This window comes from Vanellus vanellus (assembly GCF_965231255.1).
Source record: "Vanellus vanellus genome assembly, chromosome: 1".
NCBI lineage: Eukaryota > Metazoa > Chordata > Aves > Charadriiformes > Charadriidae > Vanellus > Vanellus vanellus.
The window spans coordinates 28,393,322-28,465,010 of NC_138905.1; the positions used below are offsets into that span (position 1 = coordinate 28,393,322).

General features: G+C 42.8%; 2 protein-coding genes and 1 long non-coding RNA gene across 4 annotated transcripts; 1 reads left to right on the plus strand and 2 right to left on the minus strand.

Annotated features, from left to right (window-relative positions):
* Positions 1-4,657: 4,657 nt before the first annotated feature.
* On the minus strand, positions 4,658-23,842 carry CAV1 (caveolin 1). The gene is made up of 3 exons (XM_082481540.1): positions 23,727-23,842; positions 22,434-22,598; positions 4,658-7,035 (listed from the first exon to the last, which is right to left on the minus strand). The coding sequence occupies exons 1-3, from the start codon at positions 23,754-23,756 to the stop codon at positions 6,694-6,696; spliced, it is 537 nt and encodes a 178-aa protein (XP_082337666.1). The 5' UTR covers positions 23,757-23,842; the 3' UTR covers positions 4,658-6,693.
* Positions 23,843-30,477: 6,635 nt separating this feature from the next.
* Positions 30,478-39,867, minus strand: CAV2 (caveolin 2). The gene is made up of 3 exons (XM_082493897.1): positions 39,692-39,867; positions 39,279-39,466; positions 30,478-32,653 (listed from the first exon to the last, which is right to left on the minus strand). Exons 1-3 carry the CDS (start codon positions 39,839-39,841, stop codon positions 32,503-32,505), a joined length of 489 nt encoding a protein of 162 aa, XP_082350023.1. The 5' UTR covers positions 39,842-39,867; the 3' UTR covers positions 30,478-32,502.
* Positions 39,868-52,271: 12,404 nt separating this feature from the next.
* LOC309686064 lies at positions 52,272-60,398 on the plus strand. 2 transcript variants are annotated; one of them, XR_014270512.1, is made up of 3 exons: positions 52,272-52,455; positions 57,726-57,842; positions 60,319-60,398. It is a non-coding gene; the product is annotated as an uncharacterized lncRNA (long non-coding RNA). The 2 variants fall into 2 exon arrangements; XR_014270513.1 differs by lacking the exon at positions 52,272-52,455 and adding an exon at positions 52,678-52,739.
* The last annotated feature ends 11,291 nt before the right edge of the window (positions 60,399-71,689 follow it).

The window sequence follows — 71,689 nt, forward strand, 5'->3', positions numbered from 1 at the left end:
CAATCTAGAGGAGTAAATCTGTATTTTTTTCAGTGGCTTTCCTCAAAGGATGCTTGTTAGAGTTATACAAAGGAATTTTTTAAACTATAGAATAGTTAAAAACTAGATGTTCCAAATACACTCAAATTCTGACCAAAAGATCCAGCCCTGCTAAAATCTGACAAAAGCAGCTCCAGCTTTTTGTCCCTTGGCATCTTTGTTTCACAGCGTTCTTCGGACTGTTTCAGAAACTCAGCACAGACGAAACAGGCAGAATTTTAGCCGTTTCCAAATGTAGTTGAATCATAGTCTAATAGTGAGTAAAAACACCTACTCTTGTTAAAAGAAGACAGCTGAATTGACAGACGTCTGCAACGGTTGAATTGGAGTTTACACATCATGAAATAAAGAGATGAAATTTTATACAAGCCAGAAGAGAAAAAGTCAGGAAGTGACAAAGTATGAACAAACCTTGAAGGCAGTTGTCTAAACCTACAAGACCTTGTATGCCCTATTCAGTTGTCAGTTCCTATTATTAGGATACTTACTGTCCTACAAGGAAGCCAGGATACAACGGAGGATTTCTGTCAGTGAGGTAGAGCATATCTGTAAACTGATATGTCTGGCAAGGCAGCATATGCTTATCGCAGGGAACGCAGGTGAAGCATTGCCTCCCAACAGATTGGGGTTGGGCTTTGGGGTTGCATGCAGAGAGCTTTTATGGATGAATTTGACTGCTGCTGGCAGCACTGGGTGATTCCCCAGCCTGCTTCCCCGTATGCTTTTCCGCCATGGGAAGCATTTTCCAGGCCCATCTGTCTGCCCAGTCGGGCTCCTGTTGTGTGAATCTGGTCATACCTATCGTGCCCAAGGGAAGTTCTGAGCTGACTTGTCAGTGCATTTGAACCTCCCTTTACCTGACCATACCCGCGGTCATTCTCCTTCAAGGCAAGCCACACTTAAGGAGGAATTTGCACATCTTGATGATACTTTAATTCCTTGGTTATTGCTGTCTCTGTTGGTGCCTCTCACTGCACTGTTCATATTTGTCCAACTGTAGGATTCTCTTTCGGTTCAAAATTCACCTGCAAAATGTTACGGGTAGGAACTGAAGAAAGGTATGAAGAGTCATCCCTCTCCTTTTTTCCTTCCAAAAATCTCCATCTGTCACTGCCAGACAGAAATGTGCCTGCCGTGCACAGCTTCTCTTCGTTCCTTGAGTATGCAAGGCAGACACCTGAGATTCTCTCATCCCGTCATTCCCTCTGTAGAATATAACCTGCTCCTTTTGATGTACTTCTTCATTCTGTTTTTTCTCTTAGCACCAACTACTTAGTTTCCATGTCACTTTTTTCACTTTGGATTTTCTGCCGGCAGGATTTCTGGCAACATGTACATCTGGCAAGCTACATCTGGAGCTTTGGTTGGTGGAGGTGGGCAGGCTGAATGTTTTGATGAGTAATAGTCACAGATGAATGCCTATATTCTGATAGTTGCCAAGAAGTTACACAACTACAGATCCCTTGGTACTTTAAGGTTCCTCTGAGCTGATCCTCTGGTGTAAAGCATTTTGTAGCTCAGAATAACAAGCCAGGAAAAGATTGTCAGTGCCTAGGTGTGCTGTAGGTGTACTCCGTATCCTGGATAAAGGTTCAGAGATAGGATCAACTGAGAAGGTCACAGCTATGACACCCTCAGATTTAAGTTAATTCCTGGGTGCCAAAACAACTCCTGAGAGCTGCTGTCAGTTTGCAGAAAACAGAACATGCTTCAGCCTAGGTTCCTACTGTTTCAAGCTGGAAAATAGAATTATCTCTAGAAGTGCTAGAACTGGAGACCATAATGCCTTTATTGCCCTCTGCACTGATGACTCCTTAATGGAGAGGAAAATCTGGATTCTGAAGACTTTAGACCAATAATGGTGTCACAAAGATCAGGCGGTGCCCTTAGGGTGACCCGGCACCTATTGGAAGCCGTCATGCCACACCAGGGGTCTACAGTTAGTTCCTGCACAGCACACAAGGAGAACTGGTCTTACAAAAATTGGATCCATAGTAGTCAGCGTACTGAGCAGTGAGCAGCTTAAGTTTACACTTGGGAGTACAGTGAGAGGAGTTTAAGTCTCCTCTGTCTCAAGGAGTGAGACGCCAGACTACAAGCCTCAGAGAGGCATCATCTCCCAGCTCTTGTTAGCAATCCCTGAGAATACCTATCATCTCCAGTTTCAGGAGAAGGTGGCAGCCAGATGAACATCTCATTTGCATGTCCCAGCAGTACGTAGGTGTGACCTGGGCATCCTTATGGTGAGTTTTACTGACAGCTATGTGCCGCAGAAATTTAGATGTCTGCAGGGTTATGTAAATTCAGGTCCTCAGAACAAAAGCAAATTACCTACTGGCATTAAGCCTAGGGCCTTTAGTGGATTGTGTCTTGACTCAACACTAAAATGTGTCTTGACTGTGAAGGAGGACACAGGCTGGTACTGAGCCTAATCACTCTCTTCCCACTTTTGCAGCCCATGGTAAAAGCAGTTACAAATCTAGCGAGGATACTGAGCATTTATATATTGTCATAGTTACCAAATGTAAAACATTTTACCACTGTGCCTCCAGAAGGCCATAATAGAGAACAGCATCTTGAAGACAGGATGTGCCAGTTGTACTGTACAATTGAAATTTTAATTAAAAGTTCTGCAGAAGAAAGCAAGATCAGAATACCATACCATGTATCACATGGTGTCCCAGTGTCAGATAACACAAAGTGAAAGCCTTAAGGTTTGTAAGACAAAAATGAGGATAGCTAGGTGTCTAGCTCAGCAAAGACTTTTATTCCATGCCTCTTTCCTCCTCCTCGGGAGATGAGTTAAAAAAAGAGGAGGATGCAGCAGACACATGAAAGCAAGCAAATGAACGGAGAACAGTTCTAGTTTAACCTAAGCGAGGGTCAAAAGATAGCTTGGGTGCAGCTACGGCAATTCTCCTTCATTAATAAAAGCCTATGGTTTGTCATTCCTTCCAGCAAATGTATTTAAAAAAAAATAAATTCTGCATTTAGTCCACTGTTCTTAATCAAATTCAGAGGGATCAACCACACAACTGAGCAGTTCACACTCTCATTTCTCAATACTCGGGTGCTCCAGCTGGTTTTAACTGGAGTGTGCAGCTCCTCCATGTGTTGTCTCAGGGTACTCAAAGGAAAACGGTTCAAGCTAAATGGCACAATTTAAGAACTGGTGACCCAGAGGATGAGAAGAGTGACCAGCAACAGCCAAGAAAGTAGGAGGAAAAAGTGGTGATGAACTCGTCTGAACCCACAGGTCCTGAGGCCGCTTACGACGCTGACTTTCGTATCTGGTAGTGTAAGAATGTCTACACCACATTTAGAGCAGGATAGGAGATTGCCTGATGCCATTGTCTAACAGCTAATGTCTAGTCCCCTGGCAGACAGGCCTGGATCTTGCTATATGGCGTATCGTGACTGTGGTAGTGATCATGAGCGTTATTGCGTTGAGAGCCTGGCGGGAGCACGGGTATGAGCTTCACCCGCAGCCCGGCCCTGTGCCCGCTGCCCAGTCAAGTGCCGCCAGGGACAGCGCCGTCGTAGGGTAAATCTGCACATCTCTCTCATGAGGAGTCTCAGAGACGTGACATTATAAATGGTTAAGATGAATAAATGTGTCTGACCAGAAACTGTCAGGCTCTTTGCAAAAGCAAGATGTTTTTCAATACCGGAATGCTCATTTGCTTTACTTTCACGTTACAACCTGCCTTTTACCTTTTAAAATATTTTAGTTTCTCTCACAATTCACAGTCCAATTCAATGTACTGTTTGCTACCATTAGACTATTAACTACCTCTAAATACACCATTCTGCTATTGGAGAACATACGACAGACTACCTTAAACTGCTATCTGCCATTTGAACATTAAAACATGGTTAACAGATTTGTAGGCCAAAATGTAATAGCCTGTTTTGTTGGACTTTTTGTGTGCTAGGTTAATGGTGTGACAGGTATTGTGCAATAATCCCATAGAAAAGAACTGTCCTGTCACAAGTTAGGTCTATACACGGCTAGATAAAAGCTGTCATTCCTCTATTTCCATACCTTAAATGCTTAGACTAATGAGCTTTTATTAGGAAGAATCCTGTTTCCACTGGACTCAAACCGAAAGCTTTAAACAATTTTAACTGAAGAGCTATCCGGACAACCTAGATCTGAATTCTGGATGGCCAAAGTCTTTAATGTAAAACGAACTGTAAGCAACTCATTGTATTATGGTATCATTCTGTTTATTGAATAATAAAATTGTCTACAAGAAAATATCATTATCCTAATTTGAAATGTAGGGAAACTGAGGAACAAGAAAGCAACGGAATTTGTCATGATTAAGCATTTAAACAAACTTAGGCTCCCTATTCAACGCTGTATTCAGTAGTTCTACTGCCTACTTATTTAGCAGCAGAAAATATTTACTTGGGAGAAAAATGTCATTTTTTGCTGGGGAGAACCTTCCTGAGTCAGATCCTGAACCAGAAATTAAGACTGTTTTGCATTTTCTTTCCTGAGAAACAAATGGCATTGCTTTCTGTTTCTTTGTCAAGAAATAATGGTCTTTTCTTCCTAATAACATGAGATTTGTTCACATGACTTTCAAGGAAAAAGAAGTCAGACAGGAGCTACCGTTAAACATCTTTTTATTGTAGTCTTTAATGTACATGCAGAATTAAAAAAAGTGTCAGTTATATCTGTAAGCATAAAACAACAATGTAAATGTCTCGGATCAGCAATGTATTTGGATTAGGGACTAATAATTCTAAGTGAACAGACATCTTTCAGGATATACAGTTTATATGGTAAATCAAGAAGGTTTTCTTCAGAGTGATTTTCTTCATAAAAAGATAAAATATTTCTTGTTTACAATCTCGCTTGGTTTTCAATACTGAAATAATCTATAATAGTACACTCTCCATTATGTACATAGAAAAACATAAAACTATATCCATACCAGTGTCTGTTTTAAATGCAAACAATAGTAGTTAATAGCTTTGTAATTTTTTGTGCACCCTCTTCCCTCTCCCTTCCCTCCCCACCTCCCCTCCCACCCCATTAAAAAATGCAGCATTTCCTAAAGTTTTCAATGCTTTGGCAGAAATTGAACCGAAGGCACTCCCGTGTTAAGTAAAGCAATATGTGAAAGATCAGCGCTAAATAAAAAAGCTGTAGGTGTACCAGGCAGCTCCATGCTCAGCCCAAGGGCCAAATCTTGCACTCTCCGAGGTCAAGAACTGGTTTGCTGGAGGTCCCAACTGGGGCAGGCTCAGGCCCCAGCGTGGCTTACGATAAAGCTGATTAGCCCCACAACTCGTTTTACAACTGCTTCACGCAAACCGCACGAGGATGCAGCGAGCACCTCTGAACACAGTACTATCACGAGGGCAAAAAGCTCCTGCGGGTCACAGCATCAGAACACGTGGCAAAGGCGGTGCTTCCCGGGCCTCGCGCTTTGCAACACGGCAGTTTCACGCAACACCCTCCGCTTAAGACTTCCTGATGTTGCAGCTCAGCCAAAAAATGAACAAGCCCACCCACAAACGCGAAGTTGCTAAACCGCCTCTTGTGAGGGGTTATTTTGGACCGCGCAAAGCGTCGATTCTCCTGAAAATAACCTGCGCGCTCGTGGCACGCTGACTTCTGCTCGTAGGGAAGCTTTGAAAGCTGACAGAAAAGTTTCTCTCAGGGGCAGCTCCTCCTTGGCCTCACGTGGCTTGTGTGTGGCACACCTTCATTTTTTCTTGTAACTCAGGGCTACCTCTGGCATACCTGTGATATGTATTTATATGACTACTTTGGGGGGGGGGGAAAGCCTTGAGAGAAGCATCTAAACGCTCGCTAAGGGATGTGTCATGAGTCACAGTCAGGAAAACACTTCCATAATGACCAGTTTTAGTTCTCAACTGCAGTTTGCTGCTGCAATCCTAGCAAAGGTTGAGAAACGTCTGGAGGCAAACTTCCATCCAGAGAGAACGAGACGGAAAGGCACCGACCGAAGCTTTTTCCGCACATGAAAAGCTTTCCAGTGTCAATGTCTCCAACCTGATAAAGTGTTAGATTTTCGGGACATATATTAGTTCAGTAATTTGTTTACTTAACTAATTTATTCATAGTGCACCATATCTGACCATGACTGTAAATAGCTGCAGTCAAGTGACAATCCAATTGAAAAAGAACATTCTGCTAAAACCTGCCAGCTGGTCACGTTCATTCTGCTGCAATAGCTCTGCGCTCTTTGGCCACAATAAAATGAATGGCTTTATAGTGTTGGAAAGCATTTTTGTCGTTCCTCAGTATCACTGTGGATTTACCTCACAAGGAATGAAGTGCGAGATAAAAAGCCATCCAACAACACCTCAGTCTCTGAATCGAACAGCCAGCAAAATGATACGCAGCTGGCACGGAGGAATAGCCATTTAGGGTTAGTTTGAAATGCAGACTGAAGGGAAAAAAAAAAAAAAAAAAAAAAAAGAAGCAAGTAGTCCAGTAAGAATAAACAGTAGAAAGAGAAACTGAGCAAGTAATTCTTTGTTTTGGGCCAGTATATCCACCACCGGTTGCTGTATGTTGCTTTGGGAAACACAAAACTGGCACCAAAACACTCCAAACAACACAAAACCCCCAACCCCTTCCTAGGCTGATGGCTCTCCTTAAAACGTCCCTCAAATCTCTTTCCGTACTGTGGCTCGGATGCTGCTGAACATTTTGCCTATGGCCTCAAACAGTGGGTCGCAGAACGTGTGGATGCAGATCGAATAGACGCGGCTAAGGCACTGGATCTCAATCAGGTAGCTCCGTATGCACGGCACCACCGCCCAGATGTGCAGGAATGACAAAATGGCAAAGTAGATGCCCCAGATGAGAGCCATAGGAATGCCAAAGATTGCTGACAGTAAACGATAAAACCAGTATTTCGTTACAGTGAAGGTGGTAAAACTGGCCTTCCAAATCCCGTCAAAGCTGTGTGTCCCCTCTGGCTCAGCAATCACATCTTCAAAATCAATCTGCAGCAAAGAACACAAAGTCAGGTCAGTCAGACATTCACATCAAGGGTGGATTCCAGAAACACCTCTCCTGGAGAGCAATGGTCCCCTGCAACAAAACACTGCAGCACGTACTTCCGACATCCTAACGTGATTCAACCCACTTTAACACATCATTTAAGCCATGAATCTTCAGTAACTTTCTTTCTCCAGTGACTACCAAGGAGCCCTGATGACCAGCTCAAAATTAAGATGTTTAACTTCTAGATGGAGATGGCCACAAAACCGAATATATTTTCCTCATCTGCTACAGCCCTAAGGGTGTGCAGTGGCCTTAAAGTCTACTTAAGGGGCAAACCAGGTGAACAGAAACATCACGCTTTCATTGCCTAATATAACTGTTTCACATCTTTATGAAAGCAATAAATACAGTCACTACTTTGACTTTTTACACACCTCAAGCTGGTGTCAATAAAATGTGTTTTATTCATCCGAATTTTCCCATCCTTCCTTGTTGAAATCACTGCTGAATCGTGACAGGGAATCAACGGTGAGGCTAGCTATTTAAATACATACTTTGAAACAGGCACAGATAGTTTTTATTAGACTGAAAAATAAAATGCTGGATTTAGATGTGCATCAGGTGGAGCTCCTCCTTAGTCTGAAAGGGTCAGGGGGCTCTTTCGTCTTATTAAACATAAAGGGGCCCTTCACATTAGAGACGTTTCGTTCTATCCTATCCTGTTTATGTGATAACACTCTACTCATGAAAGGCATGGCCAGACCAACATATTAATATTTAGAAGGAACATACTCTTCCACATATTTCATAGTTTTGGCTATTCGTAAATCATTCAGAAAGTCACCTAAGGAAGCAGTGCATTCCAACAGGCATATTTTACTGCTCTCTGTTGAAACACCGAGCTATCCAGGAAGCTTAAGTGTCATAACATTTCTATTAGAAAATTAACAGAATTGCGACGATGGCTCAGCTCTATGTCACACGAACATGTGTTTGCTATAACCCACGATACAGGATATTCCATTTAGTTAGCACAACCAATTGTGTAGGTACTGCTTTCAACAGGAAAGAGAACATCACAACACTATTCCTCTGCAAGAAACTAAATGACTGTTTAAATCAGATGAAAGAAAAAAAGAAATCGCATTCCTGGGACTGGATCCCAAAGTGAGATGCTGCTGCTGCCGTTAAGTGAAGGTTTACAGGAGCAGGGTAAATATGACATGGGCCAGCGGCCTCAGAAACTCAGGCAACAGTACCTTAGCATGCTGGAAGGAGGTGAATATATGCATACACTCCGTATTGCTTATACTGTAGGAAAAGGCTTACAATCAATCACTTTTAATCTAAAATACACGTAACAATTAGAAAGAACTCCTTCTTCTCTCCTGCTGAATCTTCCATCACCTCCAAACAGAAAGTACCAACAAAGGGAAAAATGCTATAAAACCACCGGACTTTCCAGTTTCTTAAACAAAAAAGATAATTCCAAAGCAAAAGTGCACAATTTAGGCCCAATTTACTTGAACGGCTTGAAAGTCCTTGGGAGGAAATTTCTGTATCAGCTGTGATATCAAATATCCTGAATGCCCAACATCAACCTGGCTTAATTCAACATATTACTGGTGTTGGCAGAGTGCCCAAGAACACACCTCACCGCTGTGCACTTGTCCGTAAAGGTGTACACTAGCGAAACTGGACAGCGTAACTTTAAATAATAGCTACAAAAAGAGAAATTTAGAAGAGAGTTTGAATCACGGTTATCTTCTGCAATAGTTCTATGGGTATGCAATAACCTCTGCTTCTGTAGGTCATGTGCATGAATTTTTGGTACAAATCTTAGAAACCAGTTTCCCTGAAATCACTGTCTAAAGACAGCATAGAAAGTACACTGCATTCACTGCCGAGTGAAGAAATTGGAAATTATTTGGGCTCTGCAATTTCAGTGGGTGCAAGACTGAAGCTGTGGTGGAAATGACTCTAATTCCGGGAAAGGCATCACAGGCAACAACATGCTCTCTAATTTCATTGTGGGGTTATTAGATAAAAAAGTTCATGTTTGGGGACTACAGAACTGACGACAAATTAGCTTTATGAAGTACATTGATCATAAAATAATTACATGACTCAGTCATTAAAAGTTAGCTGCAATCTAGAAGACAGAGCAACAAACTTTCCTGGATGCATTGAGACCTTTTTACCAAATCAAACAATCAGATGTCCTTGTATCAATCATGGGATATTAGGGCTGCATCATGAAAGAAAGAAGAAGAGGCTGTAGATGTATACATGGAGAAGTCAATAATATCTACTGATGTGGCATCTAATTGTCTTACAGCTTTTCCTGTGTCTTAGTCCCCCCCAGATGATGTCAAGATCTGTATATTGTTCCCTGAAATCAATATCTCATTCAACTCAATACTAAGAAAAAGGTATGCCTGATTTCATGGAGCAAGTACATCTTCCTTTTGGAATACACAAGCAAGCATACCTGTAGTATCTGTTTCTGCAGCTATTCAAAAGTAAACTTTTCATCGTAGCCCATATCCCATGTTGGCTCATTTTCAAAGCAAATGTGTGTTCTTGGCTTATCATCAACATTTGCCTTGAAATCAGATAATAAAAATATGCCGATGATGGCAAACCCCAAGATGAATGCAGCAAAAAAGTGTTGCTTTTCAAAAAATGCTACTACGTGAAGGCTACGTTTTTTTTTCTCATAGGTTACGCATAGCCCTCTTCTTCTAAAACTTCTGGCAATTTATTGCATACTTCCCACCAGTTGGTTTGTGCACACAGCCATCACACTGCAGTTCAGTGCATCGAGGACTATTCGGGATCACACCTAGAGTCTTTTTATTCAGTTCAGTTGTGGTGGAGTCTATCTTGTATTTTTCCAACTGGCCCATAAGGGAAATTTTAAATTTCAGCAGGAAAGCAAGTTTGCATTGTGCTCCATCAGCCTTTTCATGGAAACATCTTTAATTTAGCTAAGTGGGACCTATTTTTATCAGCAAAGTAGGTTTTTGGCATACAAAAAGAAACCATAGGTTAACGTGAAGTTCCTAGAACTTTTAAAAAAATAGTAAGACTGGCCTGTAATTTGACTCCTTTCAAAATAATTCATTATAACGAATGCTTAACTGAAAAATAGAATCCAGTAAACTCCCTGGTTTTCGAATCAAATAGTAAACTTTCTGTAATCATGATTCTCAATAACTAATGTTTTTAGCCTGTTGTGCACTCCAAGATGTCCATGGAGTTAATCCTGAGGAGCTGACAGAAAAACATGCCATATAACATTTCCAGATGGACAGCCCTGTCCTCATTCCAGGAGATGATGCTAATATTAGAACATTTATGATATATCTTTGGCCAGGATTTCCCAGCTCAAGTCATACACAGTTGTCCTAAAAGTGCTCAGGAATCAATCTGCCAGTGAGAAGAAAATAGTGGTGTATCTGTGCCACTGAAAATTGTCAAAAGGTTACTTTCTTGGAGTAATTTTAACAGCTAGAGGAATGTTTCTACCAACACACACAACCTGAATAGATGGTGCTGTAGGAACTGTAACTGATGCCTCACTATCTTCTCTCCCATTTCATTATTCCTCGAGGCCCATGTTCCCCTTTGAATAAGGGAGATGCTAAACTGAACTTGAGAGTGAAAAGACAGAAAACCTCAAAAAACTCCCAGCTGATTACAGTGTTAAAATGAAGCTGTTATCTCCCTAAAAGCCACGAAATTACGCACATGTCAAGAGAGTCAGAACGCGAACCTCTGCAGCGCTGTCCGAACCCAGACGTACCCAGCAGCAGTGTACAGCCTGAGTTGAGGGAATCTGGGCTCCTCTGCTTCTCAACAGATCACGTACAGGTCCACTGGCTGGGAAACACTCTATTTGTTTCACTGTTCAGGCAGTACAGATAAGTCCTTACGCTGCAGGAACTGAGATATCACCCAGATTCTTCCTGCACCGAACCACTCCCATGAAAGATCCTGTTTTTAACTCCCAGGGATCAGCCCTCCACAGACAGCAGAAGGAATAGGTGACTGGATGCGGTTTGCCTTGCTGTGGGTTACATTTACATCGCTCAGGTTGCTCGATCCTTAGTCTCCTCTCTTACTGCCCTCTGGTTTTTAATTCAGCAGCACTCAGTGACGGTGAGTGTCACCAGACCGATAACAGGAGTCCAACTGAACTAAGTGAAGTAAAAATAGGACTGAGAGGAGAAAGAGAAGCGGCCAGAAATATGATCCTAGGTAAGAAAGACACTAATTTCTGGAAATGAACCTAACTGGCTTGCAAGGATAAGATACCTTTCTTTAGGGTATTGTTCTTGAGGCCACTTTTGACAAAGCATCGCGTGCATGTAGATCCATGACGAGCTCCGTTCTACCTACATAAAGGCATGCTTAGGTTAGGCACGGGTCTTGGTCGGTAGATTGCACATCCAGCGTGCAGTCTGTTCCTCCGGAGCTGTCAGGGTCTGCTGTGAAACCAGGGCGAGTTATTTGCCAAGCTAATGAAAATACAGGCACGTCCACTTGTGACAAGGAGAGAAGTAAAGGAAATTTGTTTTGACCCTCTAAAGGATGCTAATAACTCGCTACAGCCTTCTGTTTCAGCCAAAGCTATTAAACACTATCAACTCCTGTTCCATGCCTACAATACACTTCCTGACTTCAGCTATTCTTTGTTTCCTACTATTCAGTTTGGTAAAGCCAGTTTTTACATTGCTTGAAGCTTTTGTGTGATTCTGCTATGAGAACTACCGCAGCTTCTTTTGCTCCGCATGTGTTTATTAAAGTTTTATCAGGAAATTAAGGAACCTGCTTTGATTCTAAAAGAGATCTATTTACAAGAAAGGAAAACGGTATGGGGAATTTGTCTTCTTTTTTCGAAGTCTGTTTAAAGAAAAAAACTATTAATTAAAAAAAGTGTGAAGTAACTGTTTTTTCTAAAAACCCCCAGCTGATTCAAGAATATAAGCTTTATATATTAAAGCAGTTGACCTGTTGACCATGCCACTTCAGTACCTATGTATCAAAACCTGGCAGGCAGGAAAACTGTGTTAAATGCCAACCTCAAATTTCCTACTTACCAGTTGTGCTTCTCCTCAAAAGTTTGTTCTTTGAGGTATGTATTGTTCACGAGATATAGAAAAATTTACTGCGCTGGGTCTATCAGGAAAAATTATTAAGGCCATCAGCGTTTTATGGAAGCTTTGACCTCATCGACATTTCTGTGATTGCAACTATATTTATTGAAATCTTTGTGTGTGGTAGTTGTGTGCTGCTACTGTGCTCACAGCACGGAGTTTGCACAGACAGGCACCACCCCTACTCCACTGAGGAGGAACCCAAACAAGCGCTGAGGATGCCTGCGTTTTTAAGTGGCATCGGTAGATTTTGGAGTCAGTGAAGAGATGCTCAGATCCTTACTGGATCTCTCCTGATTGATCACTAATATCCTTAACCAAGCAAACCACTTAAATATGCACACAACTCGAAAAACGTGAACTGTCCCGCTGACGTCAAGATGTTTACATGCTCTGCCAGACCAGGGCTATAGTCAAGTCTGAATATATATATATTTATACAAGAAGGAGTCACAAGCTAGTTTTCTTTACATTTTTAGCTCAGAGTATGGGAACTGTCCTCATCCCTTACCTTGTGCTGGTTTTAAACAGTTTTTTCCCTGAAACCAAGACTGTAAGTAGAATACTGTTTCAGCAGATTCTATCATGTCCCTGTAAGACTTGGAACAGACATATAGAAAAAGGCAGATAAATGATCTTTTTTTTCTGTTGTGTGATAAATGCAATTAGTAAAATTTCCGAATGCATTCAGTGTCCTTTAAAGAAATATTCATCAGAAGAAAACGTATAACAGATCCAAGTCACATCTGGGAGGTGATGTTCAGGAAAGGTGCAGCACTACAAGCTTTGGAGAAGGCTGTGGTGTATGTTACTAAAAATTAGAAAATGCATGAGCATATTGAGATCATTAATTTTTGTACTTCCACATACTATTTGAAAAGTAAAAATTTACAGTTACAGTTCTTGGAAAACAAAGGCACCCCAGCAGAAGCGAAAAAAAACCTAAGCAGTAAGCTCACAACCATTCTGTTAAATCAGTGATGTCAGCTGAACATCTAAATGTTTCTTTAACCCTTTGAAATACCGTGTTTCCACATCTGCTGGTGCTTGTCTTCCTGACCACTACCACAGTTTATCAGAAAATGACAAAAAAGGATATCAGGTTGTTTCTACTGAATCCAAGGGAAAGAGCATGAGAGGTGTTGGGACTCATAGGGGTAAAGCTGCCCTTCTCCCTTCCATCACCACCCAGGCACCAGGAGACCTCGCTATATTGAAGGTGTAGGGTATAGCACATGGTAAGCACTTCATGGCTGCAAGGCTACGTGAAAGAGGAACAGGAGGAGGTGGGGCTGTCAGCATTGCAAAGGGGTCCAACGCTCTCCCTAAGGATGCACAGCTTCGCCATGGTCGCATGGGATTACAGGAACTTGAACAGCATCTTCACTTGTTTCTACTCTGAAAAGTCATTCACCCTTTTAAGAGTTTACCTGCAGTTATGTAGAGAAGCTGCTGCTTTGTTTCTGAAAAAGTACAGCTTCATGATGCCTAGATGTTCTACTTCCTTGCTAATCATTGTTTCCAACAGCAAACATCAGATGCTGTCAGGTGCGTTACAAAGCCAAAACTCATTCTATTCCAGAGTATTTGTATAAGCCTCAGGCTATAGCATGGGTGACTGCGAAACGTGAACATCCAGCAGTGTTCAGAGCCAGGGTAAATTCCATCACAAGACAAGAAACCACCTTGACTCTTGAAACGGTGGCAAGCAGCTAACAAGGGAACCCCAAGAGCCCCTCCAGGCTGGAGTGCAGCAAGATTAGGCTCTGTCTGCCAACCTTCAATTCTGTCTGCTGTTCCGGGGACTGGCCAGATCGGTGGGCACAACACTCATTCCTTCACACAAACCCAGAGACGCCATGGATGCAGATGGCTAGGATCACATTTTTTGCGTAAAGCTGGTTAAATGGAGAAAAATGACAAACGAGTAATCCCTAGGCAAAAGAAACCCTACACAAGCAAGCAGGTGTAACCCCAATTACAGGTTCAAACTGACCAATGAATTTGCTTTACATTCCCTGTCACCCTATGTCTGCTTCCCATAACATAGCACAAAAAGAGTGTTCTGCTGGTAGATCTCTTAATGGAAATAGTGAATCTTTCCAGAGTGCTATAGAGTATGCCAGAAAAGCAAACAATGCTTTAACAAACAAGGATATTTGTGCTGGAAAGTAGATTTGAAGGACTACACTCTTCTAGCCAGAGAAGAAAACCGGTCCGGTCAGGATTGACCCCTCCTGCGCACATAACAAATATTCAAATGGATTGTGAACAATTTTAAACAATGCCGTGACTCAGAAAAAAAGGTCGTGATTGCAGCTTGCCGTTTCCCAAAGTGAAAACCAATGAAAATAGCCAAAAAAATAATTTGCTACTAATTACTGAGAGAACGACCTCCTGCTCCCTGCCCATGCTGAATTAGTGATTACACACCAGAAAAGCCCTGGTGATGGGCTTTGTGTTATCAGATGGGCAGGCTCATCGAAATCTGCGGAAGCTCTCGTGAGAAAAACGCGACTGATGCCAATGGGTCAGCGCTGTCGCAACCAGCCCCTCTCCAGAGATCTCTTCCCGAAGCACTTGCCTGTCCTCTCTCGATATAGACCAGCAGAAGGAAAGAGTATGCAGCTTCAAGGAGCCATCTGCAGACCTCTGAAACACAGCGAAACTTCCTGTGCAGGTGGGGATGTCATGTCAGCCAGTTCCTCGGAACATATGTCGGTGGTGTCAGAGTAAGCGGGCAGAAAATAAAGTGGCTGTTTTCCTCCCTGGAAACCGGGCTGCCGGGAGGTTATTGCAGTTTTCCCATGGTAAAACTCCTAAGCAGCTTTCTTCATTTTATGATTCAGTTCGTGTTCCACAGTTCCTTTTTTGATACAGCTATTTTAGCAAAGAGCTCTGATACGTCTGTGTGTATGTACATCCACGTATGTCTGTCCATTTGTACGTTTAAAGAGGTATATTCATCAACGTGAACACTGGGAAGGAAGTTTTGACTACACTAAAGATAATGGGAATTCTGGAGTCTGGAGTTAACCAGACTCCAGAAACAGTAAAGATATTCTGTAAACAGAGTCTATATTATATTTTCATATTATAATCTATTTTATACATATAATTATAATATATTTATATTATATTATTATGTTGCCCTCAATGCAGGTTTACAGACTTGCTATTAAGGTAATAAACTGCTATTAAGTATAACTTTTTAGAACCTGCTCCAGCTTCATCCCTCCTAAATGTAGGGAAATGGAAATATAGTGACCTTAGACTCTTTGGCAGTGTGTGGAGAGAGACAGGCACCTTTGCAGGGTCCTTCATATCTGGAAACCACTTTTTTCTCTTTATCATTTGAAAGGAGTCAAAGGAGAGGAGACTCTTAACTAGGTGTACTACCCACAAACACATCCCTCTTAACTGCTGCAATTCTTTTTAGCAAATCTGTATAACTTGTTCTTACCTTTTCCCTCATTTCTACCTGAACATGCTTATTGCTGACAGTGAGTGTGCCGTGATGCCTCTTCTTTAAAAAAAAAATTGCCTCTGCATTTCTCCTGTTAGAAGGTTGTCTTATAGAAGATCTTACCTTACTGATCCTTAAATACAAGGTAAATGCTTCTTTAGTATTTCATAAAAATCAAGATACCATTAGTCTACAGTTCTGGTCTTAGCATAAACTGTACTAGAACAGAGATATATGAACCTGGACTTCATAAAACAACAGGAGACGGCTGAGGTCTAGAAGAGATATTAACTTGATCTTAGGGGAAAACTGATTTTTTTTTTGTGGCATTTGTTTGAATTCCGAGAAGGGATTTCAAAGTTGACAGAGGAAGTGTTGCAATCTGTCTGTGAGACTCCCTTAGGCATTTTTGGAACTCCGAGTATAAATTCAGCACAGCAGGAGTCTGGACAGGGAATGTGATGCTTTCACCTTCAGCTGAGAAAGTTATCTTCTCACTTCTTATCTACGAAGCTGAATTTATCAGTTCCCATTTATTTGAAGATAAAGTACATGGGCCAGATAAATAGAAGACTATGGACAAACCCCATCCTTGTACAGCCCCGCTAACATCTATAGCACAGCTCCTTGACTATCTTGAATAAAATCGGGTGCGAGTTTTACCAATTAATGTGCTCATTAAAGTGGGGATAGTGGTACTGAAACCATTTGTCCTTTTGAATGCTAATCATCTGATGACATAACTTCTGACAAGAATGCTATTGCATAAAATTCAAAGTTTGTTTTGAAACTACCAAAAGACGTTTTCATAAGAAATCTGCCAGAAAAATATAAAGCGACTAACAGAGTTAAACCTGCCTCCCCAATAAATCAAATGAAATTAAATGACATCACTTCTCTTTCATCTTCAAAATAACAAACCCTTTTGAGTCCAAAGTGGTTTTTATTACTGTCGCTTGTCTGGAAAAGGAAAGAGAGATGGTAGTTTTGGATCAAAAAGCTCAAAAAAATCAATTGCCGATGGAGATTTCATCCCGCTGTCTGTTCATTGCAAGGGTATTTGAGCTGTGGAAAATACAAACTCATCTTAGTTGGGAATTATATCTCTCTACAGTTTTCCAGAGATCACAAGTTTTATGGAATCATCCAAGTTAATTTGTATTTTCTTCTTTCTGTTGCCTAAAATACAACAAAGATCAAATTCTCACTGGGGACCTCATGGGCAGACCACTCTATTATACACATTTTCCCTCTTCCCTCTGGAGAGTTTTGGATTTTGGTATTTTTTGTTTGTTTTAGACATCCATAGTCTCTGCAACAGAAGGTGGTATTTCCATACGTGTAGTGGGCTAAAAGCCCTAAAATCAATTCAAATTGTTCTTAAAATTTTCTAACTTATAATTTGAATTCTGTTGAATTTATCAGTAACAGAAAGTATTTGACTCCTCTGATTCTGAGATGGTGTCCAATAAATTCTAACAAAAGGAACATCCATGCTGAATCGTTGGCTCTGTCCCCGTGGCCATCAAATGAACATTTTCCTATGGAGTTATGAGTCATGTTCATCATGCTAAGCAAGAAGGCAGTGCATAAGGCTTTAATAATACTATGAGCTTAAATGCAAACACATTTTTTTGAGAAAGGAGCTTTCATTAGGACAAATGCCACTATTATCTGTAATCTTATGGACATTTAGAAATTCCGTGTCTGGGAACTCCTAATTAATGTGCACGAAAAGTGTTTTTCAGAACTCTGAGACCTCATCAGTCCTCATGTAAACTGGCATTCATAAGAACTCCAGTTTTTAATCTCTCACTCCTAGGCTAGCCTTGGAAGAAATATTTGAAACAGAATTGTATCATGTGGACAGCCAAAGTCAAACATTTGAATATTCTTGCATTCTAAATCTGAGCCCCCCAGCTGGACATTAATAAGACTCAAAGTTTCAGAATCATTTCATTTAAATGCAGATGTGTAAAAGTAAGGTGCCGTGTCTAAGCTATGCGTATCATCAATGGAGAGAAATATGCATTTTCAACAGCACCGCTCCTCCCGTCCTCTGGTTAGGCTGAAACTCTGTGATGTGAATCTGCCTCCACCACTGCCAACAGCAAGAGCCCAGATGACAAGCTTGGATTAGAACATCCACGCACACATATTCATAGTTATGTATTTATAAATTTATATATTTTTATATTTATCTATTTATGTTTATATATTGAAACTTAGATGTTTATATTGCTGTATTTAAATGTATCTATCTATTTTCATGGGACTTAACAATATCTGAAAACAAAGAAAGGGGATCTGCATTAAATGTAACTTAATTCCTTATTTCAGAAAAAGCACCTGGCTGAGCTCTGCTTTTCTCCTGTTTTACCATGTTGAAGGGCAGAACTCTGTTCCTTCCAGGTTGACTCCTGCTGTCACATCAGAGCAACAGCCCTCAAGACCTCAGCCCTCCCAGCCAAAAAGAGCAGGGGACGCCACCTGCTTCCCTTCCAGGAGGTTCTCAGGTGTGGGCATGGCAGTGCTCTGCCTGTCTTCTCTCTGTGCATCTGACACCGTGCTCAGCGCAACACGGAGGAACTGTAATTGTGAAGGATTAAATAAAATGCCAAACTGCTTTTTAAAACCCCTCTCTTTTTATTAGACAGCGGCAAAAATTGTAAATGGCTTTAAAATGGCTGAGTAATACTTTCCTCCCTAATGCCTACATAAGGGTGTTATGGTATTTGTCAACAACTGACTAAAAATTCCAGACTTTTCCTTGCAGTGAGCTGAATTGCCCTTAACTGCCTTAGCTTTAAGCAGAAGGCACCAATACGTAACTGTTTAAAACTTGGTACAAAAGCTCTGCATCCTTACATCTGTAGCCAAGGCCTGGAATTTTTTTTCCAGAGAGAAAAGGACTCTTACGCAACAAACAGTAGATAGACACCACTTGTTTGAAACAAAATAATAATTATGTTCTGGATGGCAGAGCAGGCACAGGCCTTTCTTCCTGGCACACCACCGTAGGAAAAAAACTATAATCTGGCTGCAGATGTGACTGCATGTTTGGTCCTCACTAGTCCCGAAGGAGTGGACTTTGCAGGGTTGGCTGTGAGGTCCACCCCCATCCTGAGCAAGGAGCAAGCAAGTACTGCGAAGCACAAGCTGCGGGAACACTGTTTCCCTCCTCTGCTTCTTCCAAATTCAGTAAACTTTGAGCAGGCTTGACCACAGATACTTTGAGAAACTCTGAACTCCAATGAGTTGGAAGGCTGTAATTTAGCCCTACTATGGAAAACACAAATCTTGTGTTGGGAAACAGGAAGAGCGAAGGGCGAATGTCAGGCACCTTCTTGTGAATCCTCCATCATCAGGGAATGAATAAGAGAAAAAAAAAAAAAAATCAGGTTTCTATCCTGTTTGTTGCGTCCCATCACACACAAATAAAAACTGTGGGACATAAGCCAAAGAGTAGAATTGTCCAGTGAAGGACATATGAAATAGATACAGCTGTGTGGCAAAACAGCTGTATAACCACCAGACTGACTCCCGGAGAACTCCCTGGTGCACAGAGGCTGTTTCTCCCTCGCTAGATTCCCTCCTTGCCTCCTGCACGACCAGCCAACTTAACAAGCCAGTGCCTCAAGGCATGGGACCACCATCGCACGCTCTGCCCCCACCAAGGTGACGCATGAGGGCAGTCATGTCAGGAAAAAACTCCTTCCTTTCCACTCCCTGCTGAAGGAATTGGAACAGGAAGGAAATTCGGGTGATTTTACTAGATCGTGCTTCCTCCAGCACAGAGCTGCCAACTCCGTTGTCTGTGCACCTCAGGTTCGGTAAGGCCTCATTTCCATCCCTCTCTGGACAGAAATCCAGTCATTTGCCCCACTTCCCTGGAAACCTCCCAGCATTTAGCTTCCACTTGGTAGCTAATTTGAAGATAAACCATAAGCAAAGTTGAGGTCACCAATAACTTTGGTATAAAGCTGCTCCGTGCATCTAGTTTTTATAAAAGGGATTTTGACCGGGTGTCTCCCCTATTGCTGCCTGCACCGTGTATCTGCTGCAGAGGAAGCTGTGCAGATGCTAGGCGCTGCACATCAAGGGAACACGTCTCCTGCTTCTCACAAGCAAGGGTTATTTTTAAAATGTGCTATGGGAAGTATTTGAATGCAGGCAACACTGAGGCCTTTTAGAGAGCTGCTTACAGAGCAGATTCCTCGTTCTCTGTCTGATCATTTCTGTTTCATGGCTGACTGATTTGTCCCCAGTTTCCATGCTATTGTGCCTCATAGTCAAGTGGCAAGAAATGCATTAAAAGCTGCGCAAAAAGCAGAAGGTTCTGAATCTAGAAAAATGCTCTAAACAAAATTGAGCTAAGCCTGAACCATACTTCTGGCTTTACAACACTCATGAACTTTTTTTTCTCTGACTTTCAGTACCTGACTGAGACTGGGGACTCCTTCTGTTACACAAGTGTATTTTTTACACTCTGCCTGGATGGTTTACAGCTGAAGTAAGAAAGGCAGATGCATGACAGAAGGGAACCACAGACTGATGTCTAAGGCTGGAACTGAATATTCACCCCAGCCCAAGCCTGTCCCCTGGGTCAGAACATTATTGCTATGTCTAATAGGCTGAACCTGAAAGCAGCGTCCAAATAAACTCAAATTGTGGCAAAATTCCTCTTCTACTTGTCAGGTTGGACCTATCCATGAAATACTTCCAAAAATCAAAGTAATTCTTATTTATCCTTGTAACAAGGCCGAAAAATGTTGCTTTACGATGCCCACAGTTTTTACAAATGCTACTGGTTTCATGATGCAAAATGGATCCTGTCTGGTTAACATCAAATTCATTTTGATACATTGCTGTGTCTTAATGTGACTACGTGCGCTACCAGGAGCTCACTTGCTGACACAGAGGCAGTACTGGTATTCTGGCTGTGTGCTGGTTTTCAATGAATGTGTTGGTCCACAATTACTTCAAAAGGACAAACTGAAAAGCTTGGGTTTTCCATCCCTATAATTCTTATTTTTCAACTTTCTTTTTGATGATTGGACAAAACAAACTTTCTTAATCATTGCCCCTGTGGGAGGCAGAGAAGGCAGGATGGGCTTTGTGCGCTTCAGTTTCTTTCAAGTCCGTTAGGAGTTTTTTCCGTCAGTGGTCTCCCTCCTTTCCCAGCAGGATCTTTCTTTCCCTAGTTAAGTTTGTGGACACCCGGATTCCAACTTGCTTGGGGGCTATGACTCATCCTCAGAAGGTTTGGTTGCTTTGGGGACTTCTTCTGTTGATGTACGCAATAAGCCATGATGCAGTCTCATTCTTCAGCTCCTGCATTCCCTGTCGACCCAGCTGTTCCTCCGTGGGTAGAAGAAAAAAGAATTGCTCTCTTCCTTTTTAAAATCAACCATCTTAATGGAAACGTTGTACCGTTAGGTACACAGACATTTTCTTCTAAACAAATAAAAACTTTATGCCTTTTCTTTCCAGATCACAAAGCTGACAATGGCTCCTTAAAGATATAGCCTGCTCTGAGGGATAATTCTTAGCATTGATCCAGCACGATGGCTGGTTGTATTCATCACCTTCAAATTATGTTGAAGCCAGTGGAATTTGAGGTTACTCGGGACCTTGCTATATTGCCTGCACATAGCCTGAATCATTTTACTGACATACATTCAGGAACCAGAGTCCAACCTTTTAATTCTCTGGAAACAATGTGACATTTCTCTTTTCAATAACCGGTCTTCCTGACCAACAAACATGGTGAACTTCACACACTCTGACTCTGCTGGACACTAAATAAGCCGGTTAGTGGCTTAGTCACCCACTACGGCTGGACAACTCCTGTTTTTCCTAGGTTCTGACAAGCCCAGATGGCAGCATCCTCAATGCTCACATGCATAGTGTAAGATCCATCTCCTAAGAATAAGATGATCTCTATGATTTTTCTAACCAAAGCGACTTCAAGCCAAAATCTCCATCGACCCTGATTTGTCAATACAGTCAAACTCTGAATTAAAAACCCGAACAAAAAAAATATATCCAGACAAGGGCACAGTTAGATTTTGCTTCGCTTGTTTCCTTTTATCATTTCTTGAGGGAAGGAAAAACACCAAGGGAAACAAACCAAACCAAACTGAGGAAACCAATGCAAACGACCACCAGGACCTCTGATTTTGCACCCACTTGGCTCAGGGAGGGTGACCTGTCCCGCAGGCCATGCCCAGCCAGCCCAGTAAGCTCAGCCTGCACTGGTTCGGTGCCACCTCCCTGCCCTGCCTCTATACGTGCCCGAGGGAAGGAAAATCCCTCAGCCGGTGTCACGTACGGTCAGGCAACTTCTTTTCCCCTGCTCCCCCCACTCCCAAGCGGGACATCCCGGCTGCAGGGGCTGACCTGACCGGCAGACAGCTGCAGGAGCCCGACGCCGGGGAGGCCCTTTCCCCTCCCTGGTGGGAGGCAGCCCGGCAGTGCCCCGGCCCGGTGCAGCCCCGACGGGGAGCGCACGGTCAGCCCCGCCGCGCTGCGAGGGGCTCCAGCGGGCTGCCTCGGCCCGCCGCCCGCCTCTCTCCCGCACTCTCTCTCTTTTCTTTAAAAAAAAAAAAAAAAGATAAATAAATTAGGAACGCACATACCCCCCGACGCTTTCCCCTTGCAGCAGGTGGAGGGGAAGGCTCGGCGGGCTGCTGTCGCCCCGGCAGTGCCCTGCCTCGCCCAGACATCACCCCCCCCGCCCCGTCCCGTCCCGCCTCGGCCCCCTCACCTTGACCACATCGTCGTTGAGGTGCTTGGGGTCCCGGTTGACCAGGTCGATCTCTTTGGTGTGCACGTCGTGCACCGCCTTTTCGCTCAGCTCATCTGCCATCATCTTGTTGTTGGGCTTGTAGATGTTGCCCTGCTCCCTGACGGGCGCCGTGTAGAGAAAGCCCTGCGTAGAGGGAGAGGGAGAGCGGGCGGGAGGGGAGAGCCGAGCGGCGGAGGGGAGGGCAGGGCAGGGCAGGAGGGCGGGCTGGGACGGGAGGGGGGGGCGGGGGGGAGAGGCGGCCCCGTGTCCCGCGGGGAGCGCGGAGCGGCGGGAGCCTGGCTGCGGGGCGGCTCTGGCCCCGGCTATTTAACCGCGGCCGCGGGGCGCACACCACACCCCCGCGGTACCAGGCACGGCGCTGCCTCCCGATCCCGATCCCTATCCCGATCCCGCCGCCAGGCGGCCCCGGTCCCGCACCGCCCCGCACCGCCCGCGCCCGGCCCCGCTCCCCGCCGCTTTGCCCCAGGGCGGCGGGCGGCCGTCACGGTGCGGGGAGGGCGCAGACACAGCCCCCACGGGCAGTGCGGGAAGCGGCAGCACCCTCCACATAGTGCCCTCCCCACGCTACCATCCCCACACTGCCCTCCCCACACTACCATCCCCATACTGCCCTCTCCACGCTACTACCCCCACGCTACCATCCCCATACTGCCTCCCCCACACTGCCCTCCCCACACTGCCCTCCCCACACTGCCCTCCCCACACTGCCCTCCCCATACTGCCCTCCCCACACTACCATCCCCAAGCTGCCCTCCCCACGCTGCCCTCCCCACGCTGCCCTCCCCACGCTGCCCTCTCTATACCGCCCTGCCCGTGCAGACCGGAGCACGACGCCCTTACCGTGCCCCCTCCACCCCGATGCCCTCACCGTACTGTCCTCACTATACTGCCCCCACTATACCGCCCTCCCCCGCACCGCCGCCACCGTGCCCCCTCCGCCCCGTCGCCGTAGAGCCCTCCATCTACCGCCCTCACCGCGGCCGCAGGGGACGAGCCCCCCGGGTCCCCCCGCCCCGCTGCCCCTTGCCCGCAGGTGCCCCCGTCCTCCCCGCCGTCCGCCGGCTCCGCCACCGAGCGGCCCCCGCGCCCCTCTCCTCCGCGGGGACCGGGGAGCGCGAAGAGTCGCCGGGGGGACGGGACGGGACGGGACGGGACGGGACGGGACTCTGAGCAGCTGCAGGTACCCGGTGCCGGGCGGGAGGTCGGCGGGGCTGTGGCAGCCTCATGACACCGTCCCCACGTCGGTCCTACCTCCGAGTCTACGTATTTGGTACCGGACATGCTGCCCCCGCGCCGGCTGGCGGCTCTGCCGCGGGTCTCTCCGCGCTATAAGGCGTAGGACGGGGGAGGCAGGAGGATCCCGCTCGGCGGAGCGGCCGGCCGGGGCGGGGGGGGGAGGAAGGTAGCTGCGAGGGAGACGGCTGGCGGCCGGCCAGGGGCTGCTCCCTGCCTTCGGCTGGGGGTGGATGACAAGCCCGCGGTAGGGCTCGGCGTAGCGGGAGCCGCCGGGGGTGGGAGGGGAGAAAGCGGCGCTGCCCTGCCCCGGCAACCTGGAAGCGGGCGGCCCCGGTGCCGGATGCTTGGGCCACGCCACGTGGGGACGGGGACACGGCAGGGACACGATAGGGACAGGGACAGGGTCTCCTCCGCGTTGCCCTCTCTGCCCCCGGGTCCTCGCCGCGGGGCTGCGAGGGGCGACGGTGTCTGCGTGCGGCAGAGCCGCCCGGGGCGGAGGAGGGTGGACGGAGGGGGGGCAAAGTGAGGGGGGGGGGGTAAGGAAGCAATGAGGACATGGAAAACTTTAGTTGTGTTTCATGTCCAGAGCGAGCGTGGCGTTTGTAGGGCTCCCCCCCCCCGTCCCGTCCCCCCCCCCCCGGCATTGACAGTAGTTTACACACAGTCATTGCTGCCCCGGGAACAATTGTGGAAACTTGGACATCCTTGGGACGAAGAAAAAGAGATTTTCTCAACTGGTTCATTTCAAAACTATGCAAATATTTAACAGTCCTGCATTTTAACTGCACTGTATTTTTCCCGGGAGGAGACTGACCCATGCTTGCCTGCCCTGCGTATTAACCACTAGGATTTACTTTTGAAGAGGCATGGTGGGACACTGACACTTCGCCATGCTGTGTTCTCAAGGTCCTCAGGGACACATGTTGGTGTAAAAGCTATGAGGATTCATCACTGTATTCAAGATGGTTCAGGTTAGGGTTGCAACGGCACTATATGTGTTTATAAAGACAGATGTATAGTGCCGTTGCAGCCCTAACCTGAACCATCTTGCATGAGCTATAGTTTGCCCTATTTTTTTTTTTTTTGGGGGGGGGGATTGTTTGCAGCTGTCAGTTTTCTGTTAGGAAATCAGACCATTGTGAAAGATTTATAACATTAAGAGAAAAATAGTGACCTTAAAATAGTGACCTTAGTGTTATGCCATTTAGCACAGAATTGCAGCAAGAGAAATAGAAAATTCTTAACTGTGGTATATTTGGCTTGGGCAAGTCAACAGAGAAACGACCTCGAAAAGGCCACTGGCTAAGGTGGATGTCGGCTCCACAGGAGTAAATAACTGCACCTGTTGAAAATGCAGTCCACATGGGACACGTATTACTGATACGGCCATCAGTTAGCAGTGAACTTTCTTTAAGGATTTACATTGCTCATAAACTTTAGAACAAATGCTTTGGATGGATGTTTTCCAACTTTCCAAGTTAGCTGTAATTTTTAAAAGTAACTTTTTTATTGATGCAATAATTCACTTAGGCCATCATTAAAATATCTTCAGCTGTCCAAGCATTTCAGTGTGTGCACAGAGTGAAATGGGTAGATTGAAGGACATAGTCTCTGCAATTTTTCAACCCATCTGAAAAAAAACCCCGATGAGATGGTTTTTTATTTTCATACTTAGGAAAGTTTTTCAATTAGTCAGCGTCCAGCACATAAATCAGAAGGTTTTGACCCATCATTCAATATTGCTGCATATCTCAAAGATGGCTGAAAAAAGAGATAATTCTAAATACTGGCTTGGTCCTGGAGTGGTTTCTGCAGAACCACAGCCCCCTTTAAAATAAATTTCTAAATCACTAAAATAAATTTCTGAATCACGCAGCACTACTGTAGCTAGAAGAATATTGGAAGCTGGTGGAATTTATAAACTTTACGAGAGGGATCCCAGAATAGGCTGCTTATATAGCTGAAATGAACCATCACATCTGATAAACCTTGGAAGTGCTCGCTTGAGCTTAACTACCAAGGAGACGGCCTGCAGAGGAAATGGCATGGGTACTACCAAGCTGTAAGAGTTGGGACATTACATCTGCTGAGATGGACAGGGGTAGAACCATGGCCCATTGCCTCGAACGCTGCTGTCTGAGGAATGCTCGCAAACTTTAAACCTGGATGCCTGGCATGGATGCGCGCAGGAGTTCTGCAAGGAGAGGGACATACAGAGGAACAGTATAGCTCTGCTGGAAAGGCCCTGGTAAAGGCTTGCGGGATTCTGCTGAAACTGCAAAGGTTGTGGTCCCCTCTCATTTGCTATGAATGGGTCATCCAGTGGTGGCCTAATATCACCGGGGATTGTAGACACCCAAGCTGGCCTTGGAAATGCCACCCAAACTGTCCTCTCATTGAGCTCTGCTGTGTGTTTAGCAGCCCAGGTCAGCTGCTGAACAGGAATATCTGCTACTTTGGTTGGCCTCCTCGCTGCCTTTCTTCTTCATCATCCCACCCTTAGGTATTTCACGCACAGTTTTAAAAAGTTTTTTGTGCCCCGAAGTCTTGCTTTGACTGAACTTTCAAACCTCAGGGTTACCTTAACTGAGAACTTGGTCTAAACACGGAGCGAAGTGTGCGCAAGGTATGAGCTGTTTTTCCTGTTTTGAGCAGAGGGAAGGTTTTGGTACGAGTAGGAAACATTTCTTCCCAGAAGCCAGTGCAAAAAAAAAAAAAAAAAAAAAAAAATTGGACAAAATTCCTCAAAAAAGTATCAGAAAATGAGTCATGAAACTGAAGTGAACGTGCATGACTGCTCACTGAGTGTCTTTGTCTGGTATCAAACACTCCCTCTCCCTCCACTCTTCCCCCCACACACACACTTTTTTTTTTAAACTTGTGTAATTATTCCAATTATGGTATTAGCAATACTCCTGATATATTCCAATGTCAGCAAGATCAGAATCAGCTCTGGGAAACTCTGCTCTTTACGTGGAGTCGCAGTGGGGCCGTGGGGTAACGGGGGCTGTCAGCAAGCGGCCTGCTTTATGCAGAGCTCTTAAAAACCTGAGGCTGGGGAGAGGCACATCATTGCTTTTTTTAGTGTCTTCCGTTCGACTCCTCAAGCGCATCCTCTTACGCGCATTTTTGGATGTTTTGCTGGATGAACGCCTGAGCTGCCGGAACTGTTAGGAGTGAGCTTTTATGAGCCATGCTACTGTCCTCGGCCTGCTGCGGGATAGCAAGCCTTGGGGCGGGTTTCACGTGCAAGCCAATGTTTCGCTCATTCCAGATTTGTAGGCCTGGAGGATTCGTGGTGGTCATCCTGTCCCCCAGTCCCTGGAGAATTTCTGTATTTTAAATTGTAGAGCCACTGGACCAGAACTTTTCCACTGTGATGGGTGCCCCTCACCACCAGTATATAGGACCGCACTTTCACGTATGCATTTGTTAGCTGGCCTGTTCCTTGCACCAAAGGAGTAGTTACACCGGGAGACATGGTGAGATTCCCTCACGTTCCTTCTTTCTCCCAACCTCTAGCTAGGAGTGATTTCCTTTTATATGGAAGCGCTGCTGCCATAACACATTTCACAATAGCCTGAGGGCTAGAAGAACTAATCCAACGCTTGCGAGACCCAAAATCAATTTTTGCCTGCTTGAGGTGTGCTCATGCGTTTGGACTCAGTCCTGGGAAAGCGTATTTTGGGAAGTGCCCTATTCCGCTGATGTGCGATAAGTGTATTTTGAGGGGTCCGAGGCAATTCTTTTGTGATTCTGACTGGGCTTAGATGCAAGTAAAATGCCAAATTGCTCAAACAAAAGCAGTTCTGGGCATGACCAAAGTAAAACTGTAGGTACTGAGGGGAGGTTACGCGAAAGGGAGGTGCCGTCTGAGTTTCGACATGTTCCTGGCTGGGTGGCAGCTGGGCAGGGATTACAATTTTGGATTTAAATGCCTGACTCTCCTCTCAGTCCTGCGGTAGGTGTGTACATCTTGTATTAGAGCTAGTCCCGGTAGGTCTTGATGAAGATAGCTTGTAACCATCTTGGCTTGAGACGCAAATACGCTGAAAGCTTTGATTCTGCCAGATCTTGCGCAAATCAAGTCACTCTTTCCTCAACCCTTTTCAATACCAAATCCCGTGACAAATATCAATCTGGACCACGAATGCTGATCGATGTCAACACTGTTCTGTACCATTCTGCCAGTTCTAGCATATTATTAACTGTTCAGGTGTCTTCTAGAAATATCAGGCTGTGAGAACTGGTCTTATTTATGGGACTTAAACGCCCACTCCTTAAGGCTTACATGGGATGGGACTTTGTCATTGGATCTTCGCTTCTGAGCATTTCACGGCCAATCCTAACTTATTGTTGTAGCATTGTGATAGCTGTGATTGTGTAAAGTAAAAAGCAAGGTCAGGCAGGTACATAAGGTGAAAAAGTAGCTCTTATTAAACTGAAGCAGTTGGAAAAATAGAAAAGCTTTCCTCGAAGTCTGAAATGAAAGTGTGAGTCTCTACATTTCATTCCATGTAGGCATCTAAAGTAGCACCTGATTCAGTGCCTTGTGAAGGGGTCCTTCTTTCTTCTGCTTGCAGTTGGAGGGGGAAGCCAGACAAAACTAACACCTAACACAGGTGACACTCACGCCTGACCTCAAGGCGTGAGAGAAGCATGTAGAGAAGAACCTGCCCCACTACTTACATGAAGCTCTAGTTGCTTCCATAGGCCTGGCCTATTTCTGCAGCAAATACAACTTTTTATGCAGCGGAGGAAAGGAGCCAAGCCCGGCCAAACGTTTTGCATTAATCAGTGCAGAGAGTCTCCTCTGGAGGATGGTTCAGAGCAGCAACCTCAGGTCCTCTGAATTGCCTCTACAAAAGATATTTTCTTTTTGTCGCAATAAACTTAGGAAAATTAGTTGTCGCCAGGCTAAAATTAGCCTTTATTAATTCTCCCCTCAGTTATAAATCCCTGCATGAAGAAAGCACCTCAAGTTTTTAATGCATAACTGCTGCTCCAATATACTCACTGGAGGTCTTCAGCTCTAATTTTCATGAGCACAGTGTACTAACAGACAACGCTGGTAGCATATCTGGTGTTTGACCTTCTTCCATTTGCATTTTATTTAAAAAAAAAAAAGCAAACCCCACATGTATTTTTCCATGTATTTTTAAGATAAAGTTAATACAGCTTAACAGCAATAGTTTTATCTCTGCAGGTGGGGGAACGATCACGCCCTGTAAAAATAATGGATTTACCATTCTTTGGCTTCCACTAAATATGAGTGTGTGGTCTGAAGTCCCAGAGCTGCAGGGATGTCCTGAACTTTTCAGTCAGTGTACGCCCAAGTGAGCTTTTTGAATAGGTGGGGAAAGGCTCCTCATTTACTTAATATGTCAAAGTTTCGGTTAAGAATTTATTCCAATTTATATGGTGGACAAGTAGGGTGGGGAAAGAGAAGATACAAATATAAAATTTCTAGATTCAGTAAGAGGGCTTTTATGAAATAGCTCTCATAAGAAGGCAGGTTAAATTTCTTTGTAAATTAAAAGAAAAAAGTCCACAAACACAAATCTAGGTTTAGTTCTGTATGTTAGCTGTGATCTTCATGAAAAACAAGTTGCTGAAATATTTTGCATGACCGAACTGAATCTCCAGTTCGTGATTAGAAATCTAAAGTCTGCAGTAACAAAAGGCAGGTTGGAATAGGATCATCTCACACTTTTTATTTATTTATCCTCATAACTCTACTATGATGATGGAAAAGTCTGCCCTTGTTAAGAGCAATAATATTTTCCCCATTCCATAGAGGGGAAGAAAATGCATCAGAGTAGATGGTCTCAATCAGGTGTAAATTTTCCTACGTTTGTAGGACAATGAGACTATGTTTCTGGACTCCCCTTCTTGCCTAAATTCTCATTTGTGAGTTGCTGGTAAGGGATCAGATGGGATGGTTTGTCCACATTTCAAACAAATTGGAGACGAACTTAAGGAACCTGCCCCTACATGGAAGATCACAGTTCAGTGCCAGTGCCCATTCAGCCCCTGTTGTCCAGCCATGCTGTAAGCTGTTGACAGTATCAGCTGGGGCAGAGTTTCGGGATGTCAGAACTGTCAAATCCATGAAATCCAGAGAATACTTGCCAGCCAGAGTTGCCCAGGGCAGATTCACACCTAAGTATTGATGAGTCTGTATATATTAACGCTTCCTTCTACTCCTTTCATGGATGCAGTAAGCGTATTTGCTGGGCGTCTAACAGTTTACCCTAAGCCTAACAGTCCATTTAGTGTTTTCTTATAGTAAAAGCACACCTGTTCCAGACAAAGAAACTGCTGTAGAATATGTAGGAAAAAAACAGCTTTAATTACTTAATTCCAAGCTCACTTGAATCTTGTAACAGCTAGAAAAATGGTGAAAAGAACTAATTAACGACAAACCTAAATCAAAGGAAGAACAAACCAAATCATTCTGCTAGATTGTCTGTGGTAGCTGGAGCCGGATGACTTCTGTAAGCTATTTAAGAAAGCCTATATCCAGTAGTGCATGACCTAAAATGATACATTTTTCTCTAGGGGATGGCCGTATTCTCAAAGTTTGGATCCAGACCTGAGTTCTCTCAAAGCTTAGGCTTTTACAGGGCTCCTTTTAGACATAAGGGCTAGTACTCATTGATTTTATTTTTTTTTTTATTAATTCATCACGGGGACATGTTTTTCTGTGGAAAATATCTTTGTAAAAATCTTTGGACGTTGTGAAAGAAAATAACTCTCAAAAGAATTCAAGCCTAGACTGACCAATTTTTATTTTCAAAAGAGATATTTCCATTTTTAACATAAGACAGGTGTTTTGAAGAGCACATCTGAATAGCAAGCTAACTTCTTGCAGAAGAAAAAAACTCCAGTGAGGTTTCCATGGGCACTAATCATTAAGATCCAGTTTTCAAAAGCCATATGAATCCCTCTCTAAATTGAACAAAAGGTAAAATTATTTTTAACATCGAAAGATGTTCTTGATGCACAAATAATATATACAGTGTCAGCCAGCTTCTGTAGGCCAATAAGCAAGAAAAGGAAAATTCTGCAGCTCATGTGTAAATAAAGCATGCACCTGTAAAAAGAATTAAGCATTTTTTAAATGCAGCCAAAATTCGGCCCCGACAGACCTGCTTAAGAGAAAGCAATCATTCTACATGGGCTTAATTACACACAGAGATAACATTATTTTCTACTATAAATAAGTTAAATGCAGTTGATAATAGTGGAACTGTATTGCTGCTCATCCATTTCTTTTCTCTCTCCTATATTTTGGAAGAACTGCATAGTATTCTATGCTGTTCGGCATTTTAAGAGCTTTTTAAAAAGTTGAAAAATTGGAAAAAATGAAGTTGAAAATAGGAAAAAGCTGACATTTTATTGTTTTATTATATACTCTTGTTTGATAAGAAATCTGAGACATCATTTTAGAAAATAACATTCTAAATCATACAAATATTTTACAATTGCAATTTATCATCTGTATTTAAAGAAAACAGCAGCATAAGCCCATCAGAAGACTAATGTAATTTTAATGCACCTCTACATATGTTCTGTTATTCTGCTTCACAAAGCCACATTAGGTGCAGAAGGAAGAAGGGCTTTTTTATGTGTTAGGCTTGAAAGTAGTAAATAAGCAACATGGGGAGTCAAGTCAATAGGTGAGGAGAATTAGACAATGATACCAATTACACTCACTTGCCTTCTATAAGAGCTTGCTCCCTTGTTAAAGTGCCAGCATAGTGTCTATAATTTTAAATATCACAATGTTCACACAGATAAAACACAGAAATAGACAGGGTTGCATTTACTACACCCCATTTTTAATAAAAAACATTTCTTATAAACAGGTATTTCCAACTCTTTTGCATAGTCTTGCATGAAAACACTTACAATCTTTGCTTTTACACGCAACCATATATAATGAATCTACCAGAATTGCACAGCAACACTTAAAAATCTACATAATTTAGAAACTGAAATTTTAGGTATCTAAAGTTGTTTTTGCAGTGTCTCACTCTTGTTGCCAAGTAAGTCGGTTAGAATTCAAATACTATAGAAATAGTGCTTCAAAGAAAACCAATCAAGTGCCATTTACAAAGGTACAAAATATACAGCAAAGTTAACCTCTCATTAAATAAAATATACAGATTAGCTGATGTTCCAAATGATTAGCTAACACCTTATTTTAAGGGACAAACTTCCAGGGAGCTTTTCCTCCCCAGCATAGGAGAATTACACAACGGTCTCTTTCCCCTGCAGGCTTATGCAATGAGTCATGTTCACTTTAATTGCTGATAATAAAGGACTGAGCTATCATTCTGCATAGTGAGGGCCAAAAATGATCCCTGGTGGAACTGCAGTAAAGTCAACGGGAAACCCTAGACATCTGTTTCACCTAAGGTATCACTGCCTATTCAAATATCTATAGCAATAGCGCCAATCGTTATCACTGTGGTGGCTGTTAAACCCCCACGAGAATTCTCCTGGAATCTACCAATCGACCTACCGTTAAAATAGGGTGTTGCCAACATACTCCGCGTTTGCTCTGGTGTTAAAATAGTGAGCTATGAAAACTGCCTATTTATTCTTAAACCGATCTCCCTGAAAAGAAATGAGTTTTAGAAAAAAAAAATAAAAAATAGCATGTTCCCACTTAAACCAGCCATTGTAATTTAACAGTTTGGAATGAATGGTAAGTGCTTGTGTGTTAGGTTAGCAAAGAGGTATAACACCAGCTACAGTTACAGCAGTGTCGCATCCCTGACGTTTACTCTTGGTCCAGGCGTATATTAACCATGGCAAAGCATCGGCCTAGGCTCTGAAAGAACGGCACGACGAAAACATCTGTCAGGCTCTTCCATATAGTTTGCACCGAAGGCAAGACCATGAGACAGGTTTTCACGAAAGGCACCACGATCCTGTAAAAGAGAAAACGGAAGATTGGAAGATTGCTGCTGCTGTAGCACGGGGAAATCAGGATAACGAAACGCAAGTGTGAGATCTTGTGGAAGAGGAAGTCATTCTATAACTCTAAATCTCTAAACAAGTTGTTTTTACACTCTTGTATGCACTCTCCATCAATTTTGTTCGCTCACAGCCTCACACCTGTGCATTCAGAAGCACCATGAGGCATGTGGTCCTCTGGCCAGGATCACTTGTGTGCAACACAGGGGACACCAGTTTTCTTTTCATCACGTCTCTGTTCTTAATTGGCAATGCTGAGCTAATTTTTGGACGTGCCTTTTACAGGGGTGACCTTCTGCTGTTGTCTCCCTGCTGCTGGAAGGGCTGCGTGTATGTGGTACGCTGCAACCTTGATGCCACCCCACTGTGGCTGAAGAGTGTGGGTCTTTGGGGCTTAACAGAAACACCACATTCCCTAGTTTGATCGACTGGGAACAGCACCCTTTACTATCTGTTCTTGCTTTGCTGTCTCTCCAGGTGCCCCTTTCGCCCGCCTCGCTCACACACACAAACGCACAGGCACACACACGCACATCGCCATTCCCCTCTCCTTCCTGCCAACCTAACCGGGCTGGTACAAGTTGCTACAATAAAACAGAAACGGTAAAGCAATATTCGGTTACATTTGATTACTACAGCACAGACACCCGCCAAACCTCAGAAAAACAGGATCTTGCTGATACTGTAAAGTTTTTCATTTGTGGGTGAGAAACTAATGTAGAAGGAGGTCCAAACCCCTGGCCAGGGGAAAGACCTCTTCATTCACTCAGGGTGCATACTTGGAAGTGTTGTGCCTTCATCTCCTGAGCGCTAGTAACCATCTGGGCATGCTCTCCTTCATCCCAATTCCAAGGCAATGTCATTAGCGGTGGCGTAAGCCAAGCATACTACCAACAGGGGAGAGCCAGAAGTGGGCATACGGGCAGCTCACGAGGGCCAGCGGATGCGTGATAACTCACCACACCAGTTTAAGTTATTCTCCTGTCTTAATCATTTACTGGCCAAAACCCCTGATCATTCCACTAAGCTGGATGTTCTTGTTTGGGTGCAGACAAATCAAATGTATAAATTATTTACGTAATACTGAAGTGGTACTATACCAAGGCTTTAAAAAACCTCTGTGCCATATATAACATATTTATTTCCTACGTTAGGTAGAAGAAGCTACAGATTCTCTTGATGAAGATAAAAAAATGTGTTCTAGTTTGCTCTTGCATCCAAAATTTAAGATCTTGGTCTTGCATCCACATAATCCTGTTGCAAAACTCTAACTGAATTTGATTGGAATGACAGGAAATATTTAATTTAGTCTTTCATCATAAGTCTGAAAAATCTGCTAAGTAGTGCGTATTTCCAACGAGTACCGCTCAGAATCAAAAAGTAGAAAAAAAACACTGTACATTTTAAAAAAAGTTGAAGCTTAGAAATGTAAAGAGTTAACATGAATTATTTTTAGTGTTTGTCTAACCAGATTCTAAGCTTTTATCATACAATGCAAGCCATATACTAGTATGTCTATGCTGCACTCTAAGCTAACCCAGATGGATTTAAACAAGAATAGTTTTTCTAAAACCTTCTCTTCTTTTGTCTCTGCTGAAACAGCTAGTAATATACACACCATATAGAACTGTGAGCGCTACTGGAATAATGTGTACCTAGTTTTAAACTGAATTCAGTAAACTGTGTGTTTTATCATCACCTATAGTATCACTGCACATAGAATAGATAATTTCTAAAGAATAAAATTAGGGCTTCATGTGTTAGAATACAGTTTATAAACATCAAGGGAATGCAAAGGGGAAAAAAAAGGTATTTCTCCAAGCAACACAGGGAAAACACCAGAACTGGCTACTCAGCTTGTGTTGGCTTCACCCCTTTTCCATTTCAGTTAGTTTATAAAGGCTGTGTCACTGCTCCTTTGGTGCCATCTAAAATTAATTTGGCATTTTTTTTTAAAATCTAACTGAATTGCAGAGAAGCAGAAAACCCGATATTTCTATTGGACCCTCTCTCGGTGGGATCACACAAAATAGAAACTAAACAAATACCACAGTCTGCAGAAGTTTCACAGAAAGATGTAGTGAATCACCAGGATGTCATTAGGGAAGGCTGGAAAAAAAGTCGTCATACTACTTGCAACTGCTGTAGAGGTCATTCACGCAGTACCAGAACTCTTTTGATAATCTTAAATACAATAAATATAAAAATGTTTTGGTAATGTTTTATAATTTTTTAACACTTGCCATCCGATTTTATGGTAAGCGCACACAAAAAACAACGTAGGCTAACTCCACAGGAGGCTTTGTGACGCATGCTAGCAATCAATGCTAATTAATGTAAATAACTTTCAATTTTAAAATGAACGTAAGTCTACTTAGGCAACAATTACTGAAACACCTTTCCTCAGAGAATAAAATCCTTTACACCCATGAGAGCAGTAAAAGGTATTTTCTAACTTTAAAAAATGTGAGTGTGTCTATATATGTAGCTATATGTATATAAGCACACATCCCGTTCTGCATAGGATATGTTATCCTACTGTGCAGCATTTCCAAATCATCAGAGGGTGCAATGTGCCTTCCTTAAAGTGACCAGGCACACTTAAAAAATAAATAACCAAGAGCCATTAAAAGCTATGTATTTGTTTTTGTGACCTGTCAAATAAACATTAACATATACATCCTTTACTCCCAGTGCTGTGGGTTCACCCTGGTCTGCACTTCTATTCACAGTAAATGTTTGCTTGAGTAATGTCTAACAGTGGAAGTAAAGTTGGCTCAACTTTTCACAGAGTTGGGCAATATGGTTGGAGTAGTCTTTCAATACTAATTCAGATTCCTGCTTCAAAGTGAAGGATCACATCTTCTCCTGTAACATTTTTCAAAATGGAACTTCAGCCATGTCTTAATGCTATACCATTAGGTGGTTAAATTATCTAATTCCATGTATGCACATGTACGACATCATGATTTTTGAATTAAAAGTCTTGCATGGGTCTACAACACAACCAAGCATTGTGAACAGCTGCAGAGCTTCTTGTCAAGTCCCATTAACCCTTGGGATATTTATGAGTGAGTCAAGAGATAACCACCAGAGCCTTCCAGGACCCATACTTAGTACATGAAGTGCATTAAAACCAAACATTATATATCCCAGGACCTGGGTAGACTGGAAAAGATAAAACTAAAAAGGAAGCAAGACAACATCCACCTGCTTCCTCTTCAGAAGCCAAGGGGTCTATACTGGACATGAATGAAGAGGTATCAAGGCAACACCAGATCATAAGGTGGGTCTTCATGGCATAGCTGTACTGTAATTTCTTTTGATTTCAGACAGCCAGTTGGGAGATGGTTTGGGCGTTAGGTATGATAGCAATCAGTTGGGTAAATGGAGTTGTGGAGAAAGAGGTAAGAGGTGATGCACGTCCACATCTACTTCTCTGCGTATAAGTCCCTGGCTACATCTTAGCACTGTGAATGGAAGCTCAAGCTGAGAGGAGCTCTGAGTATCTACTGCCCCAGCTGATGACAAGAGCATAAGGCTGGCTGAGTCCTTGTGCTTTAGAGCCCATCTCAGATCTGAGACTCGGGTTATGGATCCTCAAATGAACCACTGATTCTTAGCACAAATATGCAACATACCAGAATACTACTCAGACAAGGCTACGACAAAGCATATATGAGATTCAAGTATTAATTTCCAAGAGGTGGCATACATGTGGCTTGGAACAAGAATCAGTCCCTGATCTATAATAAAGAACATAATTTTGCATATGCTGCCTGGAAAACCAGAAGTGTTCTGCTCATGCCCAAAAAATCAACAACCTTAACAGCTTTAACCTAAGGAAATGTTTAAAAGCTTGCTCAGATATTCACAGAAAGATGTTAAGACTCAGTCTTGACAGCTTCCGCAATCTGTGGTGAGAATGACAGCCACCAGTAAAGAAGAAGAAATGTCAAGAAGGAGCCTTCCTTGAACTAGCTTGTATATAGGTCACCAACCTGCTAGCTGGCACAGTTTCAGCCCATCGATATCTTTTACCAGGTAGTGTAAAACTGGACTCTAGCCTAAGCAGCCAGTTTGAGAACAGAACCTGAGTATGTTCCTTCTTTATAGGCAAAAATGAAAATTTAAGTCTATTATTACATACTTCTTACTCAGCTTTCTTTTTGATTTCCACGAAGTCTCACATGTCTTCTTCCTCCTTTAGCAATCTTTTTGTTCGTGAAAGACCTACCTACCTACCATCAGGTACGAGAGGTGCAACTCATGAGGTGCCCTTGACACATGAGGAATGCTGAGCCAGAGTTCTGTGGATTTTTAGCACGCTGACAAAACTGCAACAGCATGTGTGACAATCAAAAGAGCTTTCTGCCTGAGCGCTTCCAAAAGTTGTTGAAACACTTTCAAATTTAGCCTCAGGAAAGGCTCCCCTGCGACAGATCGACATCATCAGCTCACTGGTTTGGATGACGAAAGTGAGGCACGGAAGCTCTGAGAAGCCCTCCTGCAGGCAGCCATGGGGGAGGGTGTGCCCAGGGCTTTCCCATGACGTTTCAATAGCTGAAGACAGAGTTATAATGGAATTCCCTTCCTCTCACCCACAAAACAAGGAGTTACTATTTTTTTTCAGACGCAATGGGGCTACACAGGAGCCAGTACCGTGTGTTCAGGGTCCCTATGCCTCCACTAACACCTCTGATACCTGTTGCTCCTATGCTACCCACTCAAATGCAGAAACATTGAACTCCTTATTCCCAAGAAATCTGGAACACGGAGAGCTGCAGAGAAGCCAACTTAATCTCAGTGTGTTCCACCTTTGCGCTGGAACAAATCCAGCTTGCGTTTGTGGGAAGACGAGACAGTGCTGGCTTTGGATGGGAGCACTGGGTGAAGTCCAAGGAGGTGCAGATAGTGCTACCGAGTTACATGATTCTTTCACACCCATCCCAGGTGTAAGGAAGATCAAAATGAATGATCACTTCTGTATGGGCAATGAATACAGGGAAGGAAAATTAGTTGTTGGGGAAGCACGTGGGTTCACCGAAAGTCAATGGAAATTTTTCAAAATCAAGTGCCACATTTAGACAGTCCTATTTCAGACATACTGAGAACCCACAGTTCCTGAGAGAGTCACTAGGGACGACTTGCATAAATAGAAACTGACCTCTGAGCCTTGGTTCAGTGAAACTCATGCCTACATGCCCAGGCTGTGAAATCCAGATTCAAGATCATTCCAAAGCATAAAAACTTATTAAAGTCTTAATATGTTGGGCATCAATGAATTCTTCCACAGATATTCCACTACTGGAAATCTATATGCCCACCAAACCCTTTTGCAGTAACATGGTACAGTATGGCACAGTGACAGCTGACAGAACTAAAAGTCTTGGGACACTATACAACGTTCCTCATAATTTGGGGAGTAGCAGGTGGGCAGCTCTAAACTACATTGCAACTCCTTTAGATATTATGAAAACTTTATGCTCCAAAATTCAAGTTAATCAGTTTTTGAAGTGGCTCATGACAACATCATCAACCGAAACTTCCATTCCACTTTTGAAAACTGAAATCTGTATCCAAAAAATTGTAACCATAGGTTCAGACAACCAATATATTCCTATTGCTTTGAGCTTGTTTCTCAGTTTCTGGACTGTATTTTGTTTTCCTTAACAACTTCATGATTCCAGTGTTACCCAAGTCAAATGAGACTGCCCAAACCCCATGTATACGGAAAATCCTGGTTTGCAGGAATGACGTTGGTAATCTGCATTCACCCCTTCCTCTGGAGCCTGCTGGATTCTCAGTTCTTTCCTCAACCTCATTTTTCTCCCCGCCTTTTTTCATTCTCCACAGTCATCTGCCTTTCTGCTCTGAAGGTACTCTTCCCTGCTATTTTGCCAGTATATTCTGTTTAAAGCACACCAGGTTTGCTGTGACTTGGAGGGCTACTGTGTTTGCCCGTGAACCTGGGCCATGGCCAGAAGCAGCTTTCCTGAGCTCAGCAGGGGTTGTTTGCTTAGGTGGAAGCACTTTGGGGCACTACACCAAGAGATGGCCATGTACCAGATGCAAGGCGGTGACAGTAGATTTAGTGGCAGTAGCAAAGAAAGAGGGAACCGGGCCCTCAAAAGGTTTCTTCAGTCTGCGAGGAAAAAAAATGAAAGAGGTAACCGTGCTGAGGTGTCAGGTGTAAGTAATAGTTGTGCCCAAGTCTGTCATTCCAAATATACATGTTTTAACAACTTAACAACCACTTTAAAAAAAAAAAAAAAAAAAAAAAGCAATCATAGTATCACCCCAGAAGGCAGCCGAGGCGTGGGTGCCACGCAAATGGTAAAACGGGCTCTCTGCCCCAAGGAGCTTACACAGACATGAGAGACCGCTGGGAAAAGCAAGGCAGGGAGCCGAATCCCAGAGAAAGCATTGTTTTCATTTCTCTCCCTTTAAAAATAAAGCAGATAACGTAAATCGACCTGACTGCCGGCTGCAGAGACGGTGACCTGTCAGGCAGTAATGCGACAAGAGGAGAGTTTGCCCGCAGCGCCCACGCACCGCCCAGCAGCGACGCGCACTCACCAGATGTGCAGGCAGCTGAGCACGGCGAAGACGATGCCCGCAACCAGGGCCAGCGGTATGGCAAGGACCAGCGTCAGCAGCTTGTACATCACGTACTTGCTGAGCTCGAAGAGAGCGTGGCTGCAGATCCAGACTTTGTCGAAGGAGTGGGTTAGCTCGGGCTCCGCGATCACATCCTCGAACCCCAGCTGGAACGAGAAGCGGCTCCGTCGTTACGGGGAGCGGGGGAGAGGGGACACCGACGGGTACCCCCCCGACGGGTACCCCCACCCCCCCCCGCATCCCGCCGCTCCTCCGCGGGCCCCGGCCCGGCCACCGAGCCCAGCTCCCTCCCCCTTCCACCTTCCCCCACCCCCCCGAGGCCCGGCGCGGCTCCGCCGTGCTGCCCCCCGCGGCCGCGGCCCTCCGCGCACCTGGAGGTGGGCGTTCAGCCCGCGGGGGTCGCGGTCCAGCTCGTCCTCCGCGCCCTTCTCCGCCTCCGACAGCGCGGGGCCGCCGCTGCCCGGGAAGTTGTCGTCGTCCATGAAGATGCGGGTGTCCGCCTTCTCCGTCTCCAGCCCCATGGCGCTGCCCCGCCGCTCCGCGCCTCCCGGCCCGGCCCGGCCCCGTCCGCTACCGCGGCGCCCGTCGGCCCCGCCGGGCTGGGGCGGAGCGGGGCTGCCCGGGACACGCCCCGCGGGCCGCGCCGCCGCCGCCGCCGGGGCCGGGAGTAGCCGGGAGCTCCGCGGATCAACGAGGGACCCGCCGTCCGAAGCGCCCACCCGCCCCTCGGCTTGGCGACCGGTTGATGGGCCGGGGCTTGTAGCCGGGCTCCCCTGCAGCCGTCCGGAGGCGCCGGGGAGGGTTTGGTTTCCCCATTCATCCGAAATCCCCGGCCGGCGGCCCCCGCGCTGCTCTCCCTGCCGCCGCCTCACCCGTGACTGGAATTTGTTGGGGCAAGCGGTTGTGGCATGGAACAACAGGCAGCAGGGGAAAAAAAAAAAAAAAAGTGGAGGGGATGGTGCACCGGGCCGTATTGGGTCGTATTTGCTGCCCTCGTCTCAGCCGAAGGGAGTATGTGGAAAAGAAGTGGGGAAGAAAGGTGCTCTGGCACTCTGATCACCTTTGTGGTCCAGAGGAGGGCCACAGAGCTGGTCAGAAGGCTGGAGCATCTCTCGTATGAGGACAGGCTGAGAGAGTTGGGGTTGTTCAGCCTGGAGAAGAGAAGGCTCTGGGGAGACCTGATTGAGATTGAGATTAGATATTAGGAAGAAATTCTTTACTGTGAGGGTGGTGAGACACTGGCACAGGTTGCGCAGAGAAGTTGTGGATGCCCCATCTCTGGAAGTGTTCAAGGCCAGGCTGGATGGTCTTGAACAACTTGGTGTAGTGGGAGGTGTCCCTGCCCATGACAGGGGGGTTGGAACTAGATGATCTTTAAAGTCCCTTCCAACCTAAACCATTCTATGATTCTAAAGGTGTGTTGCTACTGCCCCACCAAGGTTCCCAGGCAGTCTGTTACCCTCCAACATTACTTGGCTCATACTGCCTAAACTCCTAATTGTTGCAGCAATAAAATACTGCATCCATCCATACAAGCTATTATCGTGCCCTCCTTGGGTTTTTGCTTCAGACCATACAAACTATTTCCTCTGTTTTATTTGAGAACACATTTTAAGCCTAAGAGTGATCTATGTAAAAGTGAGAAAATTGCTATCATGACTGCTAAAAGTATTTAATAATATTGATAGGCAACGTGAGCTCATGAGCTCTCAGGAGTACATTCTTGCTGCATTCAATAACCACCATCACCCATCACTTTGGGTCATATAATGGCGACATTAGAATAGCGACATTAGAAGCTTCCAAATAGAAGCGACATTACTTATCAATGATCCAGGCTTGTTAAATTAGAAGGAAGCTGATACTGGTAATCTTTAATTTCACCACTGCCTTAAATGAAGAATAACCTTTAGCTTTGAGAAGCTCACAGGAAAGTGATATAAAAATAACTACACAAGGTTTGGGTAGGAAATCACTTAATACAATGCTGTGGACCATATCGCATTGTTCCTGACCGGATAACTTCTGCAGAAAAGCTTCGCATCTATGTGTAACTCATGTTGATGCTTTTTTCTCCCCCGCTGATGAGTTTAGTGATACTGGTGTCACGTAAATGGTTTGGATCCAGCAATGTAGCTGTGCCTCGTTAAGTATAAAAGCCTGCAAGTTTACAACAGGTTCAAATGCAAGCGAAGAAACAGCCTGATGACTCAAGACATACTTATGAGCTGCATTTCTGCCCTCCCCAATCCCTCTTTGTTCCATGAGTGGGAGGAATAAAAAGGCCAATTGAAAGACTTAATGTTTAGACCCACCCTTCAGGGCGCTTCTGTTTGGCAACTATTATTTTTTAGCCTATACATATGGGGCGCTGAGTGCAGCCCAAAGGCATTCAGCAGGCTCCTGGTGGCTGTTTGGGTCTGGTGTGGAAATTTGGGTTTGGTGCTGCTGAAAAGCAAGGTAGGAGCAACCAGCAGAGCATCCCAAACTAGCCCCTTGGCTCCCGAAGTCAGAGCATACTGGTTTGTCAGCTGTTTTCTAACTTCCCCCTCACTAGAGGCATGGATGGGGTGCACGTGCACAACCAGGGAGCTGCTTTTCAACAGCTCTACCCAATTCCCAACCACTCATGCTGCACCTCACTCTACTGACCAGCTGGACCAGTGAGTCCATAACTCCATTTGCTCAGCTCCAGCTTTGCTAAAAGCCAGGGGGTGGTTCTTCTTGCAAGACTGACCAAATCACAGTCTGCCACTGGAGAATGGTCTTGCAGTATCAACCCCCTTTATAAAAAATACAACAAATAGTGTTTTTTGTTAATGTCCATCTGTTTTTTGAAATCTGCTAATGTAATAGCTGATAAATGTTGATGTCTGTCAAGACAGCACCATGGAAAATGAAGAGTTTTCCTTTGTAATCTCTGAGGATTTGAAATAAAGAGGTGATGCAATTGCTCCTGAAAGAATAATATTTTTCATGAAAAGCCTGTTTAAAGGCAACACAAGCTCAAGGCTGTAGATGACTTAGGGTGTTCTTTATTAAGAACCCCTTAAAACATGCTGTTTTCAATAACTCTGGTAGTTGTTTTGGAAAAGATTTCTGTATGAATTACCAAGTGGGGTTGATGGCAAAGGCTGAGCAGTGTCAAACTCTGATCCCTGATATTTCTGGCAAATGTACAGAAATCAGGGAGGCATATACAGTGTTCAGCAGGGGAGATTCTTCCAGTTTCTATCCCCAGGGCTGCCAGGCTCAGCTGTCTGCCAGCACGGCTGGACACAACAGTTTGAAGGACAAAAGTGAGAGTAGAGAGCAATGACCACAGGCAGGGTGGAAATCTTCTCCAGTCTTCTATAATATTGTGTACCATCCTTTGGACAGGTGTTTTGTTTTTTTTTGTTTTTTTTTTTTTTTTTTTTTTGTTTTTTGTTTTTGTTTTTTGTTTTTTTTTTTTAATCTCGGTGCAGATAACAGCCAAAGAATTATATCATGTACCATGAAATTCCTGTGCATGTGTGTGTGTTTCCACACTTTGGCCCAGGTGTAGTTCTTTGTGGTGCTCAACTTCTGCTTGAAGGTACCATCAGCTATTGAGGAGCTCCATTACGCATTTTGCTGCTGTATTTTTAATGAGTGAAAGGGTGAAATTCCTCATTATTGCAACTTCTTTGTATTGGAATAGCCTCTCAGAACTTATTGTGGTACAGAGCACACAAACACTGAACAACAAGTAGCCTCTCAAAAGGCTTGTGATCAGAAGTATGGACCGAGGGATGAATGATGGATGTGGACATATGGATGGGGCATCCCTAGAAACAAGCAAGGCTGTTGTAGGCTCAATAGTTTTATTACTGTGTTTTCATACACATTATTGGAAAAGGAGTTTTAAGAACTGATGTGGAGAAGAGTATGAAGACACATCTTGCATGTTCACAGCAATTCCTCTGAGGTGCGAAGAGCAGCACAAGGGGATACAGCTCAGCTCACACGCAGATTTTTGGAGGACGGAAGTTCTCAGCAAAAAAAGTTTTCATATTTGTCAGCGGCTTAAGAATGGGTTAAGTCAGTTACATTTAGACTCAAACCAATGTATGATTTTATTGAAAAATGTGGTGTCAGTTCAACATGTGTTTTATAAGGATGTTCCTGTTTAAGCTTTGAGCATTACTCAAATGATTTTAGTGCTTTTAGTGATTTTAGTGCTTTATATACAGATAGAAACTGTCTTTCCTGACCGTGGCAGGGATGTCAGTTATATGTCTTTTCTCAAAAGCTTTCACAATTATACTTTGCGTTTGAGAAAGCTCTCCAGTCTTTGCTGTAAGACCACAGATAATGGCCAGTGGGGCCTCTATTCTATTTTGCTTGTTGGGACGAGTTCAGCTCTCAGAGTGTCCTTTTCCTATTTTCCCTCTCCTTTCCCTTTTACAAAATATTTGTAACTTTGTCTAAAAGTATCATATAATGATTATCATATAAATAGCACTTTACATTTTCAAAGAGATAAAGGACAAGGAATTCTATTAATTTCTCTTGTAATTTCATTGGAGTTTTAACAGATGTGTACTTCAAATATGTTATTTTCTTTTCAAGATCAATATTGAAAATCTTAAATTATTTCAGAGGAACTGTGAGAAGAGTCTTTTATTTTATCCTCATATCTCTATGCTGTAGCTGGGGAATTTTTGTTACCGCCATTTTACAGACAGACCACTGGGATACAAAGTGTCAGATGGGCTCTAAATATTTGTGTACATATAGGAGTGAGGTGTAAAAACGGTGGGCACAGCCCTCACCGGCCCATGAGGTGAGGGTGGAAGGGAGAGGCGGCTGCACCGCTGAGATTTCCAGAAGCGAACCAGGCAGCGTTCATGGAGAGGTTGCAACCCCTTTTCCCGATTTTCCTTCTGCTAAATGCATGTCTGGGTATAAATCCGTATGAAAGAAGCAGGTGTAGTGAACTGAGAAATTTGCATGGCATTCAGGGATATGCAAGATGCTTTAAAATGAGGCAAAACCTGAAGGATCTTGGAGATTGAAGATATGGATGGGAATCTAGATTTCCTTGTTTTCACAGTGGGCAGATCAGATATTCACTTTTGACACATACAGAGAGGTTTGAGCTGCAAATTTCAACATGTCTTGATGTAGCTGTATCTATATAAGAAAAAAAAATATTACTTCTTTGAAGAGTGTACATAAGAAAAGCTGATGGGAGACTTATGGAAAAAGTGAGTGCATCGTATCTGTGTTAATTTAGGAAGAAATTAATTAGGAAGAAATTCATTTAGGAAGAACTTTTTCACTTTATAGGGTGGTAAGGCACTGGAACAGGTTGCCCAGAGAAGCTGTTGAGGCCCCATCCCTGGAGGTGTTTAAGGCCAGGCTGGATGGGGCTCTGAGCAACCTGGTCTAGTGGGAGGTGGGAGGTGTCCCTGCCTATGGCAGAGTGGTTGGAACTAGACCATCTTAAAGCACGTTCCAACCTAAACCATTCTATGATTCTATAATTTGTCAGCACTGAAGCAATGACTCTTGACTTGTTCCATGAAAAGGGATAATTACGTCCTGTCTCTGTGTATGGATACGCCCGTGCTCTCCCTTGCTTTTCTTGTAGTTTTCTGCCCTGTGTAGTGTAAATGTCACCGTTTTCAGATCAATCAGTGTAAACAAATGCAAGGCACAGCTAAACATTTGTATTTATTTTGCCAAATTATATCCAATGCTACTGAATTTAAGCGAAAAGCTTCTATGAAGATTGATTTTATATGTGTTACAGTGAAAGCTGCTTAAAGCATCAGAGTAGACATGACACAATAAATGCATTCAGGGCAAAAAGTGGTTGCTTAAATGATTTTAGGATTTTCTGGATCTCTTTTAGCGAAGCTAGGTTAGTGGTAATAGAGATGTTTGTAGTAGCTTTCAGCATAGCTGAAATAATATGAGAAAGGAAGAAAGAAAGTACTCCCATGAGGTCTCTTGAGTTACTGTTGTGATGATTTACAAGTTAGTGCTCAAATGGTCTCCAGTGAGGGGGTGAGGGAGTTTGCTGTTTAATACCAACAATGGGAATACAATTCCTTGTGAGCAGATGGAGAGCGTGGGGAATAGCAAGGGGGCTGGGCTCAGACATTTTTAGATATTTCTTTTTTCTTTTCTCCCATCAGTAGAAGTCTGGAAAAGTTTTCAGTGTGTTTTCATAATTCATTCTTGTCTGTTTTCATTTTCTTTCCCAATTTTTGCTTCTCACTGCAGTTTATAGGATGTATCAGCAGAGCTGTTATTAATATGTCAGCGTATGTTACAGGGCAAAGCTCAGAATGATTCAGTGGGACCCGGATTTGAATGCTGAAAAAAGTGATGATCTAGTGAAAAAGGTCCCAGGTTGGGATTTGAGGACCGACTGCATGTGTGATCTGTGCTTCAATGTCTACAGCAGTACAGGGACTTTTGTAATCAATATTTCCTGTGTGCTTATGCATAGTAAAGATTATAAGGAACCCTAATGGGGTTTGTGAAAGTATTTAAGTTAGGCTTTTGCTAAGTGAGCCAGTCGCACGTTGTAAAAGGTTGGGAAAGGGATGTAGGATCTGGAGAGCTGCTCAACGCCGCATGGTAACTCATGAGCCTGTTCCTGCTCCAGACCTGCCACAGCTGGGGAGGAAAACCATCTGCTTTAACCTTGCAGCACGGTGGCCAAACAGCCAGCTGCTACTGTTCAGCTGACCGGTGGTAGCTCCTTAAAATGTGGTGACCCAAGTGCTTATGGCTGCTTATTCATATAAGCAGAGCAAAGAAAGGCATTAGAATTTGGTGTAGCGTGAAAGCAGAACCTGAACTTCAGAGCTTGTGCTGATCACCCACTGAAATGAAAAAGGAAAAGGGATATTGTGGAGGAGATACGCAAACAGCTCTGGTGCTGGTGGGGTCTGCAGGAAGGACCGGATAATTTTTCCATGAGCATCCAAGAGTTAAACCAGATTCTGATGGAAAATCTTTATAAAAGCAATAACTGTGGTTGGCCGCTCTCTGTTGCAAATATTCTGGGATTAGCTGTCAGGGATGGAGAGTCCTGCTCTTTAGCTTGGATCACACCATGTTTGCTGGAGATTGCTAAATGCTCTGGTTTAATTAGGATTCTGCTAATGGTTGTTTTATACTTCTACAGATGGAGTGTTGCTTTGCGGGACACTAATGTCTTGTGGGAAGCAAGTGATGACTGGGGGTGTGAAGCAGGGTGCTGTCATTGGTGGATGACTTTCAAAAAAGTGAAAATCAAACTCTTCTACTCTTCAGTAGCTGCTCACATAGTTTGGACAGGTTAAAAAAAAAACCCTGATAATTTTTTCTGAAGGTGCAGATTCCTGTCCATTCAGCAGCTGGATCAAATACATCTCAGAGCCATTTATGAAAGGTGCCCATCTGGAATCTGAATTTAAATGTGGCCATCACTTGATTGAGACTAGCATGGTTTAGTTTGCATTTCTAAACCACACTTCAGTGGTTTACTATCACTGAATTTTCCACGATTTCTGCAACTTGCTATTTAACAACTTTCTATGTTGAAAGCTCTTTGATCTTTTCACAGGTTTCTTCTCTTTTCGTGCTTTGGATATGGAAGGAGAATACTGAGCGTGTTATGCTTGAATTAGGTCATTCTCTTGTGCAGTTCCTTTACAAAAATACTTACAGTCTGATAAACTACTTATCCTAAGAATGCATTTTTGGTCTGTTTGCAATCAGTTGATGAGCCAGAAAGTCTCCAAGGAATTTAGGACATTCTAAGCAATAAATTAATACAACCCTGGACAGACAACAAAACCTTTTTTTTTTTTTTTTGCTAAAATATAGAAAAAAAATATTTTCCATTATTATTCATCATATAGTTTTAGAATGGCTTATTGGCAAGCCATAAATATATATAGGTCATCTGTGTACGGAGTGATGAGTTTTTCCTTTCCAAGGTATTGGCCATTCCTACACTTAAAGTTCTTAAGTCTGACTTTTACTTGCACAAGGAGTGCTTCACAAACACTGTTGTTGGGTTTTTTCTTAATGTGTAATTTATTTATCTTTTTATAGTCTGATAGCTTGGTTAAATCTTGACTTCTTTAGGTAAATTAAGTAATTTTTGAGGAAAAAAACCCTTCCTTTATGAAAAGAGATGCTGTTTTGCAAACAGTAGAATTTGCAGAATACCTTTTCAACGGGCATACAATTTAAAAATATCTGCTTTGAAAATTCCACTGAGAAGAGAGATGAGGAGAGAACAGAAGACAAATGCCCATGTGAGCAACCGATATTTTTGCGAACTATTTTGAGTTAAATAAGTATAGTTGTTCCCATTCTTGAAGGTGCACTTGGCTTGCATTTCTTCTCTCTGTAAGAATTCTCTAGTGTGACGTGGCCTGACCCTGTGGTGCCCATGCAACTAGTCCGTGTATTGCAACACATGTATATATATAATATATAATATATATACATTATATGTGCATATGTATATCTGTTACAGTGTTTTGTTCTGTCCAGCTTATCCACAAGAAGGAGATAGGAGCAGATAGAATGCAAAGTTACTTTCCAGACAGGATGTACATGATAAACATCCAAAGTCTAGCAAACTGTGATTAACTGGCTGCTTCTGGGGTTTTTCCCTCCAGGCTGCTCCCTCCCAAGGCTGCGTGCTCTTTCTCTTTCTGTCTGTCACATAGCTTTCTATTAAATCCGGATGGAATAAGGAAGCTCTTGCCTAAATGAGTCAGCAGCACCCAGTGAGTTGAACAAATGCTGAAAGAAATTGTATGTCTATGATGCTTGTGTCTTAAAATTTCCTTCAATGTTCGTGCTTGTGGCAGCGGTGGCAGCAGGACACACAGCAGAGAACAGTGGCTAGGTTAGGGATTGGTTTGTTCTCCAAAACTGTCTTGACCAGAGCTAGACGATCCTTGAATAAAATTCCAGCTACGCTGCCTTAGGAGCAAGGAACATTGAATTGTGGAGGTGAACTAAGAAGAACAGGAATAAGAAGTTTTCAAGAGACCTACTGTAGACAGGTCTGGGAGAAGAAAATGTTTTTAGTCCTGGACTAGCAGGTCTCTCACAGATTCCATGTTTGGGAGACTACTCAGTCTATTTTGGAACTCCAGCATGCATTTTTCTTTTCTTATTTAGTCGCCCTTCCTCTTTTGCCATAAAAGTCCATCTCTTTTTGTATTCATGCCTTTCAAGCTGTAGATTGCTGTATTTCTTTAATTGTCATAGAGCCAAGGGCTTAAAAATCCAGTTCTATTTTTGTCCCTCACTGTGTATCTGTCTCTCCAACTCTCTGATCATTTTTGCTGTTTTCTGGACCCTTTCCATTTTCTCCCTCGGTCTTTCTGATAGTTAGCCGGCTATAACTGCATGTAAAATTCCTGGCAGGCACGCTTAGAGTAAGGTCATCTACAGATAGATTTTCACCTCCCTTCTTTTTGACATGATGTGTTCATGAAAACAGCTCAAAACCGTTTAGTTTGTATTGCGAACAATGCATTTAGTTTTTTAATATGGGCTCTCTCAGGCGTTATAGCTTTAAGATTAATCAGAATAAATGCTTGGCCTCCACAGCTTCTGTTTATGCCAGCTGAAGGTCTGCCCCTTTTATTTTCTGCAGGCTGCTTCAAATTATAGCTGAGATTTTGTTTATTTATTTTGGTTTTATGTGTGTGTGTTCCTATTCCTTCATTGATGCTACTTATCACTTTTCCACGGCTTGCTTCTTTTCCTCTTTGACAAAGAATTCTATGTAAAGACTCCCATCCTCCAGCGCGAAACTTGTTAGTCCGACAGCTGAAATAAGTCAGAGCTCCAGCTTTTCCAGCTGAACCTCTGGGAATAAGGGCAGAATCAGAGACTTGAACGTCAAAGTACTTGAGGACTGTATCCGGCCTATATATGGTAAAACAACCCAGGCAATACTCTGAGTTCTAGGCCACTCCTGAGGCTTAGCCCCCTCTTGCCCTTTGAGGCAGTTTTCCCTCGACCTGAGCTCTGGTTCCTTAAAAATCCTGCTCACGCTGGGCCAGGCGATGCTCTGACGAGGCTCCTGGGGCCCTTCTAAGGACGCACCCAGGAAAGTGCGTCCCCACTCATCCCCAAAGTGTGAGGGCAATCACAGAATCACGGAATGGTCAGAGTTGGAAGGGACCTCTGGACATCATCTAGTCCACCCCCCACCCCCCCACCCCCCCCGCCCCCCGCCAGAGCAGGGGCACCTACAGCAGGTTGCACAGGAAATGAAGGTGCATATATATATCTACACTTTGTTTTGGTGGCTATCTAAAACATATGCTGGGCTCTCTGAACCTTTGAATGTCAAGTTTATTAGATAATATTGACATATTATACTGAGAGGGTGGCAAGCCTGAGGCATTTCTTGGATTATGACTCATTCTGTTTTCCATTTCAGCAGCTCCAGGTTTATTTTGGTGCCTTAACCAAGTATTTTAGATTTGTTTAACTCTTTTCATAGTAGGCTTTCTAGTTTACTTCAAATTTGTTAATAAAAGAGAAGCAAAAGACAGGAGAACAGAGCTTTTGAGGACCTTCTGACATGAATACAAAAGTACCAGTATGATCATCTGAACACTGAGGGCTGGTAGACCAGGGCTTTGTTTTTCTCTCTATATAACTTCTGGCAAGACATCTGTGCTTTTTGTTCTATATTGTCTTTATTTGCGTGACTCATTCCTATTTCATTGTGTGGCAATAAAATGATGCTGTTTTGTCAAGCTCATGTTTATTAATCCTGTGAAGCGTATCGGGGAACCCGTTTGCCTTTCTACGTGCCCAGTGTGTCATTTGAAAACCTGTTAGTGTGTGCTGCACAATACTGTACACATAACTTCCAGCTGTATCGTGAAAATTCAAAACATTCTGGTAAACTCTCTTTTTCTCTTGGATTTTTTTTTTATAGTCCACATCCTGGTGACATTGCATGAGTACCCAAATTCTCAAAAACAATAGATTAAATCTTTTTAGTCACCTAATTTGCCTCATTAGCATAGCTTTTGCTTCTTGAGCTGATTTGTAATAAGGAAAAGTAGTGTTCGGCATGCTGAGTAGGGAAAGCTCTGGGGAACGTGGAAGCTGTTTTAAATAGACTCCGCCTGTTGTGTGTGATAAGATGGATGCAACCTGCATCTTCACAGTGAGTTTGAGAATACAGTAAGGACTCGGCTCTGGGATCACCACAAAGTCTGACAAAAGAGCAACCTACCAGGTTGTTTCCAGGTTCTTCTCTTGCTCCAGTGGAGATATATTTTGCTCAGTCCTTGATTTGCGGCAGATCAGGTTGATGGTATGTGTAGGGTCAAAAAGCCACCACTCCTTTCCCAGCTCGCTGCCTGCCCATCCCATTGTTAGGAAGGAGATGACTGGTTTCCCTGCTGTGTTGTTGCCTGCGATGATGTTTCTTAATGCTGGGAGGAAAGCTGAGGAGCAAAGGGACACAGAAGCGTCCATTGCTCCCCACAATGAGTGCGTAAGAAGAAGCGTAAACCTGCCCTGAACTATTAGAACATTTAGCGCCAGGCATTCTGCAGATTGACGAGGATGTATTTTTCACAAAATGCTCAGTCTGCCCGGGAAGACCTCCTGCAAGAAGCTGGCCAGGGGGGATATTTGAAAAACAAGTGAGAATGCAGTTTCAACACAAGGGCTGTGCAGTCTAACTGCGCCTCTAATAGGTGCCAGAAGAAAAAAAGGCTCACCTTTGCCTGTCATACGTAGAATTTAGATTATTCTGGTATTTTCAAAGATAGTGTTTTAAGACAGGCCTGTGAGAAAATGTCCTTTCTTTCTGTTTTGTTCCATTCAGAGACATTATTTCCAGATCACTGTGACATGAAAGAGCATGTATTTACAGAGTATTACAGGGTGTCTCTGGCAGAACATAGCTGAAGGCAATATAATCTGGACAAAGATGCCTCACAAATTCCACTCTATCTCATGACCCATCCAGCAAAGGTGGTTTTGTTCAGGCACTTGTTCAAAACCCAACTATCATCACGTAGGCAAGAAATATTAACAATAGACAATGTGAGCATTTACCCAGAGCTCACCAAGGAGTGGGCGGAGAGCAAAAATCGAAAGAAAATTCAGGAACAGAGCTGAAGCCTGACGTGATTAGCTGAAGTATGCTTTTGTAATTAGTGTGTTCTCAGCAGCCCGAATCTTTTGCTGCTAGCTAAGTGCTCTGGCCAAGCCAGCTGGGCAGCGGGGAAAGCTGGCCGAACGTTCCTATGTTTTCGGAGAAGTGCCACATGCCTCCACTGTGTGCAATGTTTGAAGATGCTGCACAGTTATTTTTCCTGTGACATCTGCAAGCTATGACTAACAAATAAAGAATCAGAAGAATACGGTACTGGCTATGCCAACCTCCCCAGCGATAAACTTGCTGTCTCCTATCTGCCCTGGCAGCGTGTGCGCTCTGGGCACCCACGTCCTGACGGCCGCAAGAAAGCAGACGCCGTGGCAAAAGCAAGTGAGCAGCACAGCTCAAGCTGAAGTGGTAGAGAAGGGCAAAAAATGAAAGGCGGGGAAGGCAAAAAGCCTGGTATCAAAGCAGTATTGTCCTTTCCCTTTGGCCATGATACACATCTCCACTGATGACCTGTATGGCAGGAATTTATAGGACACAATCTGGATGCAGAAGAATTTTGCCTCTCGTGTGCTCCGAGTTTAGTGGCTTTTCCACACAGTGTCCAAAAGCAGCTGAGTGCTGCCCAGGTTTTTTTATGTTTCCCAGGTACAGAAGTTACAGGAACAACGAATCTTATCTGTGTTTTTATCTCAGCATGCCTGGCAGAGAGAAGGGGGCTTGGCCTTTGGAGTCCGCGCACGGCTCGGCCAAATACTTCATGTCAACTCAAGTTCAGGGAAAGCAAAGAGAGATTCAGCACAAAGAAACTGTTTACATTCTGGGGCTGCCCTTTCGCAGGTGGAAATCAGGGTGGCTCTGTCTTTTGAAAGCCTGAGGAATGCAGAGGTTGAAGGGCTGAGAGCAGTTACCTCTATTCTTTGCTATGTGAGACGGACTTATTTGGTCTGATTTATCCATGAGGAGGATTTGGAAGATACTGAAGTAGAAAACCATGTGGTAAGGACTCCCATATTATAAAGAACAAATTTGTGGTTTATTAGCTGTATAATGAAGTAATTGAGGTTAACTACTGAAACAATATATGTTGCTCTGTTAAAGGTCAAAGAGTTTGATAGTGAAAATAAGCTGTTAAGATAATTGTTTAAAGTTTATTGTATTCACACTGACTTTCAAAGCAGGGTGTCAGCTCTGTCAGCACATCAGTTAGCATCACTGAAGACCTGTTCCTGCAAAGCACCCCTCTGCAATCTGAACGGAGGACAGCCAGGGACATGCGTAGGGTAACTAAAGCAGAAACTGGGGCCAGCTTGCTTGTTGGGCACAAGGCAGCAGTGAGGTCCAGTGTTAAAGGAGAAACAGCAATCCCTGAACTGTGATTTTGGACAGTGAGAGAAAGGAGAAATAACATTAAGCATTTTTGCATTAAAATGTGCTTAAGTGTGCCCACCTATGTTAATAGTCTAGCAGATGAACTTTGGAATTAGTGATCTGTCAAAGTCCAGTTCCCCTGCTACTAACTGTTCTCGCCGCTAAGGGATACTGGTGGTTCTTGAAGAGCTCTGGGAGCAGGTCAAGTTCAATAACAACTACGCTAACATCTGTCCGGGTGGTTGGTTAAGCATTTTCATTCCATTCACCAGATCAGAATTAAAGATTGAGGACTCAGTCCATTCATTCAGGAAAGGCAGCCTCAAAGTCTCCCAACTCCACCTACCAGCACAAGTTCGAAAACATAACAGAAGCTCTTCTATGCCTCTAGCAATGCACCGCGTTGCTTTTATGACAGGCAGGTAATTGTTTGGGGTAAGCCAAAAGATCAAGTTTAACAATTTATGACCAGATAAGAGAGGCGTAAATATTATTTGATGGGAGCTGGACAAGTGCCAACCTGCAGCACGGTTCCTAATCGGAGTTAACGCCGGGGACTTAACAGAAAGGTTCAGCCACTGCCAGCAGAACAAAGAGTGGCAGCCTCGGGGGTGGCTGTTGCGGTTCCTGGTTCCTCTGCACTCATTTAAAGGGAATCCTTATTTTTAACTGTGGGGTTACAGTTTCATTTTGTGGCATGTAAAAATGTTTGTAATGTTTTTCATGTGGTTGTGTGACACCATCCACATCTAAAGTTTGGTTTACGTGAGGTTTGATAGACTGCTGTGTTCATGGGCTTCTTGGGTGTTGGTTCGGTGTTAACGCTGAGTGCTTTCATTTGGCTGAGCCATTTTTGCTGAAAAAATGGCAACTTATATACTTTTGATAAAACTGGGTCTTTTCTAAATTTTCAACCATGTGGGAACGGTTAGATTATTTGTATTGTGTGTGCCAATAAAAACCACAATATCCTACTTTTTCTCCCCATGTTGGCTGGTTAGGGCACTTCCCTGTGATTTGCAGGCTTTAATTTCCAGCCTCCTGAGGCTGAAAAAGCTGAGAATACAGAACCCAAAGCTTATTTATAGAGTGGTTCTGCTAACCGCAATGATACTGTGCAAAGGTAGACGGCACCACAGACTGTTCTGCTCTCGAAGCTATTAATATATGCTGACTGCAAGGGTATCTACTTTGCAAATTGTGGATATTTTAGCTGGAGATATATCAGCTCAACTCAGCCAGAGAAGAATAATTCTTTTGGGTAAGAATAAATGAATAAGAGAAGCTAGATGTCAAAAGTAGTCTAAGAACACAATGCATTATTTCCACTTGCAGGAAGAGCTTACAATACCTCTAGCTTAAAAATTTAACAGGGGGATTCGCCGAGGCCGTGAATTTGTCTTGCTGCTAAACAACACGGGAGACAAACTGTACTCGGCTCCTTTTGGAACCCCCTTCAGAAAAAAAAAAAAAAAAAATCATTTGAAAAAATGACGCAAACAAAATATGTGTCCAAAACACTGCAGCGGAGTCTTCAGTACTATGACTTTTGCATCCTGGTGCCCAGATTTCTTTTCTGGCTGAATTTCTTAATGTCTTGGTTTACAGCCTTTTGTCGTCAGGCAAGGAAACAGAAAAAGCTTATTGCTCCCGATTCCTTGTTAGAAGAAAGAAAATGTAATTGTCTTTATGAGTGCTTTCTCTCTGTTTCATTGCAGAACATTAATCTAGAAGCTGTATAAAGTGTCTCAGAGTAAAAAAGTAAATTGTATGCATTTAATTTTGCTTTCCAGATATATGGAGTGTGGTTTAGGACAGCTTTTGACAGTCCTACTGACAGTCTAACTGTCCTACAGTGAGGCAGTCTGACTGACTGACCTTTTTTTCTTATAAGTAGCCAAGCCAGAAAATCATCACTGGAAATAAAAACGTATCTCTATAGGTATGAAGCATACCAAATACTACTGTCTAGTTTGATTCTGTATTTCTGTTTACATTATCACTAAAATGCCACTGTTCTTTTAAATTACCTTGTGTCCTGCAGGATAAGATAGTAACGTACTTCCTTTTGGCTTTCAAGCTGTAATTAAGTTGGGCTTAGTTTACCATTTTAATGAGGAGAACTCCCTACACAATTCTCTGTATCACACATAAACACAGATTCCTGTTTATTCATACTGAGATCTGTTAGTAACATCTGCATCTTGAAACAAAATGCACCCATTTTTAAAAATTCGTGAATGAATAGCATATGTAGTCAGGTTTATAGAATATTAAGTTGATGAAATGTTCAAGTGTAAACAATCAGGCAAAGCCACCTGAGCTTATTTAATTAACGTTCGGAAAAAAGTGCAAACATGTGGGGAGAAATATTCCTGTATGCTTTGACACATTTCTTTGTTCTTCTACCCATCAAGATACAATCCCCACACAATAGAAGTCCGGGGGTTGTTTAATGTCTGGGTAACTGAGAATAGAATACGGGTTATGCTGCCTGTTTATGTGTCTTATATCTTGGATCTGTCAGGAATGTGCTGCAGCCCCCCCTCCAGCCGGGCTGCCTTCCAGTGGGACCCGGGTGGTGATGGGGAGGGAGATAGGGCAGCCCCAGCACCCTCCTGAGCGTGGACTGGGAATGTGGGTCGGGCAGCTTAGAAGCCCTTCCAGGTCCCGTGGGTGAGACATAACCCCCGTGACAGGACTTTATGTGGGAGGCAGTGCTGGTGTAGACAGTGAAAATGTTTCCTTCCTGCATAGGCTGCAATGCTGCGGTGACTTGAATGGCGGTTCTTGCATTGAAGTGAACACAGGGACTGCTCCCCGTCTATTATTTCAATGTAATAAAGTGATGTGAGAAGTCAGAAGAAAAGGTACGTGGCTTCATGAAATGTTCTATGATGGAACTATCTGGATTTACTGTAAGAGACATGGCCATCCATAAGAGGTGCTATCTATTCTAAAGAAACTGCTTTTACCAGGCAAAGTTTTTATTTAGAGACAACTGAATAATGGGGAAACATTTTCAAGTGGTGGTAAATTCTCAGTGAATGCATGTAGCCACATCTGAAAATATTTTTATTGAGATTACAACATTAAAGTAAAATACTGAACTGGTGAATGCCAGAGTGTGAACAGTGGCTTAAAAGTCATAGAATCATAGAATGGTTAGAATTGGAAGGGACCTTAAAGATCATCGAGTTCCAACCCCCCTGTCGCAGGCAGGGACACCTTCCGCTAGACCAGGGTGTTCAAAGCCCCATCCAACCTGGCCTTGAACACTTCCAAGGGTGGGGCATCCACAGCTTCTGTAGGCAACCTGTTCCAGTGCCTCATCACCCTCACAGTAAATAACTTCTTCCTAGTATCTACTCTCAATCTACCCTCTTTCAGTTTAAAACTGTTATCCGTCCTATCGCTACACTCATTGATAAAGAGTCCCTCCCCATCTTTCCTGTAGGCCCCCTTTAGGTACTGGAAGGTTGCTATAAGCCCCCCCCAGAACCCTCTGTTCTCCAGGCTGAACAACCCCAACTCTCTCAGCCTCTCCTCATAGGAGTGGTGTTCCAGCCCTCTGATCATCTTTGTGGCCCTCCTCTGGACTCTCTCCAACAGGTCCATGTCCTTCTTATGTTGGGGGCTCCAGAACTGGACACAGTACTCCAGGTGGGGTCTCACCAGAGCAGAGTAGAGGGGCAGAATCCCCTCCCTCGACCTGCTGGCCGTGCTTCCTTTGATGTAGCCCAGGATGTGGTTGGCCTTCTGGGCTGCAAGTGCATGTTGCTGGTCTCACCAACCAGCACCCTCAAGTCCTTCTCCTCAGGCCTGCTGTCAATCCATTCTCTGCCCATCTTGGGATTACCGTGACCCAGGTGCAGGAGCTTGCACTTGGCCTGGTTGAACTTCATGAGGATGGCATCGACCCATCTCTCAAGCTGGTCCAGGTCCCTCCGGATGGCATCCCTTTCCTCCAGTGTGTTGACCGCACCACACAGCTTGGTGTCGTCCGCATACTTGCTGAGGGTGTACTCAGTCCCATTCTCCATGTTGCCAACAAGGATGTTAAACAGCACTGGTCCCAGAACTAACCCCTGAGGAATGCCACTCGTCACTGGTCACCATTGACCACAACTCTTTGAGTGGGACCATTCAGCCAGTTCGTTATCCACTGAGTGCTCCATCAGTCAAATCTGTTTCTCTCCAATTTAGAGACCAGAATGTCATGTGGGATATGACATTAAATGATCTTAGAGTGAGAAAATGAAAAATTTTGCATTTACAAATGAAAGCAGAAAGCTTTCTCCAAATGCTTTTATTGTATAATCTGTATCCATGAAACAACTTTTGGAGCTGCTGGAGAGCTATGACATGTAGACCCCTCCAACCTCAGCATTACGTATAACCATATGTTTAACTTAACATTTTGCCTACAACATTTTCACTGACTGAATGACAGCAATATCTTAGCATCTGTGATGCTAATTTGTATCTACGGAGATGTTTTTAATTGTTTGATAGGAGAGAGCTTTAGGGTTGTACAATATGAGATGGCTGTGTAACTTTCTCAGAGTTCTGTAAAAATAGCAAATTTACATTCTTCACGAAATTGGGGCATTCCTTGAGCAGACATTGCCTTGCTTCATAGTAAATCAGCTCCAGTACCTTTGGTACACATGAATTTACCAAGAGCATGTCTCTGAAAGGTCAACAGATTGCTCAGTCTAGTCAAAACATCTTTCCAAGTTTTAGATTGCACAAACTTCGGTCTTGAGAAAGGTCCCCTTGAGTGATTCCCCTTTATAAAAAATACTGTGTTGATTTTCCAGTGAATTTTCAGTATGTTTCTGCTTCTTGAAACATGTTGCTAAGGCATGCTGTCTTGTTTTCTATTCACCATGCAGGCAACGCTTCACCATGCCCTAGGAAAATCACATTGAGGAACATGGGCTGCTGACTAATCCAGCACTGATGAGCAGTTGTCCACGGCCACCTATAGCACAAATGTGTCCATCGAGAAGGTGGGAGGCAACACCGCTTTCTTTGGTTTTTCTTCACTGATTGAGACAAATGTTTCATTTTTAGCAATGCCGTGCTTTGTGACAAAGAAATCCCGGGCCCCACTTCAGTCAGTAGCAAACACATTTGGCAGTTCAGTGCTGACACTGTAATCGTTATTTCCCAACGGCCTGTTGCAGTACTTTCCAGCCTCACATTGTTCGTGCCTTAATCACTTCCCATCTTAACTATTCCTGCTGCCACTTTTGTGCTCTTAATTCTCATAGCTTTTCAGTGTCCAAAGTTCAATGGCTAAATCATGGATTCACTCAAGGAAATGGAAATGTCTCACCCTTCTTCTCAGGCACTTTGCACTGGCTGTCTACAGAGCTTTAAGGACAATTCAGACTTTGCCCTTTGTCTTCCAAACCTTTCCTCGACAAGCTGAAATACAATGTCCACTGTGTGATGATGACTTTGACCAAATTTTAACTGAGCTATTCATGATGTTCAAAGGGGCTAAATGCTACCACATTTCGTATTTTTAATTTGGAGTAAAAAAATCACATGAACTACAAATGTTGCACTAGGCAACATTGTGAGAAGGAGATCCCCAAGGTATCTATGAATCTTGTCTTCTGGACATGGTTTTCAGGAGATGGTGTGGGGGTGGCAATGAATTCTAAATTTGGTCTTCAGCGCTGTTATGAAACTCTGAGGTTCTTTCGGTGGCAGCAGCTACATATTTAAACATCAACAGCCATTGTATACTGAAAGATTGGGTGAAATTGTGGCCATCACAAGTCAATAATAAAACATATAATAATTAAATATTTCTCTCTTCCAAACTTAACTGTCTTCAAAGTGAAAATTCTCTAATTTAGACATTTAGCCTAAGCTAGTTATTCTACGGTTAGCAGAAGGAGAGGCTCTTCAGAAGGTGATTTGGCTAGTTATTTTAGATGTATGTTTTATAGTTAGGCTAAACTGCCCTTAGGAGCCAATTTCTCTCCCTTAGGAGCTGATTTCTCTCCCTTGACTGTAGACAGGATAAGGGACAGGCTTAGAATAAAATCCAGCTGTTGTAGAGCTGGCTTCAGTTATGCATTGTCTTCCATGGTTTTGTCTGTATAGTCTTGGGCTCAGTCCTGCGTTGTGCACTGTGTGATCCTGCCCAGAGTCACCTTGATTTCAATGGAAGAACAGGCTTTGCGCCACAATCCGGGTTGCATCAACCAAATTATCTTTTTTCTATATTTTGCTAAAATGGAGACATTCAGCAAGTATACATCAATTTTAATGCTATTTTGGTAGGAAATACAGAGATAGCCTGATTCATAGGAAATATCAGGAAATTTTAAAATTCTGTGTTTACAGTTTTAAACACATTTTGTATAATTTTCCACAAAGTGGAAAATCTCGTTCCTGTAAAGCTCTGCTCAAGGTACAAACATTTGCTTTACTGTGAAAACTGCTGACAAGTAAGGACTACACAGAATTTGATACAGCTTACTTTAGTTAAGCTGTATTTGCTTTGCAGAACTTTTCCAATCTTAAAAATATTTAAGACAAATTAGAGTATATCAGAAAAAAATTGAAATCCATTTTCATTTTAACTCCTTCTGTCAGCGTACTGTGTTTCATTCCCTTGGCTTTCACTCTCCAACCGCTGTTTCTCAGTGGTTGTTTCCCCCTTACCTCAACACTTGTTTCTTACTTAGGCCGTGATTTGTGAACATATTATTGCAAGCAAGGTGTCGATTTACACCCAGTAGTTATTGTTCGGTAGGTGCCTGTGTGCACATGCCTACCACAAGTAAATGAGAGGTGTTCTACCAAATTTCTAGCCATATCTAATGAATGAATACATCAAAAAAAAATGTAGAAATAATCAGTGAAAATGGAAAATACAAACTTAACTGTGAGAGATTCAGAAGCTATTGGACCACTCGGCTTTACAAGAGTCTTAAAAAGTGGCAGAACGTAGCAGAATGTAGAGATTTCCACTTGCTTCCATCATCTTATGTTCATAAAATTAGTCATCCTTTGCTTCCCCTAGCTCTGCCTTAACACAATAGATATAGAGGAATCCACTGGGATAACCATGGAGTTCCAAACCATTGAACTATATTTATTTAGATTACAAAAACAAAAGCGGCAAACCTGACTGATGAACATCACAGACTGAAGGAACAATGCCTTTAGAAATATGCAAATAGATTTCCTTTAATTCTGGAAGGAGCTCTTTGAAATAAACAGCGTGGTAAATTATTTAGCCTCTATTATTTTGGAGATTGAGCTTGCTAATGTTCCAGGTGTGAGAGAACAGGAAGTTCTATCATTTCCTCAGAATATGTGATGTGTAGACTTTTTTCTTTTTTTAACTGCGGATTGGTAAAATAATAAGAAAAATTAAACAGTCGTTCCCTTATACAAATATGTTATAGTATTAGTATTATTCATGACACCACTTTTTCTGATTTTTCACTTTTTCCTCAGTAACGTAATTGTTTTCTACATCGTAAGAGTCAATCCAGCAATAGACACCCATTTTTACTGCAAGTGGGATGAGAAACCATACGGTAATGTTTTGAGAATATAATTACACAATATTAAGCACTGCTAATAATAATAAAATAATGTTAGTAAAACAATGGAATCCATGTTGGTTATTAATGATGATTATTAGTACATATGCAGAAATATATTTTCCACTATGGGTACTGTAAAATGTTGTGTGGCATCATTGATCAGACAAATTTCTCCATCAGTTTGTGTGATTAGAAAAGTAAAAGAACACAATTAAAATTTATATAGATAACTGTAAAATTGTTTTGAGTCTGATAGCAGCTAAAGTGAAGTAGCTGTTCAATCAGTAATTTCCTCATTAATTCATTTTAATGGTGAAATTTTTTTTGTTCTTGTTTTTCTTGTTCTACAGACTCAGCTCTTCAGCGCGGTGCACTTTTCTTAGATATAGAAATTACTACAGTAAAGTCTGTCCCCACCAACGTATATCTCCATGTTTATTCATTTAATTTTTATGTATTTTTCTTAAGAAAAGTAGTGAACGTGAGAAATGCTGAACATCATCTTTTGGTCATCCTTTTTAGAGTCCCGTTCTGCCCTCTGACTCTGGTTCTGTCAGTAGGAGGACAGCCTCAGGTCCTCAGGGCTGTGGGTGCTAAGCTTGCACAAGTTAGCTGAGAAAGCAGGACAAGCAAATCCGTAAAAGGGACAGCACTGTCTTCAGATGTCCACAGGATATTGACTATTAACAGAAGGAAGCAAAACAGTATAAAAAATAGTTAAAACCACTGTCATTTAATGAGTTTTTGCTCTGTAGTTCTTTGCAATCTGATATTTTCACTGATTCCATAAATGCTAGGAAAGCCTTCGGGAAAGGTAAAACTTGAATTATGCATGAATTCACACATCCTGAAGAGTAAAAGAGGCAAGCCAACATCTTTGAAGAACATCTTTCACTGGATCGTATTTTTAAAAATACTACATCCTATTAGCAGTCCCTGTTTGGTCTTAAAATATTTACATTCCAAGATAAATGTTGACCTAGTGAATAAACAAATTTTTGTGAATGGTTTTCTAGATAAAGACATGAGTGAGTGTCCCAAACACAGGAATGAAACTGATTCACCAGTAAAGCTTACAGGACAGGGATTCCCCTGGGTCCAGTGAGGTTTAAACCTGATCGTTATTAAACATCATTTGTTTAATTTAATCTACTGAACTATACTTAGATTGTGTTTACGATAACTGTCATTATTAGTGATTAGGCACGCTACGGCTGAAGTTATGTGAATTTTGGGCAATATTGATGCCATAAGAATTCAAAATCTAATTCAGGTACAAGTTGCACAGAGCAATATAGTCCTGTTACAGTTCCGAGTCTGCAAGGATGCCATCCTGCCTTTGTCACCAACCAAGCCTGGCAGTAGGTATGTCATGCCACCAATAAAGCAGCTGTGTGGAAAAATGTCAAGAAGAGGCTTACCAGTGCCCAGCTGGAGCTATGCTGAGCCCTGAATTGCATAGAACCTGAAAAAAATCTAATGTCTCTTTGTAGTCCTGTAAGTGTTTGGGCTGCTTTAGTATGGAAACTAACTTTTATTTTTCTCCACCAGCAGAAACCTCAGACCACTCCCATGTTATGGGGTAATAAAACGATCGTGCAAACAAGATGGAAAGGGATGCAATAACTCTGTCTTATGTTTGAATAGGACAGAATAGAAATTATGAGTATAAATATCACTTAATAATTTAGGATTATTTCAAACTGTGCACTTACCTGCAGAAAAATGTACTTAAAACATTGCAATACGGCAACATATTCAATTTTGTCTCTGATTCAGCTCAAAGGGACTTGTGCTCTGCAAGGTGCCAGAACTCCTTAAACTTGCTGAGATATATTTTGAGAAAGCTACTCTGTAGAAGTGCCCAAGAGACTATCAATAAATTAATGGGCTCTCAATAAGGAGCCTATCACAAATTGCTTGGCTTCCACGAGCTTGCCAATAGCCTACTGAAAGTTGTGCTGCAATAAGGCAAAAGGGGCAGCCACACCTGGCAGTAAATACTGCTTTCTTCTCCTGAAGCAGAGCAATGGAAGACATAAAGACACGTGTTTGGACATCCAGTTCTATCTCAAGTGTCATCTTCAGTTCCACTGATCACTCCAAAGACTTCATAAAACTGAAGCTGTTCCCGGTATTGGATATCAGCAGTTTGGATACGTCCATACTTGAACATGCATTGAGTTACTTTGTGGTGTTTCATAAAATACAAAAGAAACTGAGCCACAGTGACATAAACCGGGACCGATTTAGGGAAATCAATGGTATTACTCTGAAGTTAGTGCAACTTTCAGAATAACTTGCTTCCCCAAAGGTCCACTTTTAAGAACTATCTTAAAAACAGGAAACTATATTCAGCAGTCCTGAAAACACCTTGGACCGTAGCAAGGAAATAAATAGCTCCTTTCCACTCCAAGTTGTTGGCTGTGCTCACGCATTGTTTTGGGGTTGGGTAACAGCTGTGAAGAGAGGAATATTTTCCAAACGCAAGTATAAAAATGCCCTGAGGATGCAGACATTTTTATCGCTCTTTGGGAACAGGGCATTCTGGTTTAGATGTTAAAAATTCAGCATGCAGCACGTAGTTCACACCTATTCACTAGACTTCTAATGGTGGTTGGCCTAAACAGCACTGTGCGTGGCAAGGATATAAGGAAGGAAAGACTTGATGGAAATTTAATGGCTTCTAAATATATGGTCTTCACAGAATTACATTTAAACACTCTCATTCTGTTTCCAGTCCTTCTCTTAGTGAAGTCAGTGACAAAACTAGTGACTTCAGCGGTATCCAGGCAAAATCCTTTGCTTTTAGCACCTTATCTTGGAAAAGTCTCCATGTCCAAGACAGTAAGACATGTTTTATTACCCTGGAGAAGAGGATAAAACTCCATGAGTCAATGTTCTCTATGCTAAATCTTCTTGTTATGAAATATAATGTTCTGCAAGTCCCAAGTCATTAAAAAACAGCAAAGATCCCCAGCAGGATTTTTGCTAAACAGTCAAAGAAGAAGCTATTTAATTTTTAATGGAATTGTAAATTTATTATCAATTAGATTTTCAGGTCTTTTTAAAGACCAATTGAAAATTTACTCATGATCTATTTTGTTCTGATTAGGAATGGACTGAAATTTTCTGGAAGAACAGTTTTCCATGAGAAAATATGATCTAATGGTTTTGAAAAATATCTGAGAAGATCTATATTCAGCTGAAACTGCTAATGGAAGCCAGACTGACTTCCAGATTTTCACCCTACTTGTCCCATTCACTTTGTCCTATTCACTACCTCTTTAGCAGCTCTATTGAGGTAGAATAAAAAAAAAATATCATTCCCATCAAGGAAAATTTTATATTTTCTGTTGTTTCATCAAATTCAGAGGAGAAAATGCAGTTATTTGATATTTAGTTTTAAGGTTGCTTTTTTTTTTTTCTTTATTTTATTTTACAGAAGGGAAAGTGCAGGTCCCACCCCAAAATATTTACTAATCCAGAATGTTAAGAAGAGCCAGGTTAAGAAAAGCCAGTACGTTCTGAACTTCCACCCAGTCTTGGCTTTCAATCTCAAGTAAAAACCTGCAAGGAGGTAAGAATGAAAAGTTAGTGTCAATAAACAAAACTCCTTATTCTTGACTTCTTTCTCCCAGATTTGACTTCAGTGCAATTACATTATCCAATCTAGAAACTGATGTAACTGTGTGGCTTCCTGATACAGGTGTTGTTTTGTTAGAAAAAGTATTATATTGTGCCGTTAGAAATTAAGGCATGTAAGCGCAGAAAGCTGTATTAGCTTTTACTTTGGGGCAAGTGCCAAATGACATAAATTCCAGAAAGTGATCACAAGAGGGTTGACTTTAGGGCTGCTTGCAGCTTTCTGTGAAAGGTGAACCAGTTGCTAGCGTTGATGGTGGAGGCACTGCCTCTTCGCTGACCCTCGCAGCAAGGCTGGAGCGTGGCAGAGGCTCTTACCCTAGGTGTGATCAGTGAAAGCAAAAGGTCATATGTTAATACTCATGTTGCAGATGCATTTTGCTCATGGTTTCCCATCTTCTCCTCTCGCATTCTCCAAAGGTTGCCTTAAAGCTGTGTCCGAGTCTGGACTTCAGTATGCGCTCAGGCTCGTGCTTTTGCACAACACATGGACAAAGTCAGAGGGATTAAGGCCGGACTCACAATTCAGGCACCTATGTTTCTTTATAAGCCCAGTTTAAGGAACTAGACTTCCCTGAGCACTTAGTGTAACCCCGGGCTGTGTAGGTGCTTATCTGAGACCCAAAAAGCTTGCTTGGGTACCTTTAGTGGCATTGCTACACATAATGGGGCCATAGTTTTTGGTTAAATGAATCAGTTCAGGGCTTCTCTCTGGAAAGGCTTAATTTGATAGAAGTGGTCTGAGCACTCCTGGTTCAACAAGGGATAACAATAAGCTACCTACGGAAGAGGGAAAGGCACTATCCATGTTGTCCTGATGACCTGGGGGGGAAAGCACTTGCCTGGGAAGTGGAAGATCTGATTCCAGTTTCCTCCACATCCTGAGGAAGTCCCAGCCCCCTCCCATTTCCCAGTCTCTACACTAGGCTGGGATGGGGTCACACTCCATCCTTCCTATTGCAGATAGAGTACCAATAGCCCAGATGAAGGACTCATGAACCCAAAGAAAAGGTAGACAAGAAGGCTCCCGTGTGGAGTGAAGAATCTTCGCTTCTCTTCTCTGATTAGGAGTGAATAGGTAAACAGTTTGGGAATTGGCCATCAGCGTCTAAGTTACCTCTAAATGAGTAATGTCTTTTCTGGGTGATACCACCACCTGTGTTTTGGATTGATATGAATGATTCAGTGTCACTTCTGCAATGTGCCTGCTCTTCTGAATATGTCACCACCGTCAGTGAGATGACTGTCTCTATTTTGGCCCATTGATCAAATTAGCAAAAGTTATGAATAATAACCACGATACGAAAACATGAGATGACTAATGAGTTAAGATTTTTTTTTTGGTGAGAATGTCAAAAGGCATTATACATTTTTCAGAGATAAGAAATGTAACAAGCCTCCTGACTGCCATTAAAGGGTAGTGCTAGGGCAAGGGAGCAAGAAAACACTTGTATGATTCTTCCAAAACAGAGAGGGCTGAAGGCTTCATGCTTCTCCTAACTGAGAGAAAAGAAACTTACGCTGAAGAAAAGAAGAGGGAATAAAGTAGCAAAAGGCTGTCCCTTTTGGATAATTTATTTGCTGGGTTCTCTATTCTTTTCTTCATCCTTGTCCTTCTTCCCTTCTGTTCCATCTTCCTCATCAGGGTGGAGCAGAAGGTATTGTGATACTGTGATTAATGCAGAGCACGGAGCAACTTTAATCTTAAATGCCTGTATGTGTTTATGCATGTGTGCTTGTGGGTAAATTCATGCACTTGTACAAAATTCCATCTGATACTGACAAAATACATCCAAAGGAAGGAGTGATGGTATTTCCTCCTTTTGTTCTTGAGGAGGGTAAGACATTTTTTTCTGCACACAAGTGCTCCCCTGTTCCTGATGCAATCACTTTCAAAATGTGCTTTCCCACCCAAATGAGGATTGCATCCTACTTTTCTCCTCTGGGGACTGCAGGTTTTAGCTTTCAGGGCTTGTCTCTACAAGTACAGTCTTCACTTCCCTCTGCCTCCTTGCAGCCATAGAGAGGGGAGAATCTGGTCCTGCATCATGTACATCACCCACAGTCAACTGCTAATCTTGAAAAACCAGGGTACCTCTTAAAACCTGGATGCAACCTCAAGATGGGTAGGGGGAAAAATCTGCAACTTTAAAATTATGTTTAATAAATAATAAAGACTTAACTCTGAGAATTTGGTGTTGTTTTGCAATGTCAGTCTGTACTATCTGTTATCTTTTGAGCTTATGTCTCCAGGGGCCACAGAGGTAGGTGCTGAGCCTGGGGCTCTTTCTGACTCAGAAAGGCACAGAGCCAGGAAAAATGGTAGTTCCCAGCCCTCATAAATGAGAGCATGGGGAGACCTTTCTATTTACAGTAACAAAGACCAGCTGACACTTGTTCTGGCACTAAGAAGATTATAAATAAGGATCCTACTTTTGTGAGTTCCTGAGCACCTTAAATCTCTTTGACCCTGATGATGAGGAAGGAGAAATTGTAAATATAACTGTCTGAAGATTCTCTGTGAAGTCCTTACATTCACGTGGGACGGCAGTGAGAAATGTCAAGAACTTGAGCATCCTCAAGATACCCTGACCTCTTTGGACTGTTCCAATCAGACACTGCTTGCTGAAGCCAGCACAAATATTTTTGGAGTACAAAGTTACGTTTTTCCTAAATGACCATTGGAAGAAATGACCTTGTGATACGGGTGAAGTTGTATTGAATGTCTGAGATGATGAATGGTGATATTATATTGTATCCAATTACATAGTTCCTGAAGAGGCATAGTTTGGCTACAGGAAGGGTATTAGATTGGATGTTTGCTACCATTTCCTTTTCATGTTGTGAAAACGAAAATTATGCAGACTGACTGTGTACAGTTTGCATAAAAAGATGTGGTTGTTTTTCTGTTATTTGCTAATGAAATGCTATGTGCTGTTGTAAATTAAAAAAATTCATTCTTTGTGGCTTATCTTTATGCAGTTTTCTATTTTCCTGATTTGTGGCAGCAAACTAAACAAATGTCATATCAGGCTTTTACCAGTAAGGTAATAAAATGCTTTGGCAATTCAGTGTATTTTTGACTTTAGTTTATTTAGCCTTATAGTTTTTCAATTGTTTGTCATTGGTTATTAATAATTTAATTATTAGTAACTTAATAAATTATTTTTTATCTAAAATGCCCTGAATGGAACAGCAGGCAGAACAGAGAAGTAAATCATGACTGAACCTTCAGTTGTCTTTGCTTTTAACATCTGCCTCCTGCGGATCAATGATTTGCATATAATACATTTAAAGTGCTGCTGTTTGATTTTCTGTCATCTATTCTGGACCACTGTTGGTGTGAAGACTCGTGACCATACCAAACAATGCCAAAACTCTAACTCACTTTTTAAAAATTATGATTTTAAAATACTGAAACCAGAGATAACCAAATGCTGGAGAACTACTGTATTATTGGATAATAACTTCATCCAGATAGAGTGATTTGACATGTGGCTTTGCTTTAGCAAAACAAAGAGAAAGCGTATTGTAAAGATTTAAGGTTGAAGGATTATGTAGTTTATAAAGGTGCTGTTCAACTTAATTTTAATTTTGAAGGAAGTGAGATTTTTGAAACTGGTGACCCTCTTTTTTCCCAGCAGCTGCTCACCAGCTTTTTACTCTTCTGTCCTGTGAGTCTCTTGCTTTTTTCTCCCCTATGTTTCCATATTTTTTTTTTCCTGTGGAGCATCTCCATCACTTCTGCAGTCTCTGCTCACCTCCTGAAGCCCCTGCACGCAAAGTACTACTGCGGCGTGGGACAGGCCACAAAAGACTTCCAGCTACTGCATGGATGACTACAAACATTACCTTGCCTTTTGTGTCCCTTTATCTTTCCTCTCACCTTCTAAGAAAATGACCTAAGAAAAATCACCGTAATATAGATGCAGTCTTGGTCAAGTTTCAGTTACACCAGGATATCTGGAAAAATCTGTGGCAAATGTTTTTTGTGACTAAGAGCCTGTAAAAATGTTTACGAACTGAAAGCAGCATTCTTTCAGGCTCAGCTCCTAAACAGATCAAATGGTCTTAATATCTGCCTTATAAATGTTTATGCTGACAATAAAATCTGTCATGGAAAGACTGAATGGCAAATTCACCTGTATTAAATGTTGATCTCATGTAAAGACATTTAAATCCACTTTCATAAGAGACCCTTGTTTACAGTGCTACGGTGTATAACTTGGAGGCTTTTCAAATGAAATTGTTTTGGAAGAGTTTTTTTTTTTTTTTTCCTTTTCACTAGTTTCCTGAGAAAAACTTGCAGGCTGTCAGATATAAACACATATTTCAGTGGGAACAGTTTATAATAGCTTCGTTCTAATGTAAATTTACATGAGTTTTGCATTGGTGTAACTGCTGGCTCCAGATGAGCATCAGTGGAAGCGGGATCACGATCAGTCCATGAGGAGGTGGAATAGGGAGGAAAAAATGGTCAAGATACAGTCATATAATACTCAGTGTATATATGTAATTTGGTATTTATATAATACTCTGGGTGTGTGTATGCAGTATATATAATTTATGTAAAGAGATGGTATATCCGTACAGGTGAAGCACTGATGCGCACATTTAGCTGGTGCGGAAGCTCACTTCTGTCCGAGTCGCTAACTTAATCTAAATTTGACTGGAGGCTAATAATAGCAGGGCAGGAGAGTGATGTGGTGAGGAGGGCTCTTCCCCCTCCTTCTCACTGTGCAGCGCACGTACTCTTGGCCCCGTGGTCCAGGCCCGGCTGCGCAGCCACATGGCCCCCTCTGCTCTTGGCAGAATTACATTATCCCACATGATTTGTGCACTCGGAGCTCCCGCTGACTCCTGGTTGCCCTTCTCTCGGAGGGGATAGCTGCCTCTGCCAGGCCACAACTTCTGCCCTTGAGCCAAATCCATCCCAGCCGGGCTGGGGGAGCTCGCCGTGGCTGCTTCTCAAACATCTCTGATATTTTTGCCTGGATGCGTTAGTTTACATTACTCCAAATTCAATCTGATTTCCCATCCATTTTCCTCTCTCGGTCCCTGTAGGTTATTTCCTAGTTCTCACAGCGCTCTAATCAGCTCCGTGCTGAATTAATGCTCTGCTTACCTTCTAGTCCAGATTGTTAACAGCATGACCCTGGTGCATGGAGTTCAGTGGCTTTCTTTAGGTTTAAATCGGTCCTTTAATAAGGATGCCCATTCCCATCAAAGCCTGTGAGGTTGACTTCATTTTCTTTCTTTGTATCCAAAGCAGAAAAATCAGAAACACCCGCTACCTCTAGCATAGTTGCATTTCAAGTCAGCACAGGTTTGCTTTGATTTCTGGGATTTCCACTGGGTTTTTCAGTCATAATCCCTTGCTCAAGCAACAGTTCTTTTTTTTTTTTTTTTTTTTTTTCCTGGAAAAGGAAAACAAACTGCCTTCCCCCTCCCCAAGTCTTTTGTACGGCTCATAGAATAGTTCTTTGCAAATTGGCTAAATGTGAATGTTGGAGGACCTGGATTGCTTGCAGTTACTGGAATGAAGCTGCTAATCTCTTCCTGCATCTGATTTATATGTAAGTAGAAAGGAGGTGCCTTGTAGGGAGTCCAAATAGGAATCCCTTCTGTTATAGGAAGCCACAGCTATGAGTCACTCCGAATGAAAAGCTTCGTGAAAACATCAACATCCCTAAAATATTTGTGGAAAAAAAATCCACGCAAAGGAAAAATTAACCTGCTGATTCTAAACCCGTATTGCAGGGCTGCTTTTTTTCTGAATGTTCATTCCCTTTGCTTGAACTAATAAAAACGCTTTACTACAAAAACTGATTTTAAATTGTATGCGGAGCCAACCCTTTGAAGCTTAATGGCAATGAAGAGATGAGTGAAGCTTTCGTGTGTTGCGCCCTCAGAGGATCACTGGCACGAACAAACACTGCAGAATAAAAGTGATAAGCAAAGTAGGGGCATTACAGAGCTACTCTGAAGTTTATGGCTTTATTGAGATGCCAAACTCTTACAAATAAAACCTCCCCACTGGAGTCCTTTAAAAGTGGAAAAAAAAAAACAAACCAACTGAAATTCTCAGTGCTCTGTAACTATTTATACTTCTGAGCTCTCCCCACAGAACATGCTATTTACAGACTCAAGCTACTCTCTTTTTGGGTTCCTCACCCTTGTTTTTCAGGATGTTTTAATTTTTTTTTTTTCCTTTTTCTACTTTTTGATGCCGCTACCAGACGAGCCCGGCCATCGCAGGGTTCCCCTTCAGGCACACCAGTGCCGGGTGCCCTCACCTCTGGGCCACCAAGAGGAGCCATCTGGAAGCATGAGGTGGCAATAGTCATCCAGGCTGTGAATATAGAAAGTATTATCTCTATGAATATAGGATATCTATAAAATACCTAAAATATTCTCTGATGTGCTCCCCTGGAACACTGCTGCTTTCTGAAACACCAGAATTATTGTTGCCAAATCCGAGCGACGGCGCTTTGTCCACTCCCTCTCGTCCTTTCTCTCCAGAGCTCTCCTCGCACCATTCCGTTTCAAACAGTCTTGCTGTGGTTTTACCATCCTCCTTCCCTCTCTTTTGTAGCTGAATACTCCACATGCCTCTGCCCACAGGTTTCTGTACACTGGGCTTATGTTAACTTGAGTTTCTGTTTGTTTGTTTGTTTGTTTGTTTGTCGCATCGGCCTGGCAGCTTTCCCGTGCACCGGGCAGGGGTTAGGGCACAGCAACCCATCTGCAGTAAACTACAGCCATTATACAGTTTTTGTTATTTTAGCAGAGCATCGCCTGACCGTGAACAACGCAAAAACTGCAGAGAACACTGGAAATTCAGCTTAAAAACCAAACTGCACATTAGCAGGGGGAAATAATGGGAAGCGAACAGTGAGGTTTTGCTTAAGGCAGGCTCTTCGTTCACTCTCATCCACAAGGCAGCGGCCGGCAGCCTCCACGAAGCCGTGTGGCTCATGGGGGGCAATCTGGACCGGCAGCATCTCCTTCCCCACATAGGAGACTGAAAATGAAATAAAGCCACCAGACCTCTGCCTGAGATTTTAGTAACTCATGCAGACATTATGTACCTGCTTCCTAAATTTGTAATAATTTCCTTCAGTTGTTTTATTTTTTTAAAAGTTGCTTCTTATTCTTCATCTTTGATTAAGATGAAAGTGACGTTATATAACACTAACAGCTTTTGTTTAACACAATATGTAATCAGGAAAAGTCCCAGCATCTTTGTCATGAATAGGAATGCCTAGATGTGGCTCCTATAAATGTATAAATACGCAAATTGAAGTTTTCCAGTTCTCTTCAGGGGACTTTGTATGTTATGCAATAGGGACTGTAACATCTTCCCAGTCATTCAGTTGATGTCACCTGAGTTCCATAAATTAGTGTAAGCAATCATCGCTTAGCAGGACTATCAAAAATGAACAAAATCCCAAGATATCTAATCTTGATTTTTTCAGTTTAATTAATATGTCGTTCATGTCATCATTTATTTGGTTTATAATCTCTTGACTGCCACATAACCTGAAGCAGAATCACTCTAGCTGAAGGAGAACAGAAAATAAGGGACCAAATAAAAAAACCTTAAATCTAACCTAAGTTTTCTGTGTGTCACT

Excerpts from the sequence above, each read along its gene's own strand:
- CAV1 (XM_082481540.1), bottom strand. The coding sequence starts at position 23,756 with ATGTCCGGTACCAAATACGTAGACTCGGAG. Across the intron at positions 22,599-23,726 it reads CCAAATACGTAGACTCGGAG|GGCTTTCTCTACACGGCGCC; the intron begins GTAGGACCGACG and ends CCCTCTACGCAG. Across the intron at positions 7,036-22,433 it reads TCAACGACGATGTGGTCAAG|ATTGATTTTGAAGATGTGAT; the intron begins GTGAGGGGGCCG and ends TCTTTGCTGCAG.
- CAV2 (XM_082493897.1), bottom strand. The coding sequence starts at position 39,841 with ATGGGGCTGGAGACGGAGAAGGCGGACACCCGCATCTTCATGGACGAC. Across the intron at positions 39,467-39,691 it reads GGCTGAACGCCCACCTCCAG|CTGGGGTTCGAGGATGTGAT; the intron begins GTGCGCGGAGGG and ends TTCTCGTTCCAG. Across the intron at positions 32,654-39,278 it reads CTCAGCTGCCTGCACATCTG|GATCGTGGTGCCTTTCGTGA; the intron begins GTGAGTGCGCGT and ends TCTCTTTTACAG.